This window comes from Schistocerca serialis, chromosome 2 (assembly GCF_023864345.2).
Source record: "Schistocerca serialis cubense isolate TAMUIC-IGC-003099 chromosome 2, iqSchSeri2.2, whole genome shotgun sequence".
In the NCBI taxonomy this organism is placed as follows: Eukaryota; Metazoa; Arthropoda; class Insecta; order Orthoptera; family Acrididae; genus Schistocerca; species Schistocerca serialis.
Genome location: NC_064639.1, coordinates 493,983,100 through 494,055,188, shown reverse-complemented (window position 1 = coordinate 494,055,188; position 72,089 = coordinate 493,983,100). Strand labels below are relative to the sequence as shown.

Below are 72,089 nucleotides of genomic sequence, written 5' to 3'. Positions count from 1 at the left end.
CCTACTCACAGTCTCCTCCCCATCTATCTCCTCTCCATCGCTGTATCCCCACCTGTACGTCACTCCTGCTCCTACCCCTGCTACTGCACCTGCTGCTGCTCCTGCTCCTGCCTCTGTCCCTGCTCCCAACCCCCCTCCCGCTCCTGTCGCCCGCCGAGACGACTTTCCCCCTCTCCCCCCTGCGACTACCACTGTTTCCCCTGCCAGAGTCTCCAACTGCCGCGCCACAGTCGCTGCCACAGAGCGCCCTACCCTCTCATCCGGTGCTACTGCCTCACAGGAGGGCCCTGCCTCCCACCACATCCCCATCCACCCAGTCCCTCATCCCTCCTCCCAGGCAACACCCGCCAAAAAATCTTCCAAACGGCCCAGTGGCGACATCTCCTCTATTCCCTTATCCAAAAAGCCACTGCCCGACCCATCTCCCGCTGACCCCGCTATGGATACCACCCCACCTCCCTCCTCTCCAGCCCCCTCCCTGTATACCTTTGTCCTAGCCAACCATGATCCGAAATTCCTGGATGCCTGCACCCTCACCCTTGAAATCCGGAAGTACATCCCCAGTGCACCCATCACCCAACTTATCCCTTGCAGAGACTCTGTTCTCATCAAGTCTCCGTCTCCATCCTTCAATACTGATCTCCTCCGGCGCCTTCCCCGCATCAAACTTTGGGCCCCACACATCCCTCACGCCCATTCCTTACATCCTCCTCTCCTCGTCAGCCGCAACCGCCTCGTCGTCTGCCGACCCTCACTGCCGTCATCACAAAGCTCAGCCCTGTGGTCACGGAGGCTGAGGTGTTGGCAGAACTGAACGCCCATCCTGCACTGGAAGTTCGCTCTGCCCGCCGTATTTACAACTCCTCTGGCCCTACTTTCCTCATGTGTATATTTACAGAGTCCGCCTCCTCCATCGACCACCTCCTCACGCAGGGAGCCCTGATTTTCAACTGCCGCCACCCTGTTGACCTGTCCCATTCCCCTCCTCAATCCTACCACTGCCAGTGTTGTCTTCTGTACGATGACCACCTCACCCAAAACTGCAAGAACCCACCACCTGCCCCATTGCAAAGCCTTGAACTTCCTCAAACAGTGTCCCAACCTCGCCTCCCCCCCATCCTGCAACACTTGCAATGAACTTCACCCCACCTATTCCTCCAAATGCAAAGCCAAGCCCCCTCCCACCGACACTGAACTCACTGTCCCCGTTCGCCCCATTGACCCACCCATCCACCCTAACAATTCCCTCCGCCCTCCCCCTACAGCAGAAGACATCATCCGGTTCCTCACCGTCGTCCTGCAGAACATGAACCCCTTCCAGCGCCCCCACACACTCCAGCAGATTTCCCTTGCCACCTGCTCAGTTTTCCACTTAAACACCTACGCCACATAGTCACACAACCAGGCCCACTTTACCTTCACCCACCTAGACACCCTTGTTTAAGCCCCTCTCTCCCTTCCCGCACCCTTCCCACCCCCAACCTCATGGGGCATCAACAGTATCGTCTCCTCTACCTCAACATTCGCTCCCTCCCTTCATACAAATACCTCTTCATGCATACCCTCTCCCAGCACCAGGTTGACTCCTTCATCCTTAATGAAAACTTCCTCCAACCCCACCATGTAGTCCATATCTCCCCTTATCTCCTTCACCGCACTGACAATCCCCTTCCCCTAGCCCGACGTGGGGTCGCTATAGGCCACCTCAGGCATCTCCCTGTCCGGCCACAACCCCTCCTCAATGACCCGGCTGAACACCTTCTCCTCAGCCTATTTTTTTCCCTCCCTCACCGTCACCTGTGCCACTATGTATATCTGCCCCACAGCTCCTCTCCCCTTTGACTTCATTTCCCGTGTTGACTGTACCTTCTCCACCTATGTGATCGCTGCTGACTTCAACATCCACAGCCGTGACCCTGACACCCTTTGGCAGTGGCATCAGTTCCTCGCCGCCCATCATGGTGACCTTGTTCCTCTCCCACAGCACACCCGTCCTGAAAGTAACTCCACCCCCGATGTTATCCTCGCTTCCCCCAACCTCCTTGGTCGCATTGCCGTTGATGTCCTCGATCCTGTCAGTAGTGACCATCTCTTTGTCCTTCTCACCAACTCCTCTACCCATCCCGCTGCTGCAGCCACCCGGCCAGCTGCCCCTCCAAAGTCTGTCCATTACTACCACCGTGCCAATTGGGATGCCTACTGGGAATCCATTGCCTTACAGGTCGAAAGCCACCCCCTCACTTTTCACCACCCTGATGACATCACCCATGCTTCTTCCTTCCTTCAGAAGACCATCACTGACGCAGTGGAAGCTCATGTCCCTACACAAACTCATCCACCCTCACCACTGTACACTTCCTCCACAGGCCGTCCTTCTTCTGCGTGAATCCCGCAGGCTCTACCGCTCCTTCCTCCGCACTCATGACCGGGATACTCTCACCCACCACTGGCAATTACAGCGACATATCCGGAACCTCCTTACAGCAAAGAAAAGCCGGGACTGGCACCAGACATGCACAGGCCTCAACTCCACCCTCCCTGTCAACTCCTCCAAGTACTGGTCAGTCTTCCATCGTCTTACTGGTAGCAATCCCACCCCACATTACCTCATCCTCCATGTCGATTGACCCTTTCCTGACAACCTCAGCAAGGCTAACCATTTTGCTTCCCACCTATCCGAGGTCTTCTCCATTCCTGACGATCCCCATTTTGATTACTCCCTCTTCCCCACCGTCCTTGACTGCACTGACACCTCTGTACCTCTGTCGCCCCGCTCGCCCCTAGCTTCCAGTACTTGGATCGGTTACCCCCCTCAGACATCAGCACTCCCATCACCATGCAAGACATCACACATCACACTCGTCCTCTGCTCCAAACGCAACACCGCCCCTGGTCATGATGGCGTCACCTACCGTCACCTCAAGGAATCCCCTCCATCCTTCCTGTCTGTCCTTGCTACCCTGTACAATGTCCTCCTCTCCACTGGATTTTACCCTGACCTGTGTAAGACTTCCCATGTCCTGCTGTTCCCTAAACCTAACAAACCCCCCTCTGCTACCTCTTCCTATCGTCCAATCTGCCTCACCTCCATGTTCAGTAAGGTCTTTGAGGCCATCCTCTCTCGCCGTATTCAGCGCCACCTTAACCAGCACTGCCTCCTTCCTCTTACCCAACGTGGCTCCCGGCCTTCCTTCTCTGCCGACGACCAGCTCCTTAACCTTACCAATCTTCTTTCCCTCCAACTTAACTCCCGTCGCTCTGCTATCTTTCTTTCCCTTGATCTCCAGAACGACTATGACCATGTCTGGCATCCCGGGCTCCTCTTCAAACTCCAGACCTATGCTCTCCCCATCAACTTCGTCCGTCTCATTTCTTCCTTCCTCTCCCATCGTCCCTCCTACGTAACTATCCACAATTCCAATTCCCGTACTGTATACCCCTCTGCTGGCGTGCCCCAAGGTTCTGTCCTTTCCCCTCTCCTCTTCCTGTACACTGCTGATATGCCCAAACCTCCCCCTCCTGTTCATCTTCTCCAGTTCGCTGATGACACCGCCTTCCTAGCCCTTTATCCTACCTTTCAACGGTCCCAACGTACCCTCCAAACCCACCTTGACCAATTCACCACTTGGTGCAACCAGTGGTTCCTCCATGTTAATCCCTTCAAGACCCAGGCGATCATCATAGGCCGCACCACCCGCTCCTTCCGCCTCCATGATTTCTACCTCACCATTTATGGCCGTCCTATCCACCTCACTCCTACCCTCAAATACCTTGGCCTCACACTCGACCGCCACCTCACCTGGACTCCCCATCTCCTTACCATCCAAAACAAAACTCACTACTGCCTCTGCCTCCTGAAACTCCTGTCCGGCCGGAAGTGGGGTCTGCATCCTTCCATCATCCTCAACACCTACAAATCCATGATCCGCCCCATCCTTTGTTATGCCAGCGTCGCTTGGATTTCGGCCCCTCCCCGGTTCTATAAAGCCCTCCAAATCCTCGAACACCATGCACTCCGCCTCGCCTTCCACATCCTCCTTCTGTCCCCCACGCGCATCCTCTACGACCTCATCCCCTTCCCCCACCTTCTTCTTTTCCTTGAACATATCCGCACACTATATATTGTCTGCCGCCTTGATCCCCCTCATCCCCTGGTGTCTCCCTTCCTCTCCACCCCCAACCACTGGCCGTGCCTTTACTGTTGTGTCCCTCCCTCTCTCCATCTCCGCATCCTCTATCTCCTTTCCTAACACAACTTCCACCATCTCCCCCTCCCAGATGATGAGCTTCGCCATGACATCTACCCTTCCCACCAACTTTAACCCCCTCTTCCTGCCTCCTCCTCAGGGCTCCCTCTCCTCCCCCTCCCTCCTTCTGAGCGGCTTTCCCCTCCTACTCCCCCTCCATCTCTTGTGCCTCCTTTCAGTGTCTCTGCACTCCCTCCTGCCCTGTCTTCCCTTTTCCTCTCCCTCCCCACGTGTCTCCTGCCTCTTTGTGAACCCACAGTTGCCCCTCCTCTCTTCATCCCGCCGCTTCCCCAGCTGTCCCATGCTCTCCCCTCCTTTTCCATCCTCACCCACCTGGTAGTTTTACTCTTCGTCGTGTGTGCTCCACGTGGGTTGTAAGTGTGTTGTTTAGGAGTGTTTTTAATACTGTGGCCGACTTTTAACCTGTGCATGCGCATTCAGTGTCTTCTCTGTGTTTCAAGAATCGCCAACTGTGTTTTTTTAACTTTCTGGTGACTTTTTTAACTGTCCCTCATGAACGTCTACATGTCAATGTATTTTTACCTCCATTTTCTCCCCTTACTCTGTTCTATGTTCCCCTTTTTTATCTCCTTATGTATGTATCATTTTACTCATGTTTTAGTTGTCGTGTCACTCGGCTGAAGAGCGGCGGATTGTGCCGCTGACAGCCCTCCCCTGCCCATATGGGGCAGGGGAATGAAATCACAATAAAGGAAAAAAAAACCTAGTCCAGTCAGTCTGGTACTCGCACTGGATTTCGTTTCTATCTCGGCGGTACTGCGTTCTGGTCATTGCTCTGCAACACGTTGTCTCCACACATGGACGTACTTATGTGGCTGTGACATTATGAGTGGTTTGTGTGTCTTGGACAAGGGACTTATCTGCACAGTGATACCATTGGACTTGAGGTTAAAGAGGTAGTAACAGAACAGTACCGACTTTCCCACCATCGCAGACAAACAAGTGACGATCATAGTAGTTGCCAGTGATACACAGTGCGCGCCACAGAACAGCTGACGTCAAGACAATGAAGCATCGTGAGCTGCATCAACCTCATCCCCTCTCCATCCACTACCGACGGAAGCTGCAGCCCTCACGTTTGAAGATCGTATCAGTTTACCAGTGGTGCACATTACGGCGCAACAGGAGAGCTGACGCCAGACAATAGAGAATCGCAAGCCGCATCCTTTCCCCACAGTATGGATGAACAGCAGAGCATATGTCAGAACAATAGCACACAGTCAATTTGCGACAAATCGGGTGGCGTACGTGTCGTCAGACTTGCGTGGCAAAATTAGTAACAGTAGCGCACTCATAAACAGCAATAACCTTGAGAAACCAATCAATGATCGTATCACTTGTGTTATGAAACCAATTGACAGCTCTGGCTACTCCAAGTAGACCTGAATGTTAACGTTTATAGAATAGTTTTAGTTGACAATTAAATGTTACAGACTGCTGTTAGAACATACTGTGTATTTATCAATGTCAGAACATATCTGATGTTGTATTTCGGCGTTGTCAATCTGAATTGCTGTTAAGTTGGATGGTTGTTTGCACGGTAAGAGTGGGCCAGGCGAGTGAAGTTAGTGCAACTTACGGAAATAACAGAAAAAAATTTGTAGCAGCTGCTAGCAGTATACGGCAGCTGTGACCGAGAGGTTCTAGGCGCTTTAGTCCAGAACCACGCAGCTGATCCGGTCGCAGTTTCGAATCCTGCCTCGGGAATGGATGTGTGTGCTGTCCTTAGGTTTAAGTAGTTGTAAGTGTAGGGGACTGATGACCTCAGATGTTAAGTCCCATAGTGCTTAGAACCTTTTGAACCATTTGAGCTACAAATGTTAATACGGGTATGGCTTATTTAGTAGGTTTATTGAAGGTAAGTTGAGGAGGTGCATGTGAAGAAGGTCAAGGCAGACGTGGTGGGCGATGAGGTACTAGATGGTTACAGTTTACCAGCAGTGTTTAACTGTGAAACTGCACTGGCTGACAATGAGGTATCAACTTATCATAGCCGAGGTGACGCTATTATGATACATGATGTGAGAATTTGGAATGTGGACTTGTTTACAGACTATAACATTGCCAAACAAAAAGTGCAAGATTAAGAGATAGATCTGAGTGCAATAATGAAGCAACTTATGACATGTTGCGCAGGCCCAGGAAGCAAATGATCGACCGAACATGCACCTTTCGAAAGGACATTAAAAAAATTAAATTACAGCTGCCCAGAGATAGAAAAAAATTGCAAAGGGTATTAAGGAAGATATTAAACAAAGTTGGACCAAAACTCAAGAGAAACTTGTGGAAGCTTTTAAACAAACTAACGAAGTTCAGATAATTTCTCTTAGAGAGATTCAAAAGGTTCGTGAAGAGCTCACGCCAGAATTTCAGAAATTTGGCTCAAGGCTTGAGAAACAAGATCGGAAACTGGACCAAATCACAGAAGATCTCAGGGAAGAGATGCGGAGAGTAGATGAAGAACGCAAAAAGGATATAGAAACAGTATCAATATGCATTATTCATCAAATGGAAGATTGTGACCAGCAATATAAGGAGGACCAAAACATATCAATGATGTGCGAATAGATGTGAGTTGACAAATTGTTGCTAATACGACACAAGTGAAGAAACTAGGTGAAAATGTTTCGCGTCTTAACTCGGAAGAGAAACCATGTAAAGAGCATGTGGACAATGTTTGTGATACGAGAACAGTGAAACAAAAGTGGGACAAAAACTGGAAAGCAAGGTTAAATCCCTTTTACTTGGTGATTGCGTTTATGGGAGCCATCTCTTAGGAATACAAGTTAAGGGGAGCTGGAACGATGAAAATGACAAAATTAAAGTTTATTGGTTATTTTTTCAGTATAAAATTATATGGAGGTTTCTGAATAAAACAAGTTTCACCCCTCTAAGTAAATTCTAAGTGTGCTTTTTATCGCTGCAAAGTTGACGGGCAGCTTGTTGTGTCACCTCTGACGGCGGCGCTCGATAGCTGCAAGCAGGTTATCTTTGCGAAATTAGACAGTGTTTCGTTTTCCAACGTTGTATGGTTTTATCTCTGTGACAAGTGACTGTTCATATCGCTAAACATAAACGCTATACCGTCTGTGTTGACTTGTGGAGTTTGCTTTGTGTTGTTTAGCTGTTCCATTTTGCGTATGTGATGAATTTTGCTCATAGCTGTTTTACGTATTTGGTTTGTGGATATCAATATGCCACATTTCAGCAGTCGAGTGTTTAAGAAAAGGCATAATCAGTGGAAGAAGAAATCTTTTGTTGTTTCGAAGGGAAATGCTGCTCAGACTGCTTCACCGCCTACTCCAAATGAATGTGATAGAACTTCTTCCAGCAAGAAACTTTGTGATAGGAAAGAAAAATTTGAAAACAATGAAAGTGACAGTAACGATTTGAATGAAATAATTAACATTTCCTTGCTCTCTAATATTTTGAAACATAACGTATTATGCCAAGTTTGCTAAGAAAGAGGACTGGAATTGAAAATAACTTCACACATTGGTTTGGCATGTAAAATGTCATGGAAGTGTAACAAATGTGCTGCAGAAGTTTCGTTTTCTAATTCTAACAGTATTCCTCATAGTGATAATAGTGGAAAGAAGGTGTATGATATAAACGTTAGGCTAGTGTATGGCTTGCGTTGCATTGGCAAGGGCAGTGGCGCAGGGACAATGTTATGTGGAATTATGAACTTGCCAAAACCACCAACCAAGTTAGGATTTTATAATGAATTGGTGGGATCTTCTACTGAAGATATTGCTCAAGCAACAATGAAGAAAGCAGTTGAAGAAGCTGTAACAGATAATGGGAATTGTAGAGATTTATCTGTTGCTTTAGATGGATCATGGCAATGTAGAGGTCACAAATCTCTAAATGTAGTTGTGACAGCTACCAGTGGAGACAGTTGCAAAGTGATTGATGTTGCTATTCTCTCAAAACATTGTAGATGTAAGGGCAATACCAAGGACGAATATAGTAAAAGTTGTGAAGCAAATTTTCGCGGCACGAGTGGAGCGATGGAAGCAGATGGAGTGAAAGCAATTTTTTCCAGATCACAGGAGTGATATAATGTACAATACACTAGCTATCTAGGAGATGGTGATTCTAAGGGATATAAAGCTGTAGAGGAACTCAAACCTAATGGCAATGAAATTCACATTAAAAAACAGGAGTGCATTGGACATGTACAGAAGCACATGGGGGCTCACTTGCTCAAACTAAAGCAGTCATTGGGATCCCAGAAGCTTAGTGATGGTAAGACCCTTGGAGGATGAAGAAGATTGACAGATGAAGCAATTGATAGATTGCAGAGGTATTGTGGGTGGGCAATTAAGCAAAATACAAGAAGCATTGAGCATATGAGGAGAGCATCAACAAATGAGCACCCACAAATGCACTGTTCCCCACAGGTAATGACTCATGGTGTAAGTACCAATTAGGAAAGGAATATGCCCATAAAAACATTTTGCCAAATGCTGTAATTGATGTAATTAAGTCCATATTCAGAGATTTATAACAGCCAAATTTATTGGAGAAATGTTTTCATGGGAAAACACAAAATCTAAATGAAAGTATAAATAATTTAATTTGGATTAGGATTCCCAAAAGAGTGTTTGTACAGATAAAAACATTGCATTTTGGAGTGTATGATGCAATGGAAACATACAATGAAGGAAATATTATCAAATGTGATGTGCTGAAGCGTTTAGGTATCCAACCAGGACATAACACCATTTCCACAATGCGCCTAATTGATGAAGAAAGACTAAGAGGAGCGGGAAGAAGAGACAAAAGAATAAAATATGGAGCTAAAGGGAATGAAAGACCAGTGAAAAGGAAACTAACACTGGAAATAGAAGAGGATGCTGATAATCCATCATGGGGCAGGAATGGAATAAAAAACTTTGGAAGCCATTTCCCATAACTTTAAATTTTCATCTTTGAGGAACATTTTCTCCAAATCTGGTTACAGTATATGAATGAAATTTATACACAATATTGTTTATTTCTTTTCCTTCATTTTTATAACAAATTGTAAAAAAAATTGTATAATTCGAGAGTTGTAAAAGAAAAAGTGCAAAATTATAGAGAAAAAATAAGGATATGTTTAAAATATTGTAAAACAAAAACCAATAAATATCTCTTAACATGGCATTATGACTTTGTAGAGAAATACTCACTGAACATGTAGTCCAAATTTCAGTGCAATATGTTTAATGGTTTTAGAAAAAAATGTTCCTTCTATTTCATAAAATTAACATGGAGGAGATGGATTGTTGCGGTTCCCCTTAAGGAATTATTTATCAACCTGGCAAATTTTAAGAAGTTTAGTCTGAATAGGAGATGGTATTACCAGAGCTGTGGGATCTCAACAGAAATATTAGATTTGTGACACTACTTATGGAAGAAGAAGCATGCACATGGGGAATGAGGATTGGCCATATGTGAAACATATGAAGTATTTCAAAAAGAATTACTAAATCAGTACTGGTCAATGAGGAAACAGAATGGGGTTGTAAAAAGATGTATCAAGATAGGAAATATGGCAACAAATGTGATAAAACTTTTCTTTTTCCAAGATTTGTATGAAAACAACCTGTACTTAAATGAACCAATGAATACAGAAGGTGATGTCACTGACTGTATTGACGATACAGGAGGAAGTGTTAGCTATATCGAAAGACGACGCAGAAGCTGTCAGATCAGCATTAGAAGGTTGGGTATATGTGCACAGCCTGCATGCCTGCCAGATCTACCACGACATTTGTTGAGATCAACTGTGTGTCTAAAAAAGTGGCGGTAAACTAGAAAAAAACTTGTTTCCTATTGCCCAGGTATTAGAGCCCAGTATGTATAATTTTCAGATCTCCTGTGACATGTGACAAGGTCAATTGTGTGGCTTGAAAACAGCGGGAAACACAAAACAGATTGGTGGAGTATCGTCCTATATCAGGTCAGACTAAATATCATAATTAATACAATTTATAAGCCGAAAGTAAAGTCAAAAACTTTAACACTGCAGTTGATGTGATATTTGCAATTTCGTTAGCAACAGAGTGTTTTGGCAATGAAATTTTCTACAAGTATCCAAGTGTACGACGAAATATTGCTGGTTGTAATTGTGGATCTATTTGTTACAATTTTGCTGATTTTTCCCAGTATTGCTAATACCCACATTTCAAGACCGTCACTGAAAGACATACGTAAATCCGAGACTTTAAATTTTAGTACCACATTGCATTATTTAATTCTGAAAGTAGGAGGAGTAAAATATAGGGGGCGAAACGTTATCTGTAATGTGTACAGAAACTAAAATGCAGCTATACGAGACAGAAATGAATGGGAAGCAACTGTTGGTTGTACCTTATTCCTGACGATATTCAATCTGTATATTGGGGATACAGTAAATGAAACAAGGAGAAAATTGTAAAAGGAATAAAACTTTAAGGTCAGCAGTGTCATAATTTTCACATTGTGAACAATGAACTCTGAAGATCAATTGAATGGAACGGATAGTGACTTGAAATGAGCACCTAAAATGAGTATCAACAAAAATAAAAGAATGTTAATGGAACGTAGTCAAATTAAATCAGGTTATCCTGATAGAATTCGGCTAGCAAATGGGACACGAAAAGTAGCAGATGCGTTTTGCTTATTCGGCAGAAAAATAATGGAATGAGACCGATCTATAGTGTATATAAAATTGATACAGATAATTGCAAGAAAAGCGTTTCTTAAGAAGGAACATTTGTTAACATGAAATATAAGTATTAAGATGTCTGTACCGAAGGTATGTATTTGGAGTGTAGCCTCGTTCGGAATTGATGCAGACAAGAGAGAATAGAAATGTTTGTAATGTAAGCTGAATGCTGAAGATTTCGTGGGTAGACCGGATAAATAATGAAGGGCTACTGAATCAAACTGGGCGATTTGGTACGACTTTACTAAAAGAAGTGATCTATCGATGCGACACATCTTGAGGGCATCGAGATATTGTCAATTTGGTACCGGAGGGAAGTCTGGGAAGTTAAAGTTGTAGATTTCAGTAGTTATGCGGAAATGCATAGATTTCACAGCACAAATTAGGGTGGAGAGCTGCAACAAACCAATACGAACAAACATTGAAATGTTATGCTTTAACATACGAATAATACGTAATGTCTCTTGCAACAATGTTTTACTTTATGTACCAATCATGTTTCACCGGTTCATGCTAGGAATCTTCGGTGTTTGTAACATAAAGAAAGTTATTCCACAAACTTATTTTGACAGGATATCTTTAATTATTCTTGGCTACTCATTTACATTGCGCAACTATTTTCAAGTATGTGACCGTAATTTTTGTCAGTTACATTCGAAAATATGTCCTCAAACAGTCTGTCCACAATCACTACATTATTACTTTAAAAATTGTGTAATCAAATAATTTTTTTGATATTATAAACTATTGACGAACCTAGCATAAAAAGGTGAATCATATTTCGTAGACACCAATAAAACACTGAGTTACAAAAGACGGGTTTTCTATGTGCTAAGGCATAGCTGAAGCAGAAACTGAGAAAAAATCGCTTTAAATATGAACAACGTGTTACTAACATTAGCGAAAATAAAGGAAAATGTTTCCTGTTTGTATACAAGAGGGTGCTGAAAAGTAATGCTTCCGAAGTTTTTATGTGAAAATTCTTAAAGCTTTTCAAATAACACAAACGTTATTAACATTCTACATCTTTCTTATACATATCTGCAGCCCTCTACCGCTAGAGGGCTCTGAATTGTAGCGTGTAACGTAATAGTGTGTAACGTAACTATGTCGATGCTTTAGAAACATCGTGCTGTAATCGACTCTCGAATTCGATGAGTTCGTCCATACTTGGAGCACCCTCCGCTTCAGCATGACAATTGCATACCACACAAGAGCGCTGCAACATCTGCGCAATCCGACGACTTGGGATCACTGTCATCGATCGTTCTCCATACTGTCCCGGCTTGACCCCATCCGATATTCATGCACTTCCAAAACTTAAAGGGCACTTTCGAGGACTTCACTGATGAAACGGCCCAAGCAGACTCCATCAACGAAGTCTAACATTCTATAGTGACGTTATCAACAGACCTGTTTCTCGTTGGGAGCAACATGTTTGTCGCCAGGGAACAATACCCAGAAAAAAAATGTGTAGACGTGAAGCATCAAGACTTAGATTTTAGTAAGGTTGTTTTGGTTAAATAACTGTAAGAGTTTTCACATAAAAATTTCTGATAAATTACTTTTCAGTTAAAATAAAAGTGAATTTACGAAATACTGAAAACAGTGGGCCCCTACGACGGGATAAACGCTATGAAAGGGAGTAGAAAACCATATGATATAAACTAGACATTCATCAGTGTTCTTGGGTTTCTTAAAGATAGTTGACAATTTACCCGGAAATACGAAGAATCGAATGGTTAATAAAAACCAATGGATAAATTTTGTCTTGGTGAAATTTACAGCAAACCCCATCGGCGACTGATCCCTATATAACTACACCGCACACATCGCCAACTCATTCACTTGACTCTGTTATACACATAACGATTACACTTATATATGCTCTGGATCATAATTTTATGTGGGAAGAATTTTCACAGAGATGAATTAAAAATAACTCAAATCCATAATACCCGACCAAAATTTTCCGGCGTTTTCCCTCCAGTGTAAGGCAAATGCAGTGACGGAAAATTTCATGTAAAGTACCTGACTGTACTCGTACAATAAATCAGAAATCGAACAGTGCACTCTACCTCTGAGAGGTGGGCGGAGGGGTAGAGAACGAAAATTATATAAAAAAGAAATAGTCATCTATGTGGGCGACATATGGCGTTTGAGAGTATGGAAATTCATTACTTTGTGATCCATGTTGATACACGTGCAAGGGGAAACACGATAATGATGAAATTACCATTTTATCGTATTATGAACAATATTGTGAACAAACTACAGTTCTTCAGACGCCGAGCTGTCGCCCAAAGAAACGGAAGCGCCGGCAGATAACTCGGTGTATTTGCTGTCTAAAGTTCATTGTGCATACAACTACGATGTGGCCTCCGGCGTGGACTTGACACAGCGCATGTGGCAACATCTGACATAGCCAGTTCTCAGGATGCGAGATGTTGTGGTCTTGAGAGGAAAGATTTAGCATCCGCAGATTTATACTGTCACAAGTAACTAAGTATACACCCCAATTATAGCACTGTTGATTTTCAGTTTAAATTAACTAAATTTGATAGTATTGGTATGTTGCTAAAAGTCAACTCCGAAGATTTCCTGTAACTCTCCTCTATTTCCAGATCTTCGACGGAAAAATATAGCCGATGCAAAGACGAAACCCCTGTCGCCTATTTTCTATGCATAGCGTCGTTCTCGACCTTGCTGCTCATCTGAGGAGACGAGCCTCAGAAACGGCGAATTCTCAGCGGTTTTGGTACTTTACGGTCTCCACAGACACGGAAAATTTAAAGCAGAGTCCTTTCAAATGGTGGTCTACGGTATTGCTACATGTTCATCAATTGGCAAGCTGTGTTAATGAGATTATTGGGTTTTATCACCTTCTCTTCCTCACATAGCTATTGTAGTGTCAAAGTAATAGGACGTACCAAAAGGGTAATGACAACACTGCCTTAATAATGGTTATTCTGGAAACTTTCCAAAAGAAAGCTAACACTGCCTCCTAGATCGGCAGGGGTGAAGTCAGTCGAGAATTAATCGCAACTAAAGAAATACATTCTTGTCTTACATATTAACTACAGAAAAAAAGGAAGCGCTTTCGTTAGTTAGTGAAGCGTTACAGGTCAGCTTCCCACTCAGATCTTCCACCAACATAGAGAGTTTACACCTCATTCATCTGCCGTTTCGTTGAGTTTGGGAACACTTACAAGATACCATCACGTATACTTTATGACATTCGTCTTTGAATGGTTTTTAGAGAAATACACGAGACATGAAATAAGTGTAATATGACTGACATTTTTAGTAGTACCTGAGGTCTCTGACAAGCAATTGCTAACAGGACCTAAAATTTTCTGATTGAAGAGAATTACGGGGCTCCAGATTACTTTCAAGACATTCGTTGAAATGTATGATGAACACAATGCTGACTTGTAACTCAAATTATTCACGATCGGTTTCTGTCATAAGACAGTTTTCACAGTAGGAAAATTTGTTTTACAAACGCAACATCACATTTCAAACCTAACATGGAGTACACTGAATGACTTGAAAAAAATAAGAACCGTAAGTACTCAGCTTTACAACACCGACTCAAACAACACCAGGTAGACCACTCATCACGTATTTCTACAGATATGCTGATGCTTTTAACAGTTGCCTGAAGAAAGTATTTGTACTTTCAAGACGTCTGTAGATTCAGGAAAGAGTTCAACCAATTTCACAAAAAAACCGGGTTCAAAGGAAGTAGATATGACTTAACTGTTTTTAATATTAAAAGCGTTTATAACTAAAGGGGGGAAACAACTGCGAACGAAATGTATCACTCACGCCGTTTGTGCGACCTCTTATTACTTAACTTCCCTGCCGAAAAGAAAATGAAAGCTATTTTCAAACAGTAGTAAAAGTATGAAAGGAAGTGAGAAATTCTGAAAATTGACGGATTACAATATACTATTAACAAAACATTTGAGAAACAACATAAGGAAAGTCAGAATCTAAAGTAAAGGAAACCAAACGAAATGAGATGGGATGGAATGAAAATAACAATGTATTAAACAACTGTTTTTGTGGAGATTGAGTATGAAAGATGAACTAACTTGCTACTCTGTAAGCGTGATTACATAAGACGCTTAAAACAAGCTTAGTTAAAAGTGAGTTTTGAACAGGACAAAAAATAATTCTTCAGGAAAAATGATACATTTATGAGAATTATACAAAAATCTCAAGAATATGCCACTGAAATGATACACAATAAATATTTGTAATATCGGCTACTAAATTAATATTAGACAGGGTAGATGTCTGACTGCGATAACAGGGGTTAGTGGAGAAATGGCTTAACCACAGGTAAAGATTTCTTTCCAGAATGAATCTTTCACCCAGCAACGAAGTTTACGTTGTTTTTAAACTTATTCAGCTCCAGCTACTACTCGAAGAGATGCTGAAATGTTTATTACATACATACTCCGTACAGAGAACACCTCTCCAGCTCTTTACTATGCATCTTGTTCAAATCGGTCGTTACATCATCACCAGTTATTAGCTGGTTGAAGACTTCGTGAATTAGCTCATAAATATTTTTAGTTGCGAGTAAGAGTCACAATACTTTACATATTATTCATCCATCCTTCTACAAGATGCATGTAATTCTAACGAGCGTTACTATTCGATTTAATGACTTTGAATTATTTCCGACTTTGAATCCCGCTTTCGGCAGAACTAGCAGTCAGCATCTGCTCGGGTTCAGGCGATCAATACTTCGCAAACGCCTTGTCTTTACATTCAAGCGAGAACGTAAACATGACGGGGAAAGAAATATGATCCATATCCTTACAGGTAAGTCTATCGTCTGCAAACAGGCAATCATGCACTGTGTTTGAACAGCACACGAGTAAATCTACAGACCGTAGAAATTCTACTTAGGCCTGGGAAAACAAATTCCAATCCTAAACTTCACAAAGATTTGACAAATTTTCTTCTCTTTTCTTCTTTCCCGTTTCTCTTCTCTTTCAGTTTCTAATTGATTCTCAACGGTGTACTTTCAGGTAAAACCACTGATTGTTCTGTGATATCAGGTACATCTACTTTGTTTACCCTAAGCTATCTCATTGTCAGAGAGGACCACGAGGCAGTAATTATGCCGTCATAAGTAACCGAATAAATAAATAAATGGTGCACACTACGAAACCATGTCACTGTTATCGTGTTAAGAATCTTTGACGCAAGGTTTATGTCGATTGGAGAAAACCTGTGTCTACTGTGTAGGCCACTGGTAATAAGGGGTCTCACATTTCGAACACTCAACAGGGTAAAAACAGTGAGTTAATCGAATATATTGCAGAGCCGATCTAGGTCACCGAACAGTAGCAACTCGACGTGATAGTGGCTCAATGTATGGATGGAGGTTCGCTGGAAGGAAACTGAAACTATTTAAGGTAGTCCGTTTCAGCTTATTGTCTTCGACTCCGTGTAACGCTTCTTTACATATCTCTGCACTGGTATTCACGCATGTGTATCACTTAACTAACATTTATGTACTTCACACAAGCAAAAATTTTTAGACACAGTAGCAGGTGAAGAGTTGAAATAACTGAGGATATGAATACTATCAAAGCTCCAAATGACGGTAAGTGATTCAGGTTTATAAAACGGCTCAACGTCGCTTACATTCACCGCGAATTCGTGATATTTACTGGATTTCACAAATAAGTGAACGAAAAGTACGGCAGTTGTGTTTGAAAATTAAGAATTTGGCGATCGGCATAAGGAACCAAACAGGTGTTGTTTTAAAACATTCCATGCGGTCAAGAACATCAGTATTATCTGAGGTGTGATACCGGACACTTTCGAAACGAAGTTGCGCCCTTCAACATCGTCAGCATGCAAAGCTGAGACGTGCAGTTGCTTTGATACGCGTCAATGCGTGCCCACACATGGACCGCCAGGCCGTTGAGAAATCACTCACAACCTCCTTGCACATAGGAGCATCTGTCTGTCTGAAGCGATTGAAGTTTGGGCGACCATATAAGCCCAGTCAATGGCAATGCAGAAGACAGATTTACATTTACTGGAAGAGAAATTTAAGATCTAAATAGGCCACCTACATAATGATCATTATGGCATTACTTGCTTCAAACGCTATTTCGTTCGCGTGGACCGACTCCTCAAGTCCAATAATATATTACACACATCCTCCTTCGCAAATGTGACACTTACCTTCATAAATATATCCTACAGTAAATTTCCTGTGTGAAATACGCCAGATTCTTTCTGCTAGACGAAAAGTGTCGTGGCCATTATATATTCAGCTCTGAACCACATAGCTGAAGTAACAGATGGCAGTTGCTTTGTCCGATGCCTAATCTCATAATGTTAGAGAGAAATGATCGGTTTTAGGGTATTTGTGGACTGTAAGAGCACTTTCCCGCGAAAGGCAAAGATCCTGAGTTCAAGTCTCTGTCCGGCACACAGTTTTAATCTGTCAGGAAGTTTCATATTTGTGGACTGTTGTTCCCAATTCGGGAACTCCCACCCCCTCCACCCCCCACCTGTAAATCCACCTTCTGATTACCATTTAGTAACTTCGTTGCTCCTCTTCCTACTTCCCTCTAACGAACCTGTAAGATGAAGCTACAAAAGTGGAAATTATGTAGGTGAACCCAAGTTCCACCGAAAAAATTTTGAAAGTTGTTGGGTGTTTTCTTAGTATTTCAGTATATACTGAGGTTACGAAAATCATGGGATTCCTCCTAATACTGTGTAGGACCGCCTCCTTCCCGGCAAAGTGAAGCAGCTCGACGTGACATGGACTCAAGAAGTCGTTGGATCCCCTGCAGAAATACTGAGCAATGCTGCTTTTATATCGTTACACAACTACGAAAGTTTTGGCGGTGCACTATTTTGTGCACGAACTGACCCCTTGTTAATGTCCCATAACTGTCCGGTGGGATTTATGTCGGGCGATCTGGGCGGCCAAATCATTCGCTAGAATTGTCCAGGATGTTTTACAAACCAATCGCGAACAGTTGTGACCCGGTGATGTGGTGCATTGTCATAGGTAAAAATTCCATAATAGATTGGGAACATGGAATCCATGAATGGCTGCAATTGGTCTCCGACTAGCTGAACATAACCATTTCCAGTCAATGATCGGTCCCTGTAAACACAACCCACACAATTATGGAGCCATCACCTGGTTGCACAGCACCTTGTTGAGAGCCTGGATCCATGGCTTCGTGGGGCCTGCTCCACGCTCGAACACTACCGTTAACTCTTACCAACTGAAATAAGGACTCATGTGACCAGTACACGATTTTTCAATCGTGTAGAGTCCAACTGATACGGTTACAAGCCCCAGGAGAGGCGTTCAGGCAACATCGTGCCGTTAGCAAAGGCACTCTCGTCGGTAGTCTTCTGCCATGGCCCACAAACGCCAAATTTCGCCGAACTGTGCTAACGGATACGTTTGTCGTACGTCCCACATTGATTACTGCGGTTATTTCATGGAGTGAAGCTCGTCTGTCAGCACTGGTAACTTTTCCCAAACGTTGCTGCTCTCGATCGTCAAGTGAAGACCGTCGGCCACTTCGTTGCCCGTGGTGAGAGGTGATGCCTGAAATTTGGTCTTCCCAACATATTCATGACGCTGTGGATCTCGGAATACTGAATTTCCTAAGATTTCCGAACTGGAGTGTCCCATGCGTCTATCTCCAACTTCCATTCCCTGTTCAAAGTCTGTTAATTCCTTTCGGGCGGCTATAAACATGTCGGAAATCTCTTCACTTGAATCACCTGAATACACTGCTCCGCCAATACACTGCGATTTTATACCGTGTGTACGCAGTGCTACCCCGATCTGTGTACCTGCGTACCGCTATCCAATGACTTTTTGTCAACTCAGTGCAAGTAGCTCCTGATATTCGGTGGCTGCGTACACAGTAAATATGTAATTGTGATGTATTCGGTTTGTTGCCCCGATTATATTTGTACACTACTGGCCATTAAAATTGCTACACTAAGAAGAAATGCAGATGATAAACGGGTATTCATTGGACAAATCTATTATACTAGAACTGACATGTGATTACATTTTCACGCAGTTTGGGTGCACAGATCCTGAGAAATCAGTACCCAGAACAACCACCTCTGGGCAACGGCCTTGATAAGCCCGGGAATTGAGTCAAATAGAGCTTGATGGCGTGTACAGGTACAGCTGCCCATGCAGCTTCAACACGATACCACAGTTCATCAAGAGTAGTGACTGGCCTATTGTGACGAGCCTGTTGCTCGGCCACCAGTTAACGTCAATGTTTTCAGGTGGTGAGAGGTCTGGAGAATGTGCTGGCCAGGGCAGCAGTCGAACATTTTTTGCATCCAGAAGGGCCGTACAGGTCCTGCAACATGCGGTCGTGCATTATCCTGCTGAAATGTAGGGTTTCAAAGGTATCGAATGAAGGGTGGAGCCACGGGTCGTAACACATCTGAAATGTAACGTCCACTGTTCAAAGTGCCGTCAATGCGAACAAGAGGTGACCGAGACGTGTAACCAGTGGCACCCCATAACATCACGCTGGGTGATAAGCAGTATGGCGATGGCGAATACACGCTTCCAATGTGCGTTCGCCGCGATGTCGGCAAACACGGATGCGACCATCATGATGCTGTAAACAGAACCTGGATTCATCCGAAAAAATGACGTTTTGCCATTCGTGCACCCAGGTTCGTTGTTGAGTACACCGTCTCAGGCACTCCTGTCTGTGATGCAGCGTCAAGGGTAACCGCAGCCATGGTCTCCGAGCTGATAGTTCATGCTGCTGCAAACGTCGTCGAACTGTTCGTGCAGATGGTTGTTGTCTTGCAAACGTCCCCATCTGTCGACTCAGGGATCGAGACGTGGCTGCACGATCCGTTACAGCCATACGGATAAGATGCCTGTCATCTCGACTGCTAGTGATACGAGGCCATTGGGATACACCACGGCGTTCCGTATTACCCTCCTGAACCCACCGATTCCATATTCTGCTAACAGTCATTGGATCTCGACCAGTGCGAGCAGCAATGTCGCGATACGATAAACCGCAATCGCGATAGGCTACAATCCGACCTTTATCAAAGTCGGAAACGTAATGGCACGCATTTCTCCTCCTTACACGGGGCATCACAACAACGTTTCACCGGGCAACGCCGGTCAACTGCTGTTTGTGTATGAGAAATCGGTTGGAAACTTTCCTCATGTCAGCACGTTGCAGGTGTCGCCACCGGCGCCAACCTTGTGTGAATGCTCTGAAAAGCTAATCATTTGCATATCACAGCATCCTCTCGCTGTCGGTTAAATTTCGCGTCTGTATCACGTCATATTCGTCTTGTAGCACTTTTAATGGCCAGTAGTGTATGTATGAACAAGCTTCACACCAATGAATACGCCTTCAATACGCAAACTCAAAACACAGAGTAATGCAACAACCCTCAGATGCGAAAGTACAGTCAAGCCGAAAGAGATCAGTATAGCGTCGTAGTGTCGCTCTTCCACTGCATTGAGTGAACCCAAACTCAAGGCACATGACTTATCCATATTGCCGTTTAGCACTCTTAACGGATGATTAACAATGCTGTGCAAAGTAACACAAGACGGAATGCAGGCGTATGGGTGAAGAGTGGAAATGCGTTATTGTTGTCAACATCAAGCAGCGTGAGAGAACTGACACGTTTCTCAGCAGACAAGACACACAGCGCGTCAGTCGCCATTCGCAGTATTTCGTACGTATTTTCAGTGCAATTCAGGTACAAAGTCAAATGTGGACAAGAAACAATACGAATTGCAACTGTTCTGTGATGAGCAACTGGAGACCACGGGTTCCGAGAGACCAAAATACTCAAAAACGATGCACGATCAGAACCCGACATTTTGTCGATAGAGCTCGTGTCACCTTGTATAGCTAAGCATTCTGAGGCATAATGACTTGTGAGGAACGTAACAACAGAAATTGATGTAGCAGGAATTAGGTGGGGAGGCTGACATCTGATCCACTTGTTGACCGCCGTGGCTGGAACTGGCGCGGGTCACGTGTCATCCAGCAATTGCGGCGGCCGCCCATTGCCTCGAGGTCAGCTGACGTCCGTCCGGCTCTCCGCAGAAGCCGCCAGTGCTGGTTTCTGCACGCTGCGCAGCGCTCGCTCCTCTCTCCTCGCCGACGGACTGCCGGCTGCCAGAGGTACGACGCCTTTAATCACAGTTTCTTCCTCGGTCTCTAGCAAGCAACGTATTGTGTCAGGCCGCTGTCTGTTTTTTATTGCTCTTGTCAAACTGCTGCAACTGCTTCTGTGTTTTTGCACGTTAGGAATGTGTGGGTACGTAATGTTTTACTGGTGGCTACTTTCAGATAAAGCACTCAGCACTAATTGTCATTAGCAACATCTTCCGATACGCCACATCATATAAAGAGTTTGAAAATACATCCAAAGGATATATTACGAAAAAAAGAGTGCTGGCGACTGACGAACGTCTGCAAACTTAACCGATATATTGAACTGAAACAATGAACTGAAAAATCGAATAGTAAAATACTAATATTTGTGTACATCAAATGTGGCTGACCTATTGTACTATCCCTTCCTCATCAAAATGGTACGTCCGACGTTATTCCATTATAACGCATTTTAGGCAATTCAGTACACAAGAATTGATGGCGATTCTTGAAATCTATCCCACGTGTGTGACTACCATTATTTTTAGATATGAATCTGGGACAACATTACTTAATTTCGGTCCTCAGTTCTGTACCTTGTTCAACCTATGAACATATAGGTCCTTGTCATCCAGACGAGGACTACTGCGCATGTTCTATTGTATCGCGGAATATTCTTCGTGGAACTGCTGGAATGTACAAAGCTGCAAGAAAGAAACTGGTACGTTCACGGACACAGGTCTTGCTCCTTTTACCGATGGAAGTTTTTTGTAGTAGTATTAGGAAACTTGTAGTTTTTATACTGAAAATTGTTTCTTGATTTCTAAGCTACTACAAGAGATATTTCCCTGTTTTTTACAAGGTATTCCCATCTCATTGCCTCATAATGTCTTGATGCACTTTAAATAATCGTTTTCTTGGTAGAAGGTTTGCGAGGAGAGTATTCGATTTAACTCATCACGAATTCTGAGCAAAACAGCAGACGAGGCGAAATTGAAAACACGGACAACTGGTTTATTATTCAAGTTAACTGCCATAAAATTTACAATCGTACATAACTGGACAAATTATTACATTATTATATCATACAAGACACCTGCCGCTCAAGATAAGAAGTTTACGTCACATAAATCATGATACGTTGCTGCTGAATGGATTCATCCAGTTTATTTACTTACTTGCGTTTTCCGTTGACATTGGTGAAAAACGTTGCAACATGCTAACCACTTATGTACCTTAATCTCAACGCTAAGTTAGTCCTTTATTTATTTTATTTTATTTATTTATTTTATTTTATTTTATTTTATTTATTTATTTAGTCCTTTATTTTATTTATTTAGTCCTTTATTTATTTTTCTACATATTTAATCTTACCTGCGTTCGTTCTCTATGTCTATCTTTCCCTCCCTCTTCCCCTCCCCCCTCTCTCTCTCCCTCCCCCTCCCCCTCATACACGAAGAGATAGAGAGAGAGAGAGAGAGAGAGAGAGAGAGAGAGAGAGAGACGTCATGTCATCGTGCATTAAAAAACTCTTCTCTGCTTCTGTGGAGTATTATCTATTACGACCTTGATATCAAGGAGTATGTGTTCAGCAATTTTTATAGTTTTTTTCCGTGCTGTTGTCTGAATGAGTGATGGACGGTAGAGCTAATATCTGTTTCCGGTATTATTTTTGTGAATGTTGTTGTTGTTTTTAAATCACTCTTGATTGTTGACAAGAGAATTTAAAGAAGGAAGGAAGCTTAGAGTTTAACTTCCCGTCGACAGCGCAGTCATTAGGAACAGAGCTCAAGATCGGATTAGTATCGATTGGAAAAGAAATTGGCCGTGCCCTTTGAAGGGAACCATCCGGACATTTGCCTTAATCACTACAGGGAAATCACGGAAATCCTAAATCTACATGGTCAGACGGGCATCTGAATCGGCATTCGCAGCGCCGACCACTGTTCTGCCTCGCTTGGTACCTGCTAAATAAAAAAATAAAAAAACTCTACGAGACGTTCTTGAGTGAACATCGCATATTACCTTTATTAGAGAAATCTGCGCAACAAGTACATAACTCCTCAGTGAGGAATCATCCCAGAATTTATACCGTAAGATATTAGAGAGTGAAAGTAGGAAAGGTAGTTCGATATTTTTGGTTCAAATGGCTCTGAGCACTATGGGACCCAACTGCTGAGGTCATAAGTCCCCTAGAACTTAGAACTACTTAAACCTAACTAACCTAAGGACAACACACACATCCATGCCCGAGGCAGGATTCGAACCTGCGACCGTAGCGGTCGCGCGGTTCCAGACTGTAGCGCCAGAACCGCTCGGCCACCAGCGGCCGGCTCGATATTTTTACCTCCAAAGTTGCTGAGCTTAGACTTTTAGGGTGATCTATAAGGTGAGACTTCCGGTTTAATTTGCTGTCGATACAATATTGTGTTTCATTAACTGATTTTCCTTACGTATTATTTTTAACAGTGTACTCAGGTCTTGTGCACACAGTATCACATACATTGTGTTTTGCGGCTGGTCCCGGCGGAGGTTCGAGTCCTCCCTCGGACATGGGTGTGTGTGTTTGTCCTTAGGATAATTTAGGTTAAGTAGGGACTGATGACCTTAGCAGTTAAGTCCCATAAGATTTCAAACACATTTGAACACTTTTGTGTTTTACCTACGTTCAGTGCTATCCTGTGTGCATGGAGCCAGTTATTAATTGTCAGCAACATATTAATAATTTTCATCTGTTGAAGTTTCTCCATTAGTCTTTACTATATCATACTTGACTCGTCAACAAAGAGCATGAATCCTGCTTCTAGGATGTATGATCGAAAGTCATCTACAGGAAACGAGAACAAGGGCAGATTCAATATCGAGCCCTTTGATACTCCTATAATGGTGACTTCTTCTCCTGAAGATCATGGTACGTTGTGTACACTTCTTGAGTTTCCTAACGTCACATTATACGTTGTTTTAGACAGGGTGGAAGTTAGTTAGCATCAAGATGTCTCGTACCATAATGTTTGAGCTCTCTGGGCGAATACTCTGAAATACACAATAAAATACATGCAACAATTAAGAGGAAATAATAACCAGCAATATTCTGTCGTTCAAATTTTGTATTGCCTGATTAGCAAAGTGAAAAGTGGCAGACTCTTTTGAAATTCAAATTCGGACTGACGACTGTTTTATTTAGACATCGTTGTGTTTTTGGCCTTGTGTACATAATCTATTCTATTACGTTAGAAATTAAGGTAAGCAGTGAGACTGGTCGGTGATTCGTAGTACATGTCTAAGTACCTTTCTTGTAAATAGGTCTGACAACAGCATCTTTCAGCCTGTCTGGGAAATGCACCCTGTGATAGTGATGAATTTCGTATGTGACTGGATCTATTATGTGTATGAAAACAGGATTTTAATAACTTACTTGAGATCTTATAAACACTGTGAGAGCGTTTTCTATTGTGGGTATTATTAAATTCTTAATTTATTTGAATGAGAACAGAGTAACTGCGATTTAGTTTTATGTATACAGTACTGGCATTTCTTCTTACATATATCGTACCGCCCTATCCCCTGAGTTGTCCACGCCAATCTTATGAGTTAACTGATTACTAAATATAATGGCTGTCGGACTCTAAAATTTATGTTTGACTGTCTTCTTCAGTTCCTCTTTGAACTATTGCCCGTAGAGAGTTAAATTTGTTATTTAAATAGTTATTTTCACACTGTGTGTAGGGAAACAATGTTTGTTGGCTTACGTTTCGGGATCTTTGGGCAACGTTAGTTTAATGACTTCTCTGAGGCCTCGTCAAGACGAATTCCGGGCTTGCAAATGGCCAACTGGAGTCGAACCCGCAATCACTGATTATACGAGGGTCACTCCAAAATAAATGCACACTATTTTTTTTTTTAATTCATTTTTTATTCTACATGTTTGAAAGTTCTACAGTATGTAGATACATCCTTCAGGAACAATATTTTCATTTCTCCACGTAATTTCCTTCCCTCTCAACTGCCTTACGCCATCTTGGAACCAGCGCCTGTATACCTGCACGGTAAAAAATTGTGGACCAACCTGTTGAATCCACTGTTTGGCAGCGTGCACAAGGGAGTCATCATCTTCAGACCTTGTTCCACTGAGAGAGTCTTTCAGTTTCCCAAAGACATCATAGTCACATGGAGCCAGGTCAGGACTGTAAGGCAGGTGTTTCACTGTTGTCATCCGAGTTTTGTGATCACTTTCATGGTCTTTTGACTGACAAGTGCCGTGCATTGTCGTGCAACAGCAAAACATCCTGCTTTTGCCGATATTGTCGAACACGACTCAGTCGAGCTTGAAGTTTCTTCAGTGTCGTCAAATATGCATAAGAACTTATGGTGGTTCCACTTGGCATGAAGTCCACAAGCAAGAGTCCTTCGGAATCGAGAAACACCGTAGTCGTAACTTTTCCAGCAGAAGGTGTGGTTTTGAATTTTTTTTTCTTGGTTGATGCCACTCCATTCATGCCTCTGGTGGAAAATGATGGAGCCATGTTTCATCACCTATCACAATTCTTCAAAGAAAGTCCTCTCCACCATTCTCGTACTGTTCCGAAAGTTCGCTGCATACCGTTTTTCTTATTTCTTTGTGAGCTACTGTCAAAATCCTGGGAACCGAACTTGCACAAACCTTTTCTAACGCCAACAATTTCAGTATTCTGCAAACACTTCCTTCCCCTATCCCAACGTAGCGTGACAATTCGTTCACTGTGATGCGTCTGTCAGCAGCCACCAATTCGTTAACTCTCTGCACATTGTCTGGAGTGTGTGCAGTACGAGGCCTGCCACTGCGAGGACAATCCTCAATATTGCCGTGCCCGCTTTCATCACGTAACCTGCTTGCCCACCGCATAACTGTACTGCAGCATCTCCATACACCTTTTTCAACCTCTTGTGGATGTTTCCCACTGTCTCGTTTTCACATCACAGGAATTGTATGACAGCACGTTGCTTCTGACGAACGTAAAGTGTAGCAGCCATCTTGAAGACATGCTGTGACAGCGCCACTCACGGGAATAGGTTGAACTAAATTTGAAAACAAGGGGGAAGGATGTATCTACACACTGTAAAACTTTCACACATGCAGAATGAAAACAGTATTTTTACAAAAATAGTGGCTCTGAGCACTATGCGACTTAACTTCTGAGGTCATCAGTCGCCTAGAACTTAGAACTAATTAAACGTAACCAACCCAAGGACATGACAGACATCGATGCCCGAGGCAGGATTCGAACCTGCGACCGTAGCGGTCACGTGGTTCCAGACTGAAGCGCCTAGAACCGCATGGCCACACCCGCCGGTAATACTGTGCATTTCTTTTAGAGTGACCCTCGTACACTGGCCAGTCACGTTAGTGTCACCACCTGTAAACATCCCGAATAGCCAACTTTTGCAGAGCGGACCACTGCGACGTATAAAAGGAAGAGAGCTGGTGAGGTTCTGGAAGGCACTAACTGGAATGTTGAGCGGTAATTGGAATTTGGTAAGTTCCTATGGGACCAAACTGCTGAGGTCATCGGTCCCTAAGCTTATACACTACTTATCCTAACTTTTTACTTACGCTAAGGACAACACACACACCCATGCCCGAGGGAGGACTCGAATCTCCGACGGGGGGAGTCGCGCAGACCGTGGCAAGGCGCCCGAGACCGCGCGGCTACCCCGCGCGGCCGAATATGCAGCGATGCAGACTCCAGTGTGGTGGTCAGCTGCGCTACGTTTCTCGGTTGCGGATCAATGGTGCGAACAGCCCGATAGATGTGGACCCAGAGAATCTCGATTAGGTTTAAATCCGCGGTGTTTTGTGGCCAGGGTAGTAAGGTAAATTCATCCAGGTCCTGCCGTTGTCCCGCTCGTGGGTGTCACCGTGCCGAGGAAGAACAAACTGCATGTAGATTGGAAATGGTCGCCAAGGATAGATGCATACTACTGTCGATCAACTGTACCTCCCAGAGTGACGAGATCACCCAGGGAACGCCACAAAAGCATTCCCCTGGTTATAGCATTCCCTCCGCCGGCTAGGACCCTTCCAAGGGTTGTTGTAGGGATTTGCTTTCCACCCGTGGAACACAAAACTTGATTCATCTGAAAAGGCCACTCAGTTGCTGAACAGTTGCATGTCTGTTCGCCGTCACACATCTCTACAGCCCTAGTTCACTCCTGTCGTCTATGGCCCGTGGTGCACCACGGCTGCGTTGGCTCCAGTTTTGGACGGCGCCAATTTTCCATGCACGGCATATTGTAACCATGGCTGGACGCGAACAGTTTATAGACTTAGCTGTTTCGGAAATGCTTCCACCATTGGCCCGAAAGTCAATGATCATGCCCTTTTAGAGATTAGATACGAGGTGTGTTTTTTAAGTACGTACCGTTTTGAAATTTAAAAAAAAAGACGTGCTAAGATATCTCAATAATTTTATTTTTACGTGAAATCTTGTACCTTAAAGTACTTTTCTACATAATTTCCGTCAATATTGAGGCACTTGTCACTCTTTTGACTTCTTCATCGTCTTGAAGGCGCTGTGTTTCTTCAAGTGCAGGAACAGATGGTAGTCACTGGGCGCAAGATCGCGGCTGTATGGAGGATGATCTAGAGTTTCCCATCGAAACGATGTGATGAGATCTTTGGTCTGATTCGCCAGATGCGGACGGGCATTGTCTTGCAGCAAAACGATGCCCTTGCTCAACTTCCATGGACTGTTGCTTTGATCCTGGTGTGACGTAGGCCACCCATGTTTCATCGCCCGTAACAGTTTGGCTTAAGAAATCATCACCGTCGTTTTGGTACCGCTCAAGGAAAGTCAGTGCACTGTCTAAACGTTTGGTTTTCGCACATCCGTCAACATTTTTGGTACCCAACGCGCGCACAATTTTCGCTAATTCAAGTGTTCAGTCACAATGCCACACAAAACACTACGAGAAACATTAGGAAAGTCATCCCGCAAGGACGAATTCGTAAAGCATCTGTTTACTCTCACCTTATTGTCCACTTCCTGCACCAAACCTCCATTAACGACCGAAGGACGCCTATTTCGTTGTTCATAAGGCACATTTGTGCGGCCATCCTTAAATGCTCTCACCCACTTTCTTACCATTCCATCATTCATAATGTTTTCTCCGTAAACTGCCCAGATCTCACAATGAATACCGATCGCTTTTAGGCTTTTAGCAGTAAGAAATCTGATAACAGGCCGTACTTCACAGTCGGCGGGACTCACCATTATCGGAGGCATCTTAAACAAGGAAGAATCAGACTGTAATGGCGTCAGTGCGTAGACTGTGGTACAGCCTCTCATGTAAAAATAAAATTATTGAGATATCTTAGCACGTCTTTTTTTAAATTTCAAAACTGTACTTACTTAGAAAACACACCACGTACATCGCTACGTTTCCGTGTTACGACAGTGAGACACTGTCATCCGCATCCTTCCTGACACCTCTGTATACCCCCCACTGCTAGTGCTGCCCAATGTCGTCTGTGTGTGGTTACTGCACGTTGACGTCGAACATAGGCGGTGGTCATATTAGCGTTAATAGGCCGTGTACTAAATGTATATAACTCGAAATATTTACAAATGCTGCACAAAACACAACCTCATGTCTGACTACAACAAAAACTGAATAAAATGGCGGCAGCTGCTTTGGCCGTTCTAATGCACGTTCCATCATGTGATTCAGAAATCAATCACTAGGTTGCAATACAGACGAAAAACATCACGAGCTCGTAGCTACACTATCCTCTATGTTCAACACCCTCCCCTATTATAAGACCAACTTCTCATTAACCTGTAACTTTGTTTAGTAGAAAAGATAATATTCCAATACTTAAAAATGTAGAGAATACACACTACTGGCCATTAAAATTGCTACACCACGAAGGTGACTTGCTACAGACGCGAAATTTAACCGACAGGAAGAAGATGCTGTGATATATAAATGATTAGCCTTTCAGAGCATTCACACAAGGTTGGCGTCGGTGGCGACACTTACAACGTGCTGACGTGAGGAAAGTTTCAAACAGATTTCTCATACACAAACAGCAGTTGACCGGCGTTGCCTGGTGAAACGTTGTTGTGATGCCTCGTGTAAGGAGGAGAAATGCGTACCATTACGTTTCCGACTTTGATAAAGGTCGGATTGTAGCCTATCGCGATTGCAGTTTATCGTATCGCGACATTGCTGCTCGCGTTGTTCGATATCCAATGACTGTTAGCAGAATATGGAATCGGTGGGTTCAGGAGGGTAATACGGAACGCCGGCTGGATCCCAACGGCCTCGTATCTCTTAGTAGTCGAGATGACAGGCATCTTATCCGCATGGCTGTAACGGATCGTGCAGCCACGTCTCGATCCCTGAGTCAACAGATGGGGACGTTTGCAAAACAACAACCATCTGCACGAACAGTTCGACGACGTTTGCAGCAGCATGGACTATCAGCACGGAGACCATGGCTGCGGTTACCCTTGACGCTGCATCACAGACAGGAGCGCCTAAGATGGTGTACTCAACGACGAACCTGGGTGCACGAATGGCAAAATGTAATTTTTTCGGATGAATCGCTCTGAACGCACAGTGGAAGCGTGTATTCGTCATCGCCATACTGGCGTATCATCCGGCGTGATGGTATGGGGTGTCATTGGTTACACATCTCGGTCGCCTCTTGTTCGTATTGATGACACTTTGAAAAGTGGACGTTACATTTCAGATTTGTTACGACCCGTGGCTCTACCCTTCATTCGATCACTGCGAAACCCTACATTTCAGCAGGATAATGCACGACCGCATGTTGCAGGTCCTGTAGGGGCCTTTTTGGATACCGCTGCCCTGGCCACCACATTCTCCAGATCTTTCACCGATTGAAAACGTCTTGTCAACGGTGGCCGAGCAACTGTCTCGTCGCAATACGCCAGTCACTAGTCTTGATGAACTGTGGTATCGTGTTGAAGCTGCATGGGCAACTGTACCTGTACACGCCATTCAAGCTCTGGTTGACTCAATACCCAGGCGTATGAAGGTCGTTATTACGACCAGAGGTCGTTGTTCTGGGTACTGATTTCTCAGGATCTATGCACCCAAATTGCGTGAAAATGTAATCACATGTCTGTTCTAGTATAATATATTTGTCCAATGAATACCCGTTTATCATCTGCATTTCTTCTAGGTGTAGCAATTATAATGGCCAGTAGTGTACTACTGATGATGATACCAAATTGTTAAAACGTGTTTCGACAAAAAAAAGTGTAATCGTTGTTTTAAGGTGATAATGAAAGTTAAAATACCGTGACTGTTTTAAAAATTAGATAGGTGTTTCAGAACACTATCAGTGACAAATGTTGTTGACTTGCTTAAATTATTTAATAAATCGACATGTCTCGAGTCTCAACCCTCATCTTCCGACTACAGTGACAATACCAAAAATCTTTAACAAAGTTAGAAGTAAATGCTGAATTTTTTCTTCGCTGTCTTGAAATGTGCTGGTCATCCTGCAGACAAAGAGAAGGACAGCCTAATGCGACACAATGGAAAACTTGGAAATTTGTGGTAAGATCCTGTGGGACGAAACTGCTGAGGTCATCGGTCCCTAAGCTTACACACTACTTAATCGAACTTAAACTAACTTACGCTAAGGACAACACACACACACCCATGCCCGAGGGAGGACTCGAACCTCCGAGAGGGGGGGGGGGGGGGGGGAGGAGCGCGAACCGTGACAAGGCTCCTAAGACCGCACGGCAAGTGACGAAATGTTATGTTCATTTGTTGGTTTGCTGTTCACATAAGTTTTTAAAATTGATCACTCACTTTGTTCATATGAAATGGCTGTCTTCTTCTGCTGTGTTCTGTTACCTCCTTTGATGCGGTTCCTTGTTTATAAACTTGCAAAGGACACTTAATACACGCAACCATAATCAATTCTACTGCGCAGTGGAAACAAACTGGCGGTCAAGACAAAGATTGATCCACTAAATTTCGGGTGTGTATCTGAATAAATTCCTGTGCACTCCCGAAATTTAATGGAGCAGTCATTGCGCTGCGAAACACGAAGGTGTAGAATAAAGTATGTGTTGATTTAACAACTGATTCGTCGACTCTGGCGTCAGCTGCACTTGCAATATGATGCGCACACCTAGATGACGCATCTCTGATGTTGACTGACGAAATGTATTACTGTAAGAGAGACCGTGACAGTTTGATACTAATAACGACAAAAATAATGCTATTGTAACACAGATTCATATATATTATTAATCACAATGGGTTAAGGATGAGTCCACCTTTTTGCTTGTACAAAATTATTGCTTTCCTTCCTTTAACAGGCAAGGACGCTTCACCACAGTTGTGGAACCCTCTGTGGGTTGTTTCCTTTTCTTTTCCTCTTATTTTGCATTGTGTGGGTCTTGTGGCTTCCAACAGAGATGAGCCACAGGTCTGAATTACTACACCATGCCATCATTGCTGTATTTGGCTTGTCCAGAGCTGTGGCTGGTTCGTATTTGTGTACCGAACGTGTTTTTGTTGTTTTATGTAGCTGGACTGAGATTTTCTCCTGCTCATTTGTAAACAGCGCGCCTCGTTAGGCTGTTGGAGTTTTGAGACATATTTCCCTGTACAAATTTAAGTTTCTGATGCGCTTTTCGACTCGATTATTAACCGTTAGGCTTTTTCTATTTTAACGGTATTGAACTGAAGAAGGTGAAGAAATGCGAGTTCTCGAAATATGTAATTTTGTTTAGTACTTTGTTTTCTTTTTCACTTCTGGCCAAGGCTGAATATGACCAGGTTTTAATGTACGAGCACGGTTACTGTTAGAGCATCAAAACCAATGGTGACGAGTGGCAGAAAGAAGAATAACTACTCGCTTTGCATCAAATTTAGGAACGATGCAGTAGTGGAACTAGGGAAACAATTCTCCTGTCTGGAAAGCAGGATTACAAAAGATGGGCGAAGTATTGAAGATATAAAAACCGGACTGGTAAAAGTAAATAACAGTTTTCCCAACAAAACAGATGCTGCTCTTAAGAGGTATTGAGATGGAGCTGAGGAAGAAGTTCTTCAAAGAGTTCGTTTGGGGCACAATGTTGTTTGGAAATGAGAAGTGGAACATCGGACGTCAATACAAGAAATTGGAATGATTTGGAATGTGCAAACCAAATTATAGAAGGAATTGGTTGTTGCAGTTACGTAAAGATGAGATTAGCATTAGCGCAAGAAAGGGAAAGATGGGGGGAAGCATGAAATTTGTCGAAATACTGACGTCAGAATCAGGTCTGTTATCAAGTTTTATACTCAGCTTGTTGTATGAGACATTATAGATTGTACACTTGAGTGCCAGAGGTGTACACTGTAGCTACAGTGTATTTCATTACGAAAGAGCAGACGCGTCGCCAGCCCTTCCAGCTTGAGTCGGCGTCTTTAAATCACCTTCCGGGGTTAAGCCAGTATCCACCAGGCTACATGCTGAGCCTGTTTGCATTTACACTTTTAGTTAATGAAGTGGTGAATTTAAGCAGATTGCGTCACAGCTTTCTGTTTCCAGGAAACTAATGTGCGTTACTAAAGATTATTGAGCCTTCCGCGTCTGTTTCGTTTGCTTAGAACGGTGCCGCTGTCTTACAGTAAATCTTCCGGGGTTCAGCGGAGACAAGAGCACGCTGTCAACTGTCAGAGGGTACACAGTGCTCAGGCTGATAACGCTGCTCGGCTCCTTAGTATAAGACAAAGACCGTTTGTTAGTGGCTGAAAACGGGATTGACCCCGCAGTGCGCGACTGCTGTTCGGCGAAAGCAGTAAAGCAAGACGCTCCGCATTTTTCCTGTAGTTCGACTTCATTTTCAGAGGTTAGTATTGTTTTTTTACTGCCGACTTCAACGAAGTGTCTCTAGAAGAGCAACTGATATGTTTCGGTAAACAGTGGGGTACTAGATCTTTGATTTTGTCTTTTGCAGTAGATGTAAAACTTTAATTCTGTCTGAACGCAGCCACGGACCACATAAAACATCCAGGAATGCCGAAATCTAATGTATTCTGACGGAAAAAAAAATCACAACACCAGTAAAGAGCTGAGCGACGTAAACGAAAGTTGGTAGGTGTGTTTCTACATCTGAAAGAATATGTCTGTCTGTTCAGATTTCGTGCCAGTCGCGTAAGAGTGCCGCTAGTAGCAATTCTGTGAGAATGCAAAATGTTCAAATGTGTGTGAAATCTTATGGGACTTAACTGCTAAGGTTATCAGTCCCTAAACTTACACACTACTTAACCTAAATTATCCTACGGACAGACACACACACCCATGCCCGAAGGAGAACTCGAACCTCCGCCGGGACCAGCCACACAGTCCATGACTGCAGCGCCTTACGCCGGCCGAGGTGGCCGAGCGGTTCTAGGCGCTATAGTCTGGAACCGAGCGAGCACTACTGTCGCAAGTTCGAATCCTGCCCAGGGCATGTATGTGTGTGATGTCCTTAGGTTAGTTAGGTTTAAGTACTTCTAAGTTCTAGGGGACTGGGGGACTGATGACCTCAGAAGTTAAGTCCCATAGTGCTCAGAGCCATTTGAACATTTTTTTTTTTTTTTTTTTTGCAGCACCTGAGACCGCTCGGCTAATCCCGCGCGGCTATGAGGATGCTATTCAAGTTGGCTTTAAATACGCGCTGTGATGGTCGTAAGCGTTACTTATTTTTGTGATTTGACGTGGTGAGTCGATATTAGCCAAAGACATCACTATTAACACCTTACTGTCTTTAAACGAGGTCGTGTGATAGGGCTACGAGAAGCAGGAAATTCCTTCTGTGACACTGCAGGGAGACTAGCAGGCATGCGGCCTGTGTACTTGACTGCTAACAGAGTGACCAAAAGAATGTACGTACATCCATAGTTGAAATGGAGGACAGTGGGGCGTCAGCTGGTAGAAGTTTATATTAAAGACGAAGAAATTCCTCCAGATGTACTTAACATGCCGATTTTATTTTGGCAACTAGTTTCAACCGTGTAACAACGTCAACTTCAGGCCCATACACTTGTTGACGTCAACTGCGTGGAGCTGATACTCGAAGTCATTGGTGAGATACGGATGTGCTCCCAAACACATGGGAGCACGTCCGTATCTGACCATGGCCCAAACACTTGTTTACGTCAGCTGCACGTCAACAATTGTATGGGCCTGAAGATGACGTTGTTACAACGTTGAAACTAGTTGCCAAAATAAAATCGACACCTTAAATACAGCTGGAGGAATTTCTTCATTTTTAATACAAGAACGTACAGTCGCAACGAGACTGGACTTCGGACTGCCACGTGGCGCTACCGAGAAGGAAGCCCACCGTGTTCTGTGTGTGATTGTGACACATAGCACTGCATCTGGAGCAGCAAATTGAGCAGCAGTTGGCATCAGAGGGTCACAACGAACTGTTACAAATCAGCTACTTCAAGAACATTTCGAGCCAGACGCCCAGTAGCGTGCATTCCACTGACCCTAAACCATCGTCATTTGCGACTTCAGAGGTGTCAATCGAGAGTTCGTTAGCGGGCAGAGTGGAAGTCTGTTGTTTTTTCCGATGAAAGCTGGTTGTCTGGGTGCCAGCGATGGGTGTGTATTGATTAGGAGGAGGCCAGTTCAGGGCCTGCAACAACCCTAGATCTACACCTGGAGTTATGTTCTGGGGTGATATTTCGTACGACACCAGAAGCGCTCTCGTGGTTATCCCACACATGCTGATTGAAAAATTGTACTTCTGTTTGATTATTCGATCTGTTGTGCTGCCATTTGTGAATATCATTCCAGGGGTGTTTTCCAGCAGGATAACGCTCGTCCACATACCTCTTCTTGTAACCAAACGTGCACTACAGAGTATCGACATGTTGCTATGGCCTGCTGCATCAATAGATCCGTCTCCAATCGAGCGCATATGCGACAGCATTGGACCACTTCTCCAGCTTCATCCACAAAGAACTTTGACTGTCCCTGCACTGACCGACCATGTGTAACAGTAGCGATCACCATCGTACAAAGTGACATCCGGCATCTGTACATCAAAATGCATATACATTTGCTTGCTTGCATTCAACATTCTGGTGGTTAAACCGGCTATTAATTACCAGCATTTCATATCTTCAGTGGCCTGTCTCGTGCTTACATTAACTTGTGATCCTGCAGTGTTGATCACTTATATTTTTTATTTTTTTTGTTGAGAATTTTTTCAGGCAGTGTGTTTAGAAATGAACACATTGTGAATACGCTATGAGGACAGTTTGAACTGTAAACCTACCGTTTTTAAGAGGTTTTGCGGGTTGGCTTGTGGAAACTCTACATCTACATCTACATCCATACTCCGCAAGCCATCTGACGGTGTGTGGCGGAGGGTACCTTGAGTACCTCTATCGGTTCTCCCTTCTACTCCAGTCTCGTATTGTTCGTGGAAAGAAGGATTGTCGGTATGCCTCTGTGTGGGCTCTATCTCTCTGATTTTATCCTCATGGTCTCTTCGCGAGATATACGTAGGAGGGAGCAATATACTGCTTGACTCTTCGGTGAAGGTATGTTCTCGAAGGTATGTTCTCCGTAACGCTTTCGCGATTACTAAATGATCCTGTAACGAAGCGCGCTGCTCTCCGTTGGATCTTCTCTATATCTTCTATCAACCCTATCTGGTACGGATTCCACACTGCTGAGCAGTATTCAAGCAGTGGGCGAACAAGCGTACTGTAACCTACTTCCTTTGTTTTCGGATTGCATTTCCTTAGGAATCTTCCAATGAATCTCAGTCTGGCATCTGCTTTACCGACGATCAACATTATATGATCATTCCATTTTAAATCACTCCTAATGCGTACTCCCAGATAATTAATGGTATTAACTGCTTCCAGTTGCTGACCTGCTATTTTGCAGCTAAATGATAAAGGATCTATCTTTCTGTGTATTCGCAGCACATTACACTTGTCAACATTGAGATTCAATTGCCATTCCCTGCACCATGCGTAAATTCGCTGCAGATCCTCCTGCAATTCAGTACAATTTTCCATTATTACAACCTCTCGATACACCACAGCATCATCCGTAAAAAAGCCTCAATGAACTTCCGATATCATCCACAGAGTCATTTATGTATATTGTGAATAGCAACGGTCCTATGACACTCCCCTGCGGCACACCTGAAATCACTCTTACTTCGGAAGACTTCTCTCCATTGAGAATGACATGCTGCGTCCTGTTATCTAGGAACTCCTCAATCCAATCACACAGTTGGTCTGATAGTCCATATGCTCTTACTTTGTTCATTAAACGACTGTGGGGAACTGTATCGAACGCCTTGCGGAAGTCAAGAAACACGGCATCTACCTGTGAACCCGTGTCTATGGCCCTCTGAGTCTCGTGGACGAGCTGACGAGCTGGGTTTCACATGACCGTCTTTTTCGAAACCCATGCTGATTCCTACAGAGTAGATTTCTTGTCTCCAGAAAAGTCATTATACTCGAACACAATACGTGTTCCAAAATTCTACAACTGATCGACGTTAGAGATATAGGTCTATAGTTCTGCACATCTGCTCGACGTCCCTTCTTGAAAACGGGGATAACCTGTGCCCTTTTCCAATCCTTTGGAACGCTACGCTCTTCTAGAGACCTACGGTACACCGCTGCAAGAAGGGGGGCAAGTTCCTTCGCGTACTCTGTGTAAAATTGAACTTGTATCCCATCAGGTCCAGAGGCCATTCCTCTTTTGAGCGATTTTAATTGTTTCTCTATCCCTCTGTCGTCTATTTCGATATCTACCATTTTGTCATCTGTGCGACAATCTAGAGAAGGAACTACAGTGCAATCTTCCTCTGTGAAACAACTTTGGAAAAAGACATTTAGTATTTCGGCCTTTAGTCTGTCATCCTCTGTTTCAGTACCATTTTGGTCACAGAGTGTCTGGACATTTTGTTTTGACCCACCTACCGCTTTGACATAAGACCAAAATTTCTTAGGTTTTTCTGCCAAGTCAGTACATAGAACTTTACTTTCGAATTCATTGAACGCCTCTCGCATAGCCCTCCTCACACTACATTTCGCTTCGCGTAATTTTTGTTTGTCTGCAAGGCTTTGGGTATGTTTATGTTTGCTGTGAAGTTCCCTTTGCTTCCGCAGCAGTTTTCTAACTCGGTTGTTGTACCACGGTGGCTCTTTTCCATCTCTTACAATCTTGCTTGGCACATACTCATCTAACGCATTATGTACGACGGTTTTGAACTTTGTCCACTGATCCTCAACACTACCTGTACTTGAGACAAAAGTTTTGTGTTGAGCCAACAGGTACTCTGAAATCTACTTTTTGTCACTTTTTCTAAACAGAAAAATCTTCCTACCCTTTTTAATATTCCTATTTACGGCTGAAATCATCTATGCCGTAACCGCTTTATGATCGCTGATTCCCTGTTCTGCGTTAACTTTATCAAATAGTTCGGGTCTGTTTGTCACCAGAAGGTCTAATATGTTATCGCCACTAGTCGGTTCTCTGTTTAACTGCTCAAGGTAGTTTTCACATAAAGCACTTAAAAAAATTTCACTGGATTCTTTGTCCCTGCCACCCGTTATGAACGTCTGAGTCTCCCAGTCTATATCCGGCAAATTAAAATCTCCACCCAGAACTATAACATGGTGGGGAAATCTACTCGAAATATTTTCCAAATTATCCTTCAGGTGCTCAGCCACAAAAGCTGCTGAGCCAGGGGGCTTATAGAGACATCCAATTACCATGTCTCAGCCTGCTTTAACCGTGACCTTCACCCAAATCATTTCACATTTCGGATCTCCGTCAATTTCCTTCGATACTATTGCAACAAAAGTGCAGCCAGTGAATTGTTGTCATTGTAAAGACTTGTTATACCATCACCTTCAACGATTCACTACTCGCAACCAAATAAGTCAGGGGAGACAATTGAATTCTGACCTACTTTTTTTTTGCATCGATTCCCAAGTAATTCTAGGTATTTATTGCAATCCATTTTAAGACAGGCTTATCGTTAGTAGTCATACTATCCAGACACACAGACTAAATCCTCATATTTTCGCATAAAGACCGCATCAAAGTCAGATATTCTCAACAAACGTTTGGACGAGAATTTTAGAAGCATTGTTGCTGGATCACTGGATCTTTCTGTACATCTAATAGGTGATAACCAGTAAAACCCAGATTCTTTAAAGAATCGAACTCCCATGCATAAAAGAGCTTCAAACTTCTAATTACCTTACAAATGAGTTAATATGCTAAATACTTGACGTTAAACATGTAAGGAAGGAAGAAGTTTAAAAAAGGTCTCAAATTAGGTTTAAAGTTTGTTACAAGTCGGTATGTGCTCTCATTATCAAGCACTGGATGAGTATGGTCTGGGTAATTTGTGCTCCGTTTCAAGCAATTGCTAGGTTTCCACGCTTCTCAATGTTTATAATATCGTATCCCCTGAACTACAGGGTGTTACAAAAAGGTGCTGCCAAACTTTCAGGAAACATTCCTTGCACACAAATAAAGAAAAGATGTTATGTGGACATGTGTCCGGAAACGCTTAATTTCCATGTTAGAGCTCATTTTAGTTTCGTCAGTATGTACTGTACTTCCTCGATTCACCGCCACTTGGCCCAATTGAAGGAAGGTAATGTTGACTTCGGTGCTTGTGTTGACATGCGACTCATTGCTCTACAGTACTAGCATCAAGCACATCAGTACGTAGTATCAACAGGTTAGTGTTCATCACGAACGTGGTTTTGCAGTCAGTGCAATGTTTACAAATGCGGAGTTGGCAGATGCCAATTTGATGTATGGATTAGCACGGGGCAATAGCCGTGGCGCGGTACGTTTGTATCGAGACAGATTTCCAGAACGAAGATGTCCAGACAGGAAGACGTTCGAAGCAATTGATCGGCGTCTTAGGGAGCACGGAACATTCCAGTCTATGACTCGCGACTAGGGAAGATCTAGAACGACGAGGACACCTGCAATAGACGAGGCAATTCTTCGTGCAGTTGACCCTAACGTCAGCGTCAGAGAAGTTGCTGCTGTACAAGGTAACGTTGACCACGTCACTGTATGGAGAGTGCTACGGGAGAACCAGTTGTTTCCGTGCCATGTACAACGTGTGCAGGCACTATCAGCAGCTGATTGGCCTCCACGGGTACACTTCTGCGAATGGTTCATCCAACAATGTGTCAATCCTCATTTCAGTGCAAATGTTCTCTTTACGGATTAGGCTTCATTCTAAAGTGTTCAAATTGTAAATTTTCACAATCAACATGTGTTGGCTGACGAGAATCCGCACGCAATTGCGCAATCACGTCACCAACACACATTTTCTGTGAACGTTTGGGCAGGCATTGTTGGTGATGTCTTGATTGGACCCCATGTTCTTCCACCTACGCTCAATGGAGCACGTTATCATGATTTCATACGGGATACTCCACCTGTGCAGTTAGAACATATGCCTTTACAAGTACGACACAACATGTGGTTCATGCACGATGGATCCCCTGCACATTTCAGTCGAAGTGTTCGTACGCTTCTCAACAACAGATTCGGTGACCGATGGATTGGTAGAGGCGGACCAATTCCATGGCCTCCACGCTCCCCTGACCTCAACCCTCTTGACTTTCATTAATGGGGGCATTTGAAAACTCTTGTCTACGCAACCCCGGCACCAAATGTAGAGACTCTTCGTGCTCGTATTGTGGACGGCTGTGATACAATACGCCATTCTCCAGTCTGCATTAGCGCATCGGGGATTCCATGTGACGGAGGGTGGATGCATGTATCCTCGCTAACGGAGGACATTTTGAACATTTCCTGTAACAAAGTGTTTGATGTCACGCTGGTACGTTCTGTTGTTTTGTGTTTCCATTCCATGATTAATGTGATTTGAAGAGAAGTAATAAAATGAGCTCTAACATGAAAAGTAAGCGTTTCCGGACACATTTCCACATAACATATTTTCTTTCTTTGTGTGTGAGGAATGTTTCCTGAAAGTTTGGCCGTACCTTTTTGTAACACCCTGTATGTAATTTTGTAGGCACCTTTATTGGTGCATGTCGATCCTGCTAGGAAACTATATTTCGAATGTAGTTAATAGTAAAGAAGTAAGAAATTACAAAGCCACACTTCATGCTGCCTTTTTACTGCGTGGAGAGCGAAAAATGTAGTAAGCGATAAACTTTTTTCCTTTCATCAGCGCGGTTCCGGACTGAACGGCCTAGAACCGCTGGGCCACAGCGGCCGGCTAGTCGTTTCTCCACAAATAGCTCCGTAGCATGTCAGAAACAGTGTATCCAATTTTCGGAAGTTAATTCGTGCAACAAATTATATAAAAGCCATATTGTTTCAACGATTGCGCGGTGCCACGCCCCCTTTTGTGATCCATCGTTAGATTTGCATTTACAGAAAGGTATCTGCATTTTCAGTGATTAACGTCGACCGTCAGTGTTCTTCTTGAGCAATTAAACTTCGGTTAAACGTCTGTTACAGTAAAAATTCGATAAGTCTGGTGTATACAACGGCTTTTTCTCCGAAACTGAACTTACGTCACCATCATTGGACCTGCTTATAGAAAAATGCAGATCCTGGAAATAATTAAAAACAGTGTAATGATGCAACATTAATGTCAAGAAATACAGAAAAAAGTGAATACATAGGTATAATTAGGCCTATTGTGGCCTATTACAATTCCTGTCATTTTCTAGGTCTGCCAGGAACGCTTTTCCTTAAAAATCTTTCTCTGACATGGTAGTCTTTCTATATTTATTTTTTGTAAACGTTCATTCTATTTCTTTTTGTCTTCGATCAGTTTTTCTCTCACCGTCAAAATTTTCAATTCCTTTCAAATATTATCATTTCGTACTGTATTTGTTCTTTTGCGTCCCTCCATTTCTCTATGAAATTTCATTTATACTAATTATACTTGATTTTCTTGTCATTTATTCAGTAAGCACGATTGAAATCCATATAATAGGGTTGGAAACATGGCTGTTTTGTAAAATTTCAGTCATGTTTGTTTCTGTCTTTTATGCCCAAAATATATATTGATTTGCCACAAACACACTCAGCTCTACTAAACTTAATCTTTACATCTCCTTTGTATTCATTTGATATTTTACAACCAAGATAGTTAAAATATTTTAGATGTTCTATTGTTTCCTCTTCTAATGACTATCATCCATCTTCATGGCCACAAATGTTTACACCTCTCTTTTAAGCGTGGGGTACCTAGTCAGCTTCCGGCCAACATTTTTTTCAATCCAGGTGTTGGTCGCTGCTTTAAAATAAGTTTTGAGTGGGGCGACGAATGACTTACCAAGAGGCTGGAGAGCATGTGTAGTATGAGGGCGTAAACGGAGCAATGAAACATTTGCAGCTTCTGCTAGTTCAAGGAGCGCGATTGATGTGACATGCGAACAATGTCCACCGAGAATTAAAACGTTATGCCCTTTCGCTTTCCGGAAAAGAAACACATTCTTAAACCACTTAAGAATTATTTATTTGTTTATATAAGCAGATTTTTCGTTCATATAGACTTTGGAGCCGTTAAGAAGTCCATCTTGGAAATCAGGCATTAAATAGATTAAAGATGAAGGAAGAAATCTTCCTTCTGTAGAGCAGCATGCCACCAAGCTTACAGTCTCTCCATTTTCTCCGATTGTAACTTTATTAACTACCTTTTCTCCTTTCCTTGCTACAATTTTTCCTACTTCATTTATTAGTTGGATCCCACTTTCATCAACATTAAAAACCTTTTGAGGCTTATCCCTCCTCAATCAGTTCATAAAAATCATTTGCTGCTTCTCTAGTGAGCTCTATTGCCGTTGCCATTGACAAGCCCTCAGCCTTTCTAATAGATAGATCAGGGTAACGACGCACAAAGCTTGTAAGCCAATCGTATCCTGCCGTCTTTCTATCGTTATTAAACATACCTTCAGTTTTTAAGGCGACCACAAATTCATATGCCATTCTTCTCACTGCCGTCTGGTCCGGACAAAATCCAGCATCACCAAGTTCCTTGATGTGTCTGACAAGCGTCTCTTCATTTTCAGGTCCAAGACTACCTAGAATACCACAAAAATGGTATTACCAAAATTAGGGGGATGCGCAGTCTGTACCGAATGCGGCAACTCTCCCGGACTTACTATATGTGAGAGGTAACAGGATGGTATGGTCGTCAGCTCGGTAGTGGTGTACTAATGAAATAAATGGTTATATTCAGCAGCCTCAGTGAGTCCTTCTTTGAAAACCACTTTCTTCCTAGGTATGAAGGGTGCGGAGCACCGGGTATATAATACGACTGAACTACGCTTGCTGCTCTTCCTGTTCTTGAGGCAGCGTCTCCACGTTAATCCCGGCCACGGGTATGGAATTTCAATGTGCCGCTACTGGAAATGTGTGTAAACTGGGAATAATAAGATTAGCGTGTGAACGTAAAGTCCGTCCACATGCCCTGGCGGGCCCTTCGGTACCGACCAAACACCGTGTCATCCTCTGCCAGAGACGTCGTTGGATGTGGTATGGAGCAACAAGGGGTCAGTACACCACTCTCCCACCCGTTGTCAGTCTATAGTTCAATTCTTTTATCTTGGCGGTTTGCGTCAGCCCGCCCAGACGTGGGAGATTGCTGCGTTGCCAGTTGTACGCACCAAGAGAAGCAGCGCCATAGTATAGTATAGTTCGAAAATTTATGTTTTGGGGTGAGCGCGCAGTTTATGAAGTAAAGCCACCACGGCCGCTTTAACCCTTTCGGTGCTACAGAGATTTGCTCCCCGCATTCCGCGCTGTGCGCGATTTTGTCATCACTACGCTGCTCGCCTGTGCAGACACATGGTGTTCCGACTGCTTTGACACACTTTATCATTCGATTTCACAAGAACTATTTGGCCCAAAAATTTGATTTTTCCACATCTTCTTGACTGATACCTTCGCCCCATAAATAACTTAATTTTGTTTCGATGTTCAACGCAGTTATTGTGCAGCATTAAATGTAGTAAATCATTGCACGAAATTTTGAAGAGTTTGCAAGGTAAAAGTCCACAGCGTATACTTTCCGTATGGTCGATTTTAGTTGCCACTAGAAATTTCAAAAAATTACATTCAAACGAATAAAATTCATGAAGTAAGACACTTCGATATTGTTTTTAAGTGAAGAAAGACTGTAGCGCCTAGAACCGCTCGGCCACCAGGCCCGGCAGCTGTGTAACATCTGACAGAGAAGCATGAGTTGCCATCTTCTTTCAGCGACAAATATTACCATTGAAATTGGCATGACATTCTGCAATAAGAGCAATAGGTAAATCTCTAGTTGTATTCCGACATCGTTGTACCACTGAATTTGGTGTACTGAGAACTCTTATTCTGGATCAATAAATAGTGCTTCTCATTAACCACTTTTGTGCAAATCTTGGCAATATTTTATGACATTTTTATCTGCATATGTAAAAACCGAGTGTCAATCTATCTTACATATCAAAAGATGATTCAAGTTGACAAGATAGATGTTTTACAGCATCTGAGAACAATGTGGTTTTAAATGAACTAAATTTAGCACTCAGTTCTCCACAACTATAATGGAATCCTCTGTTCTTTTTTCAGGTCCAGGCAACCTAACAGCATGGAATCATCCAACGACTCTCGAGGTCTCCCTCCTTCTTGGATCAATAACGAATTCATAGAAACTGTCCTGAAAAATAAAGAAGGGGACCAAGTTTCTGTAGATTCAACGAAAGTACAATACGCGTGTGCGGAAGGATCTGGCTACTCAAGTTTATTGTTCAGAGTCACTATCTTTCTAAAGGGAGCAGACGACTTAGAAGAGGCGAGGAAGGAATCGCTACTGGTGAAAACAGCTCTTCTATCTGGACCCATGAAGGAACTGCTAGACAACTGCCAAGTGTTCAGAATCGAGTCACGAATGCTGCATGAGGTGATGCCTCAAGTCCACAAGCTCTTGGCACCATTGGAGGGTGAGGACTTCCGGCCGCTGACAGCTCGCTGCTACGACTGGGGACAGCAGCCGGCAGACTTTCTGGTGCTGGAAGATTTGTCAGCAGCCGGCTTCAGGATGGCTGACGCGGGACGACCTCTGGACTACCAGCACTGCAAAATGGTCCTGCGAGCTTACGCCAGGCTGCACGCCTCCTCAGCCTGTCTGATTGACAGGCAACCCGACTACAAGAGCGCGTTCACTGGGAATATGTTCACAGACAAGAATACTAAGGAATATTTCAGATCATTGGGGGGTAAGATCATGTGTGCACTGGCGGACGAGCTAAACAAATGCCCTGGGTATGAAAAATATGCCGAAAAATGCAGGACTTTCATGGACCGCGTCGCTGATACCGCATTTGATGTATATGAGCGACTCAAGGACAACGCCAAGCTGTGTGTATTGAGCCATGGTGACTGCTGGAAGAACAACCTGATGTTTAAGTACGTGAACGGAGCACCGTCAGAAGTCAGATTTGTCGACTTTCAGGTAGGAATACCTTCATATTGTGTCTGTTCTTCCTCCATAAATCTTAATTCTCTTTCCCGAAATGAAGTACAGGGAATCATTGTGCCTGAAGTAGTATCAGCCACTATAAATGTCACACTTTTAATCTCTCGTTTTGCTGGAGGGTCGTTTGAAATACAGTTGAAGATTTTATTTGTGCAACGTTTGTGTGGTACGTTAAATATTGTTACAAAAGATCATTATGTACACACAGTTTCACAAGGTTGTAATTTTCCCTCAGGCTATCATTAATTTTTGATCTTACTACCAACCGAAAGAGATGACTTCGTACCTAAGATGAACACTATGTGCATCCTACTTGCAGCCGGCCGCTGTGGTCTCGCGGTTCTAGGCGCGCAGTCCGTGACCGTGCGCCTGCTACGGTCGCAGGTTCGAATCCTGCCTCGGGCATGAATGTGTGTGATGTCCTTAGGTTAGTTAGGTTTAAGTAGTTCTAAGTTCTAGGGGACTGATGACCACAGCTGTTAAGTCCCATAGTGCTCAGAACCATTTGAACCATCCTACTTGCAACACAACTGGCGGCCGGTGTTAGCCACATTCTCGCTGGGTCCTCTCCTGCAGGTCTGCGTGACAGTGCTATGGTGAATTATAGCAACGTAACTGAAGCAGATCGACATAAATTTTCTCCATAGAGAAACCTCACGGAAAGAATCACACACTGTAAAGTTGAACGTGTGGTGCTGTTCTCCACGGAAGCTATTTTTTACAGCTGATCAGAGGTAAATCCATCGAGTTGGTAAGTGGCAGTTTACATATCCCTGGATGTTCACATGTTTACCATTAGGGAAACAAAGTGTTGGATAATGCATTCTTTTTTTCTCTCCTTACGATCTGCTGAAAATTGTGAAATTAATTGATTCTCCAATTAGTTCAGGTACGCATGTCCTGTGACAGTTCTTTCCTCGAGGAAAATGTAGTAATAAATGCTGCATTTGGAAGCGACACAACACGCACTGTCTTTTTGGATCATGTGTTCAATCCCAATGAATGGTGTTCTTCCGTCGGTTATTTTTCACTTATTGTCCTCTAGCCGTGTCGTTTTATGTTTGTAGATGACAATATGAAGTTGTTGAAAATGAGCAGCAGCAATCATTCGGCAAACCAAAGACGAAGGAGTGATTTTTATTTTTGAAGCAAATCTGTTAGTACTTGTACTACTCTGCAGCACGTTTAAATGTAGACGTTTCTGACAATGAGTGCCTCATCATAGCCCGTCAGTACAAAAAGTCTGAGACTGATTTAATAAAACATAGATAAGATGGTGGCTTTAAGCTTTCGGTGTTCTACATAGGTTCCCCCAACTAGAGTATACCGCATTGAAAGTTCCTAAGGCTATGTGAAACTGTCAGCAAGATCCTTCTTTGGCGTGTTGTTTAACTCATAAGTGACGTTCGCTTGAATGTTACTTATGTTTTCGAAGCATTGACCATTCATTGCAGATTATCGTTCTGTGGTAAGTTCGTATCGATAGTAGCACGTAATGATTGTTCCAGAAAATAATGTCCACGTTTTGCATTTCAATAAGATCGAGACTAGCGCCCAAGCGTTATTTGCAGGTGTGCTAGACAAACTTTGCTCAGAATTTTCTGTTCTGCAAAACATTGTGGAAAGTGTCTTGAATATTTGATTTAGAGATGTTGCACTCTCACGAGTTGTGACGCCACAACGTTCACAAATTACGGTCGCACGCACACTACTTAACACTGTCTGCAAGTAAGTCACGTCCGTTGTTTACAACAACTGTTAGGTCAAACTCTCACCGTGGGTACTGTACTGACGTGGCTAATACGCCTGGAGCATAAACAGTCTCAGAACTTTTCGGACGGACGGTGTACGCGCATTTTGTGCTTCAATCTCCGTGTCCGCACTGCTGTCATTTGATTTTACTGTGTTATTTGTTACGTTCATTAGTATGCCAGTCCTCAAAACATCTGAAATGATTTGAAACTGTTTCCATAACCAACAATGAGAACATCTACAGTTCAAGAGCGTTCGATTTTGCCTCTTTGAGAATGGCACAAACATCGGAATTCACCAACAGTGAATTATTCAAAAAGAGACAGCTACAAGTAGAAAATTACTATATTTAAACACTGCAGGCATTCAGACTCACATTTTCATATTAGCCTTCCTTATTCCCTGTAGGGCTACTTAGATCAGCCGAACTATGTTACCCGTAATCGTAAATCACATATGAACAGATAGTCCGTTATATTAGGGTAGCCCATGTTATTCTCTGTTCCTTTATGCTTTATCATTGTTCTGTTTGTTTGTTTGTTTTTTTAATTCTATGTTACGGGTAAATAAACATTGCATTTCATTTAATATTTCTCGCAATTTTTCCTTCTTTAGTCAAAAAGACGAGATATTCTATATACATTTTTATTTCATGTACATACTCTTCTCATTAAATGTTTATTTATCAGTACTTTGAGACATAATCTAAGTAACAGCGGAGATACTTACCACCAATAGCTTATATTCCTTGTGTGTTTACTTTAATTATTACAAACCTCATTTTGAATATACTAATGTATTTGTCCGCCTGTATGCGTCTTCCCGACTAAGATTTCTGAAAATCTTTCTAATTTTACATTGTTGAAGACCTGTTCTGCAATATATATAAATTCCGTGAAGCTTTTGTCAGTTTTTAACTATTTCTTCATGAGTATGTATGGAACCAGAATTACTTTCTTGGTAAATTGTTTCTGAAGTCAAGCCGATTATCAATCTGAACTGCTGCAGTTATTTCAACTTTCATGTTTCATTTTCTAAGCAAGAAAAGATGCAAATGAAGCTGTTCGTAACAATGGCGTTACAAGTCAGTGGCCCAGGGAATGCCACGAAACATTTACCAGACCATAATGCTCCCTCCTCCGGCGTAGACCCTTCCGACGATTGTTGCAGAGCCGTCCTCGCCAACGCCATCTCACCGATAGAGCATAAAGCGCAATTCATGTAGTCGCCATTTAGAGGAAGTCCAGTTGCGGCACAGGCGTGTAAATTCCGGCCTTCGTCGCCAATGAACCGCAGTCAGCATTGGTGCATGAAACAGGAGCCTACTGCAGAGACCATATGCACCAACGTGAGCTGAACAGTCGTTGAGGAGACAGTGTTGGCAGACCCTTGGTTCATCAGGGTGGTCGTTGCTCAACAGCTACTCGTCTGTTCCCTTGTGCACATCTCCGGAGCTGTCATTCACCCCTGTCATCTATGGTCCGTGGTACTGCACAGTTGCCTCAGCATCGGATTAGGATATCGCCATTTTGCCATGCACGGTATACAGGGTGTCCGAAAAGTCATTCCCCGATTACATAAATTGATAACTAAGGCTAGAAGTAAGATACAAATATGAAACTGGTGTCTAATTGTTTACAAACTATCAAAGTTTTTTTCACACATCAGTAAACTTCCACATGAGCACCCTTGGTAGCACGTAGCACATCTATGCGATATCCAATTTCCGTCCACACATTAGCCAACATCACTGGAGGGATCGATGCAACGACTGTGGTTATCCGTTGCCGCAGGGTTTCAAGATCTGGTACACGTGTTCGGTAGACCTAGTTCTTGACGCAACCCCATAAAAAGACGTCTAATGGGGTTATGTCAGGAGAGTCTGGAAGCCAAACCGTTGGCCCATCACGACCAATCCATCGCCCAGGAAAGGCCATACCGAGATAGGCACGGACGTGCAAACTCCAATGAGGCGGTGCACCGTCTTGCTGAAACAAGACATCGGGGTGACACTGAAGCAGCTGAGAAACAGCATACAGTTGCAACATGTCCAGATACACTGTAGATGTGATGGTAGCCTCAGCGTAGAAGAATGGCCCCATAATTCGATCGTGCAATAGCGCACACCAAACATTCACCTTTGGACTGCCTCTGGTGCACTCCATGACGTCGCCAGGGGGTTGTGAACCCGAAATGAGCACATTATGGCGATTCACTACTCCACCGACAAAAAAGGTCGCCTCGTCGGAAGAGGCAATTCGTCTGAGATAACCATCATCGTCCTCAATACGTGACAGCATTTCGACCGCAAAGTCAAATGGCTCTGAGCACTATGGGACTTAACGTCTATGGTCATCAGTCCGAAAAGTCATATCGACGTGTACTGTCATTGGGCAACAATGGAAGTGGAAGTTTACTGATATGTGAAAAAACTTTGTTAGTTTGTAAAAAATTAGATACCAATTTCATATTTGTATCTTTTTCTAGCCTGAGTTATCAATTTATGTAATCAAGGAAAGACTTTTCGGACACCCTGTACTTTAACTATGGCGGCACACGATCGCGTTACAAATTCAGCCGTTTTAGAAATGCCTCCACTCTTGACCCGAAAGCCAATGAACATGCTATTTTGGACGTAACACAAGTTTAGTTTAGTTACATTATGTTCCATAGATCATTTTCACGATAATTTTATCGATATGATGTGGAACAGTTCAGATTACAAGATATATATACACACATGAATAGTGCTAATATTAATATTACTGAAAATTTTAGTTCTACACATGCAACTACATTTAGAGGTACATTTTTTTTCCAGTTATGAAAGAGAAACTCGTCCATGGAATAGAAGGAGTTGTCCAAAAGAAATGATTTTAAGCTAGATTTAAAACTGATCTGCTACCTGCCACACTCTTTATGTTGTTGGGCAAATGATCAAAGATTTTTGTTGCTGAGTAATGTACTCCTTTCGAGCAACTGACAGCTTCAGTAACGGATAGAAAAGGTCATTTTTCCCTCTACTGTTCTACGTATGAACATAACTGTTCTTCGCTAATTGAGATGGATTATTTATAACAAATTGAACATTAGTGAATGTATGTACTCTGATGGTGCAGTTAAAATACTTTACTCCTTGAATAGGTGCCTACATGACGTCCTTGGGTGAACACCACTAATTATTCTCACTCCTCTCTTTTGTGCAATCAATACTTTATGTCTAAGTGGTGAGTTACCTCAGAAAACTATTTCATAAGATATTATTGAGTGGAAATATGCAAAGTACGTTAGGAGGCTGATCTGTTTATTACCAAGACTAGCGATTGTACGAAGAGCGAAAGAAGCTGAACTTAATTGTTTGAGAAGCTCAGTAATATGCAACTTCCTGTTTCCACATTACGACAACGCCGCTCTGTTTTCCACGTCCCCCCGACACGCTTTATATCTCTCCACAGCTAGTGCTGTCACCTACGGGAAGATATTGAAGATAAAGAAGCTCAGTAATATGCAACTTCCTGTTTCCACATTACGACAACGCCGCTCTGTTTTCCACGTCCCCCCGACACGCTTTATATCTCTCCACAGCTAGTGCTGTCACCTACGGGAAGATATTGAAGATATTAGAGAATAACTTTCATTTTACTGTAGAGGAAGACAGAGACTGAAATACACCCAGCAAACAATTGAGGTAAGTCGCAATTGCTGCTCGGAGGTGAAACGTTTGACACCGGAGAGGACTCCATGTTGTTGTTGTTGTGGTCTTCAGTCCTGAGACTGGTTTAATGCAGCTCTCCATGCTACTCTATCCTGTGCAAGCTTCTTCATCTCCCAGTACTTAATGCAACCTACATCCTTCTGAATCTGCTTAGTGTATTCATCTCTTGGTCTCCCTCTACGATTTTTACCCTCCATGCTGCCCTCCAATGCTAAATTTGTGATCCCTTGATGCCTCAAAACATGTCCTACCAACCGATCCCTTCTTCTAGTCAAGTTGTGCCACAAACTTCTCTTCTCCCCAATCCTATTCAATACCTCCTCATTAGTTACGTGATCTACCCACCTTATCTTCAGCATTCTTCTCTAGCACCACATTTCGAAAGCTTCTATTCTCTTCTTGTCCAAACTAGTTATCGTCCATGTTTCACTTCCATACATGGCTACACTCCATACAAATACTTTCAGAAACGACTTCCTGACACTTAAATCTATACTCGATGTTAACAAATTTCTCTTCTTCAGAAACGATTTCCTTGCCATTGCCAGTCAAACATTTTATATCCTCTCTACTTCGACCATCATCAGTTATTTTACTCCCTAAATAGCAAAACTCCTTTACTACTTTAAGTGTCTCATTTCCTAATCTAATTCCCTCAGGATCACCCGATTTAATTTGACTACATTCCATTATCCTCGTTTTGCTTTTGTTGATGTTCATCTTATATCCTCCTTTCAAGACACTGTCCATTCCCTTCAACTGCTCTTCCAAGTCCTTTGCTGTCTCTGACAGAATTACAATGTCATCGGCGAACCTCAAAGATTTTACTTCTTCTCCATGAATTTTAATACCTACTCCGAATTTTTCTTTTGTTTCCTTTACTGCTTGCTCAATATACAGATTGAATAACATCGGGGAGAGGCTACAACCCTGTCTCACTCCTTTCCCAACCACTGCTTCCCTTTCATGGCGAGCATCAAACGATCAAACGTCCTTCACGTGGAGCAATAAGCACTCTTAGAAAAAGCTACTTAGCCTTTGATTTTTGAACTGTATCCTACTTGTGAAATTGCTTTTACTGTTTAGTATATCCTATATAATACGATGCAACGAAATGAATGGAATGCAATATAATCCTCAAAGCGTTTAATCCATACCTCCATACAAGCACGTTGCATTTGTGCCGGTGAGCCTCAAGCGTATCTTACAGCTTCTGAGATGCTTGAAGACTCACGACGGTATCATCCAGTGTCTGTACGACAGAGAGACGTCGTGCCCTTACATGTAAAACGTGATAGGCTTTCAGTGAGGCTGGATTTTATTAAGGTATGGGAGCGTAGTCACTGGTAACAGGCACACACGTCAGGGCAGTTGACGTTGCACGTACACATATAATAAAATAAGCAGTCATCAAAAGGACAACACAAATTACTGAGTAATGCAACAACTCTCAGACGAAGCACTGTGCTCTTATGTAGTTAGCGTCACCGCGGGAACAGTTCACCATATGAAAATACGTAGATCCATTGTAGCAGAATACCAAAGCATTCAGTGGACCCAGCTACATACGGGGCAACCCTTCATCAGTAAACCTATCTAGGCTGCTGTGTGTCACTATCAACGTACAACTAACGCTGCCGGAGAAACAAACCCGAGAGAGATCAGAGCACTGCGGAATGCAACCTGAGCGCGACAAGTAATACGGGCATTACTGTGCTGAAAATCAGGTATCGTGAGTGAATGGACAAAATTGTTTCCGAGTTAGGCACCCAGTACATACCGTCCACAGATTCACTATTCTGCATATATTTCCAGTGCAATATAGACACAAAATAAATCAAGTAAAATGCAAATACTCTTAACACTCATCGAAGACCAACTGTCCCTTTGACCAAAGTCCTTAGAAATCATCTCTGAATAAACTCCGAAATTTTGGCGGTGTTATTCGGGCTCAGCTTGTACAGTTGTTCATAAAATATCGATCACAAAGAGTTCATTTCTGAGAGATGGAAACAACAAATACAAACTGAGTGCCTTTATTTGATTCCAAAGTAATCTCTCGGGGTTTTCAACGCCCCCTTCCCAGAAAAACTACTTTACGGTAAAATATTTTATTTCTGCATATATCATTTTGCAGCTAACACTCTGAGAATAAAGTAGCATAAAAATTAAGTATCTTAAATGCCGAGGAACTCTAGAAATTATAAGGTTTGATTGGCAGAGGATATTTGCCCGGTGTTTATCTGAGGGCCTGTCCATGTGGATGGGCTTGTGGCATGACGGGCAGAAGAGAACATTTCAATCAGTAAAAGGCTGGCACTTTTTTTTGAGCCATCGGACTTCTGACTGGTTTCACGAGGTCCGCCACGAATCCCTCTCCTGTGCCAATCTCTTCATCTCAGAGTAGTACTTGCAACCTACACACTCAATTATTTGCTGGATTTCTGTCTTCCTCTACAGTTTTTGCCCTCTACAGCTCCCTGTAGTATCATCGAAGCCATTCCCTGGTGTCTTAACAGATGTCCTATCATCCTGTCCACTCTCCTTCTCAGAGTTTTCGACATATTCCTAATTTTCAACATTCGTCTGTAGAACCACGTCTTGAATGCGTCGATTGTCTTCTGTTCCGGTTTTCCCACCGTCCATGTTTCACTACCATACAATGCTGTGCTCCAAACGTACATTCTCAGAAATTTCTTCCTCAAATTAAGGGCTATATTTGATACTAGTAGACTTCGTTTGTCCAGGAAAGCCCTTTTCGCTAGTGCTAGTCTGCTTTTGACATCCTCCTTGCTCCGTCCGTCATTGGTTATTTTGCTGTCTAGGTAGTAGAATTCCTTAACTTCATCTACTTCGGGAATATCAATCCTGATGTTAAGTTTCTTGCTGTTCTCATTTCTTATACTTCTCATTACTTTCGTCTTTCTTCAATTTATTGTCAGTCCATAATCTGTACTCTTTAGCCTGCAGATCATGTAACTCTTCTTCACTTTCACTCAGGATAGAAATGTCATCAGCGAATCGTATCATTGATATCCTTTCATCCTGAATTTTATTCCACTCCGGAACCTTTGTTTTATTTCCATCGCTGCTTTTTCAGTGTACATATTGAAGAGTAGGGCCGAAAGACTACATCCGTGTCTTACACCCTGTTTAATCCTAGCACTTAGTTCTTGGTCGTCCACTCTTATTATTCCCTCTTGCCTCTTGTTCATATTGTATATTACCCGTCTCTCCGTATAGCTTACCCTCAGAATTTCGAACATCTTGCACTATTTTACATTATCGAACGCTTTTTCCCGGACGACAAATCCTATGATGTGCTAGTCTTGCTCAAATTATCAACCGCAACGTCAGAATAGCCTCTCTGGTGTCTTTACCTTTCCTAAAGCCAAAGTGATCCCCTTCTAATACCCCCCCCCCCCTAATTTTCTTTTCCATTCTTCTGTATACTGTTGTTGTCAGCAACTTGGATGCATGACCTGTGAAGCTGATTGTGCGATGGTTCTCACGCTTGTCAGATCTTGCAGTCTTCGGAATTGTGTGGATGACATTTTTCCGAAAGTCAGATGGCATATCACCAGACTCATAAATTCTACACACCAACGTGAATAGTCGTTTCGTTTCACTTCCTCCAATGATTTTAGGAATTCTGGTCTAATGTTATCCATCCACTTTGCGTTATTTGAATTTAGGTCTTCCAAAGCTCTTTTAAATTCTGATTCTAATACCGGAACCCCTATCTCTTCCGAATCAACTCCTGTTTATTTTTCTATCACATCAGATAAATCTTCTCCCTCGTAGAGACCTTCAGTGTACTCTTCCCACTAGTCTGCTCTCTCCTCTGCATTTAACAGTGGAATTTCCGTTGCACTCTTAATGTCACAACCCTTGCTTTTAATTTCACAGAAGGTTATTGTGACTTTCCTGTATGCTGATTCAGTCCTTCCGTCATTCATTTCTTTTCAGATTTCTTCGCATTTTTCATGCAACCATTTCACCTTAGCTTTCCTGCTCTCCCTATTTATTTCATTCATCAGCGACTTGTATTTCTTATTCCTGAGTTTCCCAGAATATTTTTGTACTTCCTCCGTTCATCGATCAACTGAAGTATTTCTTCTGTTACCCATGGTTTCTTAGCAGTTACCTTCTTTGTACTTATGTTTTTCTTTCCAACTTCTGTGGTGGCCCTTTTTAGAGACGTGTATTGCTGTTCAACTGTACTGTCTAATGAGCTATTCTGCACTGGTGTATCTATAGCCTTAGAGAACTTCAAGCGTACCTCGTCATTCCTTAGTACTTTCGTATTCAACTTTTTTTTTTTGTATACTCATCCTTACTAATCTCTTAAACTTCAGCCTACTCTTCGTCACTACTACACTGTGATCTGAGTCTATATCGGATCCTGGGTACGCCTTACAAACCAATATCTGATTTCAGAATCTCTGTCCGACCATGATGTAATCAAACTGAAATTTTCTCATACCACCCGGCCTTTGTCAAGATTACCTCTTCCTCCTGTTATTCTTGAACAGAGTATTCGCTATTACTAGCTGAAACTTATTACAGAACTCAATTAGTCTTTCACTTCTCTCATTCCTTGTCCCAAACCCGTATTCTCCTGCAACCTTTTCTTCTGATCCTTTCCCTACAGCTGTCTTCCAGTCCCCCATGACTATTAGATTTCCATCCGGCTTCACGTACTGTATTACCCTTTCAGATCCTCATATACTTTCTCTATCTCTTTATCTTCAGCCTGCGACGTCGGAATGTATACCAGAACTACACTCCTGGAAATGGAAAAAAGAACACATTGACACCGGTGTGTCAGACCCACCATACTTGCTCCGGACACTGCGAGAGGGCTGTACAAGCAATGATCACACGCACGGCACAGCGGACACACCAGGAACCGCGGTGTTGGCCGTCGAATGGCGCTAGCTGCGCAGCATTTGTGCACCGCCGCCGTCAGTGTCAGCCAGTTTGCCGTGGCATACGGAGCTCCATCGCAGTCTTTAACACTGGTAGCATGCCGCGACAGCGTGGACGTGAACCGTATTTGCAGTTGACGGACTTTGAGCGAGTGCGTATAGTGGGCATGCGGGAGGCCGGGTGGACGTACCGCCGAATTGCTCAACACGTGGGGCGTGAGGTCTCCACACATCGATGTTGTCGCCAGTGGTCGGCGGAAGGTGCACGTGCCCGTCGACCTGGGACCGGACCGCAGCGACGCACGGATGCACGCCAAGACCGTAGGATCCTACGCAGTGCCGTAGGGGACCGCACCGCCACTTCCCAGCAAATTAGGGACACTGTTGCTCCTGGGGTATCGGCGAGGACCATTCGCAACCGTCTCCATGAAGCTGGGCTACGGTCCCGCACACCGTTAGGCCGTCTTCCGCTCACGCCCCAACATCGTGCAGCCCGCCTCCAGTGGTGTCGAGACAGGCGTGAATGGAGGGACGAATGGAGACGTGTCGTCTTCAGCGATGAGAGTCGCTTCTGCCTTGGTGCCAATGATGGTCGTATGCGTGTTTGGCGCCGTGCAGGTGAGCGCCACAATCAGGACTGCATACGACCGAGGCACACAGGGCCAACACCCGGCATCATGGTGTGGGGAGCGATCTCCTACACTGGCCGTACACCACTGGTGATCGTCGAGGGGACACTGAATAGTGCACGGTACATCCAAACCGTCATCGAACCCATCGTTCTACCATTCCTAGACCGGCAAGGGAACTTGCTGTTCCAACAGGACAATGCACGTCCGCATGTATCCCGTGCCACCCAACGTGCTCGAGAAGGTGTAAGTCAACGACCCTGGCCAGCAAGATATCCGGATCTGTCCCCCATTGAGCATGTTTGGGACTGGATGAAGCGTCGTCTCACGCGGTCTGCACGTCCAGCACGAACGCTGGTCCAACTGAGGCGCCAGGTGGAAATGGCATGGCAAGCCGTTCCACAGGACTACATCCAGCATCTCTACGATCGTCACCATGGGAGAATAGCAGCCTGCATTGCTGCGAAAGGTGGATATACACTGTACTAGTGCCGACATTGTGCATGCTCTGTTGCCTGTGTCTATGTGCCTGTGGGTCTGTCAGTGTGATCATGTGATGTATCTGACCCCAGGAATGTGTCAATAAAGTTTCCCCTTCCTGGGACAATGAATTCACGGTGTTCTTATTTCAATTTCCAGGAGTGTATAATTTTCGGTATCGGTTTGCTGTCGATTCTGATGAGAACTACCTTATCGCTGTCTATTCACAGTAACATTCTGCCCTACCTTCCTGTTTATAATGAATCCTACTCCCGTTATACCATTTTCTGTAGCCGTTGATTTTACGCTGTACTCATCTGACCAGAAATCCTTGTCTTCCTTCCATTTCACTTCGCTGATCCATAATCAATCTAGATTTAGCCCTTGCATTTCCCTTTTCAGATTCTCTTGCTTCCCTGCCATGTTCAAGTTTCTGACATTTCACGCCCCGACTCGTTGACCGTTATCCTTTCGTTGGTTGTTCAATCTTTTTCTCATGGTCACTTTCGCTTTGGCAGTCCCATCCCGGATATGGGATATTTTATGGAATCTTTTGCCAATGGAGAGATCATCATGACACTACGTCAATTTCAGGCCACATGTCCTGTGGATACATGTTATGTGTCTTTAATGCAGTGGTTTCCATTGCCTTCTGCATCGTCATGCCATTGATAATTGGTGATTCTTCCACCTTTAGGGGCAGTTTCCCATCCCTAGGATGAGAGAGCGCCCTGAACCTCTGTCCACTCCCTCCATGACTAAGCCGTCGGCGGAAGTCTTCGGCCACCAGTGTCGATTACTAAGCAAAATTTAAGCTGAGGCGGGTTTCGATTATTTGTCATAGACGCTACCTCTAGAGCACGAGCGCTCAGGCTCACACTAATTTCCGTCATAAACAGATCTGTCACAGTTCGTGAGCTCACAAATAGAACCTGGCAAACCACACAAACTGCCTATTGGCTTCTGTCTCGGGTTCTTCGGCCGACGTTCATCTAATGATTTCACTGACGTTTCGCCAGCACGAGTGGCTGGCATCGTCAAAGCTTCACCCTCCATTACCGGTGGTGAACTGGAGCCGAGCTCGCGGCCGCAGACTGTATGTACCTGGCGCGCCAACGTCCGAGAGCTTCTCCGCGGTCATTTCCGGTGCGGTTCTCCTCTTGCTACCTGCGACGGTCGTTCGCTGCAGTACGGGAAGCCAGGATCCGTTTATCTTAAGGCTCTCCTCTTTCTTATTGAAGCTGTTCGCGTGTTTTTGTATTTCTACAGCTTCTCTGAACAAGCGCTTGTGATAGTGCTTCTCTGCAGCCAGAACTTCCATGTCGGCGAATTTTATTACGTTGTCGGTCTCACTCAGTGCGTGCTCTGCCACGGCCGATTTCTCCACCTACCCCAACCTGTAATGTCGCGTATATTCTTTGATCCTGGTGTTGACTGATCGTCCAGTCATTCAGACATAAACTTTTCAGCATGTGCATGGTATACGGTATATTCCCAACATTGCAAGTCGGTCCTTTTCTCCTTTGCCGATCTAAGACACTCCTTGATCTTCCTTGTCGGTTTGAAAATCGTCTTTACGGCCGATTCTGTCCGTCACTCTGGGAATGTTCAGCAGAGAGGCCGTACCCGACTTTTGTTTTTCTGATTTCTTACTTCGCCGAGTGTTTGGCTCTGTTACACTTCTAATATACTTTGTGGGGTACCCATTGCTCCTCACAACACTCTCCAGATGTTGCATTTCGCGTCTGAGGTGCTGCAGTTCACATATTCGTCCTACTATTGTGCAAACATGGCGTAAAGACGATTTTCAAACCGACAAGGAAGATCTGATGTCTCTCATCAGTCCATCATGTGCGATATCTCAATCTCATCTCACACCCGGTACACCCCAATGGTCTGGACGGCGCCTAAACAACGACCCCAAACAATTCGCAAAGAGCGTAACGTACGACGCTTTGCGCCGTAAAATCGTGTAGTTCCTCGTTAAATAATGGCAGTAACCTAACAACCCTGCAAAGCTCTCATTAAGTGACGCCGGGATGGATCAGTTCGGTGGGCTCGAAGGATTGAGGCGTCCGTCGCAGCAACAGTGCCAACATGCGCCGTGTGAGGAGCCAGCAGTCGGTAGCCGTACCACAAATAAAACAGTGCTTGTCGATGTCGACAGCGGCGCATCTGGGGCAGAGAGGATCCTCGGCAAGATGTATCATGTGCAAAAGTTGTCGGGTGGGGAATTTTTCAGTCTTTATCACACACCACAGCACCCTGATCGAGGTGGGAAGGAAAGGCAAGAGTATGTTACTCCACACCTGCCTCCTGTCAGCTGCCGGATATGGGCAGCGTCCGTTGAAAGCAGCGTTACGAGTCCTTGATTCTAGGATCCCGCGTGTTTGGTAAGACATCCAACAGATAATTCATGTCGACCATATATGCGCGAAAGTGACACAGTGCTGGCGTGATATGTCCAACAGGAATCGGCGGACAGAGGGATTGAGGCACCAGCTCCTGAATCAGTGTACCAGGGAGGCTGTCCTTGTCTGAAGTACGTAGGCGATGTATCGTCCGCAGGAAGAGAGCGCGCTCCCTGTTGTGCACGTTTATCATTCCAATGCTGCCTGCGTGTGTGGGCAACGTTAGCGTCTCGTAACGGTTCTTGAACACCCTATCCTCGCTGACGAAATCACCGAAGGCCGCCTGGAACTTAGCAGCTACCGTAGCGGCCATCGGAAGAACGTGTGTGTAATGATTAAGTTTCGCAGCCAAGTTGACTTAGACAAAATGTACCCGTATGACCAAGTCAATTGTTCGAAAGTTATGGAGACGAACTTGCGTGCGGATCGCATTAAGTAGTCTGCACTACGTGCATGCTGTTGTATGCTGCATGTTCCCATGGAAGGTCACTCCCAAACACTTCATCGCAGGGACTTTGGTAATGGGCACTGGCGTACTTATTTGCAGTCCTCTGCCCACATCCATGTAGTGCAACTTTCGCAGATTGATGCGGCCATCTCTCCGTATTGCTGAAGCCACGCGATCGCCGTACATGTATCTTCTACCGACCTCGTCAAGAATACTACATCGTCCGCATAAGCACAACATTTAAAATGCACATCGCGGAGGGGAATGCCCTCCAAACGCTGTCGTAGACCATGAAGTGCAGGCTCGATGGTGACGGCGAAGAGAAAGGCTGACAGGGGACATCCTTGTCGCACTGAGCGCTCAATAGTGAACAGTGACGAGCGGTAGCCATTGAGAAAACTGTCGAAGGGGCTCCGTGGATGAGACGGAGGACCACACCTGCCGATACTGGGGACAGTCCCATCTTCTCTAAAACAGCCTGCAAGAAATGAACTCGGTCAGATGCGTGGTATAGGTCAAACGCCACGAGGGCGCATTCTAAGCAGCATGCCGACATGAGCGCCACATCTCTATAAGAGCTTAACACCGTGTGTATGTTACTGCCACCTCCCAGACATGTTTGGTCGGCATGAATGGCATCTTTGACAATAGCGACGAGACGAGCCCGAAGAATGCGGGCGAACAACTTGTAAGCAGAATTCTATAACATCAATGGCCGGAAGTCTTGCGGTCTGCAGCCCCCGTTTGGTTTTGACACAGGGATAATCATGCCCTCCAAAAATTCGGGAGGGTGGTGGGGTGGAAGTCCAGGTCCAGAGTTCGCAGCACATCTGCCCCCAAACTTCCACCATCAGGTCAGAAAAGGTATTAAAAATTCAAGCGGAAGACCATCAGGTCCGGGTGATTTGTTTCTTGCGTCCCGCGAGATGGCCATGCTCATTTCTTCCCACGTCACGGCCTCCAAGAACGTAGCGTAGCGTAGCGTCGCGTTGTGCAGGACGTCCTCAGTGTCACTGCCACGCCGTTGCTATGCTAGATAGAGAGAGCGGTAGTAATTTGTGAGGGCGTGGAAAATGTCGTTGTGTGTCTCTGCGCGCTGCCATTCCGCAGAAATAACTGCCGTGATGAGTCGTCTCTTATGGTGTCTCCATTCTCTGACGATGTGATAAAGAGAGGCACGTTCCTCTGGGATGGAATCTTACAGTCTTGATCGAATCCGCGTGCCGTCCAATCCGGCCAGCAATGATCTGCAGAAGCCATGCCTGTGTCCGGTGGTCGGCCATTTGGCGCTCTGACGAAGGTGGTTGAGATGATAGTTCCCGCAAGACCGTGTAGTAAAACTCAGAGGTGGATCGGAGCCAAAGCGCCCTGTCGCGACCATATGCCATGAGCGTGCGGCGAGGAGCTGGTTTGGTGCAGTGTGTCCACCATCATGTCGTGAAATCATAGGTATGACGCCGTCGCTCACATATGTGCCAGGTATCAGTGACGGCCACACGGCAAGCCTCTTCCGGAGGACGTTAACGTTAAGAGTCCAAGGTCCTCTACTACGGCTCGTCTGTTGTCGTGGCAGAGTCACGGAGCAGATGAAGGCCTGATGGTCCGTGAATGCAGTGGTCCACAGCCCAGCATCGACAGTTGCTGCCCGAAGACCTCGGGAGACATAAATCCTGTCCAACCTGCTGGCCGAGTGGCGGGTGAAGTGTGTATATCCGCGACGGTCACCGTGGATTAGCGTCCATGTATCATGCAAAGCGAGATCTCTGACCATGAAGGGCTGGACATGGGACATGGTGAGGGATCTGATCCTCAGGGCGTAAGACGCTCTTAAAGTCCCCACCCACCACCAGGTGCTTTGTAGCGCCTTGAAAGAATGAAGCTACGTCAGTGGAGTAATAGACTGTTCGCTCTCGACGCTTCGCAACACCAGACGGGGCATACAGATTCACAAGGCGGACTGCGCCGATGGTGAGCGCACTGCCTCTCGCTGATGGCAAAAACTGAATACCCATTAGTTTGATGCCATCGCGTAGTAGTACGGCAGTACCACCACGGCCGTCGGAAGTTGGGTTGACGTAAGACGCGTATCCATAAACATGTAGGTGCAGATCAGGTCGTATCTCTTGAAGAAACACGATATCAATGTCCGCCGCTCGAATAATGTCCTTCAACAACTGAGTTTTGATCGTGGAGATAATGTCGTTGACATTGACTGTACCTATCCGATACACCTGGGTCATTTGATAGTACGATGACGTATTCTGCAGTCGTTTAGGCCAGTATGCGCCCCATCGTCCGTCGGACCTTCCCTGTCATCCGCACCGTATATTATTGATCGGCTGAGACAAGATGTCCGTCCGACGATCGGCCGGCGGCGGGCATCTGCTTGTCGCTCGAGTCTGGTGTCATTCTTTCATTCCATCTCTGACTCCCAATCACCAAGCTGGAGATGTGGTACGTAAGGCTACGCATGACGTTCTTACGATGTCTTAGCCGCAATATCGCCAAGGGCTCGTCGGTGAGCTGAGCGTGGTCAAATTGGCTTTGTCCTCGGGCGGACGTTGCCAGCAGCGAACCAGGAACCGTTGGTGTGAGGTCCACAGCCCTGGCCGCAGATGGATTTTCCTCATCCTCCTGCAACGTGTCACCACTCGAGAATCATTTCCTGCAGACAGCCTCCTCTTCTTTCGTCACTTGCGCGACTTCTGTTTGCGGGAACGCGTGTCCGCGCCCTGTGGTTCACGACAAACAGTAGGCACCTCCCGCATCCACGTGTTCGAGCGCGAATCGATTTGCTGATGCTCTCCTTCCTCACACGGCTGGGCTGCAGACGTGGTCGCTGCTGTCGAGTACGGGGACGGTTCCGATGGAGGCTGCGTCGTCGTGGGCGCGGAAGCCGGGCCCTCGGGGGTCGGCAACTGGTACGGAACAACGTCCGCGTCCGACACGTTCCTCGCTGCCTCAACGTATGTAATAGCCAGCGCTGTCGGTGGCGATGGAGGCGTCGTGTCTACACGTGGTATCTGGACGAGGCGTCGCTGCTGGTATTCAGAGCGTACATGTCCTTCCTGCCCGCACCCTGAACAAGTCAGCGGTAGACCGTCATAAATGACGATCGCTCGACAGCCACCAACGGTCACGTACGATGAGATGTGTTTACGCAGTTCAATTCGCAGCTGACGCACTCCATTCAGTACAGGATACGTCTCGAACGTATGCCACTTTTCTTCCACGTGACCTAATACTTCCCCATAAGGTCGCAGCGCGTTCACGACAAGCGTGGTCGGAACTTCAAACGGCAGCTCGAAGACTCGTATGTTCCGAACTCCCGAGTCCTGCATGGTCGACAGTCACTACACCCACGTTGCCGTCCGATTGGTGGCAACGATATACATCGGTGGAACGTCGAAGAAGTCGTTTGCACGCTGCTTCATCTACAAGTTTCAGGTAAACTGTACTGGAGACGATCGAAAGCTGTATACCGATAAGATCCTGTGGTTCGACGTGCATTACTCCACGCAGGAAACACTCTACTTCGCATGCCTTAGGACGTGCGTACTGGGCGTCGAACGTTACTTTAATCGTGCCCTTTCTGTAAGCTGGCCGCTGTGGCCGAGCGGTTCTAGGCTCTTCAGTCAGGAATCCCGCTGCTGCTACGGTCACAGGTTCGAATCCTGCCTCGGGCATGGATGTGTGTGATGTCCTTTAGTTAGTTAGGTTTAGCTAGTTCTAAGTCTAGTTGACTGATAACCTCAGATGTTAAGTCCCATAATGCTTAGAGTCATTTGAAGCATTTGAACCTTTCTATAAGGAAGCGCCATCGTCGTTCGAGGTGATTTGTTTACAGTGCAGTAGCACTACCCGCGCGAGCAATCAACAGCCCGCTTGTGAAGCGCCGCACAGAGCCCTGCGAACGTCCGCTTCACAACACGGTTGAGAGCCGACTGCCACTCGGCTAAGTAGAAGGACGGTGAAACTGTGAAGACAGTTAACTCCTGGCGCCCGAATTCCTGAGACTATATTTATCTGGTATTTTAGAATGAGGGCACTTAGAGATTTCCCAGAACCGTTACACGCAATTTTAATCTGTTTAGAAACATTTTCCTGCTTGCAGCGCAAACAACATAATAAAAGGAAAGAAGTTCATCTCTTACTACGTATATTTCCGCTGCTCATGCAATAAAATTTCAGAATCAGTCGTCACTTTTTAATTTAGTACTTCTTTTCTACTAACTCTATTCGCATCAGATTTTGCAGACAGTGTCGATATAAACCACTAAGTGTACCACCAAAGCTAAGTCCTCGTACGACACAAAGTTAATAAGATATGACGTCATGAACATTAAGATGCGTGAAACAGATGTTGTATACATAGGAGTTCCATCCTTTAAAATATCGAGCATGGTGTCACTGCGACTAATCATGATTCCACCTTCCAGCTTGACAGCTGGGGCATTATGCGCTTAGGTGTTCACCATCGGACTTCCACAAAGAATTTACACACACTAGTACAAGCCTAAACGGCCGTGTACAAATCAAATCATCTTCTGTTTGATCCCTGTAAAAAAGGAAGTGAATTGGTGATATATCATTACCGTTTGGCATGTGTACGATAAACGAGTTGATGGTGATGTTGCAGGTATCAACAGTGACAAGTCCAGCCTCGGATCTACAGTACTTCCTGTACGCGAACGCCAGCGAAGATGTCCATCGGCACCACATGGAGGACCTGCTGCGCGAGTACCACAGCACGCTGGTGGGCCTGCTGCAGCGTCTGGGACTGGAACAGGAAGCTGAGGTCTACACCTTCGAGGAGCTGCAGAAGGAGATGGACGGCTGTCTAGTCCTATCATTTATGTTCAGTGCCATGAGTGGCTTCGTTCTGACCTCTGAAAAGTACGGCGCAGAGTTTATGAAGGCATTCAATGACCCGGAGCATGCCGGCGAAGCTCTCGCTAAGACCTATCAAAATCCGTATTCGTTATCCTACATGAAGTACCTGACACCTATTTTTGTCAGTAAAGGAGCTTTGTGATCACTTGTATTATACGCGGCTTCAAAGTTCGAAGTATGTGACAGTTTGTAATGGCAAGTTGGTGTACTCATCTACGTCCCTGAAAGTTACTGCGAGTGGAGGGACGACTTTTGTAACAGCGAGCCAATGCTATTACGTAATTATCTGCAACTTTCGGATCAGTAGCCAAACGGATCAGCATTGTGCTTCACGAAAACATGATCGTATTCGTGACGTCTTTTTACAACAGGCTTTCTCTCGGAGTATTGTGTAATTACTACATGAGGTTTTCACAAACATTGTTCTCAATTTCGAATCCTTCAACAGTTCTCAAATATAAATTCTTCTCTTCATGTGGTATACTGGATATGGTGGACACAGCTACCCTGTGTATATTTGTGTCACAAAGAACATGTGATAATATGTATAGATCTTTGAATGTTTGTCTATTTTGTAGCCGCCGCATGTATGAAGACAGTATTCACTACGTTCGTAGTATGAGTTGCTCGTCATAAATATGGGACAAAAAGGAAACAGGAAGTGATTTTGTATGCGAGTGAAGTAAGCCTTTGATCCCTTCCACCTTGCTTTTGGATCCGTAACACACAGTTTAACGGATGAAAGCATGAAAAATTTTAGACTAACTGCTCTTGTGCCGATGAATATTGTTTCAAAAACATGTAAGAATTCTTAGCATTTGATATAATAGACGAAAAAATATGCGTATGTGAGTAATTCAGTTCGAACTCATACTCCTTTCCGGACTTGGCAGCTGGAACATTCGCTGCGATGAAGTAATGATGATCGAAGTATGTAAACATGATTTGGTTTTTGTAATTTACAATTCTGCATATTTTCAACCTGTTTGAGGCACTTGTGTACGAGGTAAGAGAAGCTGAGCCGTCTACGTCCTGGTGTCACAAAATCAAGTTTTTCTCTGTTACAAGTCTCCTGTTTTCTTACTGTGCTTGCCGGCCAGCGTTATAGGTTTCTTTAGTGCAGGCTTCAGTTTTACTATTACTGTAAAACATACGTATGATCACATGTAATTGTCATTATCCTCAGAGAGAAAACTAAAGTATTTGGTGGGAGCATCTTACAACTGAAGTTAAATTTTTGTAATAGTTTCTGTGTATTGTGGACGTAATGCGCCGATGTGTGTGTGTGTGTGTGTGTGTGTGTGTGTGTGTGTGTGTGTGTGTTTGTGTGAGATGTTAAATTTTGGCTAATTTGTCAATATGTTACAGGATGAGTGAAAAAAATTGAGATAGGAAAATGGTAAGGTAAGAGGTAAAGCTGCACTCAGTCCGAAGATTTGTAAGGTTTGTTTGAAGATCACAGTGTTTTACCAGTCATGTTTGTGTTGTCTCCCTCTGACCTTTGATCTGACTTATTCCGCCATTTAGATGAAGGTATCGTTTAATTAATATAGACTTTGGATATCGGCACAACTTGACATTTCTCATTACGAGGTGTGAATACAGCGACTGGTGACGGAAGAAAATCGTACTACACACAGGAATAGAAATGTCGAACCTTTGATTTTGTAGATTGGCACTTACTCAGTCACACAGTCACTGCAAAAGAAAAGTAATTCAGTGATATTTCCAGTTATTTTCGAAAACAAGTAAGGAATATCACTGTACATTTTGACGACGTGAAGAAAGTGAAGTATTTGCTCCATTAGTAGGCCCATCCGGGATAGCTGCAGTAACAATCCTTTATCCATCTCTGCGAATCAGTTTGATCTTCACAATCAATATTTAATCCTGTAAAATGTTGCCATTATTGAAATCCAATTACTTCTTAGCGACATTTTCATCAAATAATTCGTGCATATCATCCACTAGCAATGGTCTCTATCTGTTATTAGCTTTGTAATGTCAAACAACAATTTTTGTCTGCTGTCGTTAAATGTGAAGACAAAATATATCAGGGTGCATAGTTCTCTCTATTCATGGATGAAAATTGCTGAATGTTACTGTATTTGTTCAATTTTGATATATTTTATTATTATAAAATCATAAGCTGTTAAATGTGTATACTTATGTACAAATACAACACTTATTCTTATTAAGAGCAGTGGTCAATACACATACAATTATTAAACCACGCTAATTAAGATATGCTACAATGACGACTCCATAATGCAATTTATTCCTTATCCATGAAGACATTTGTTAATTTATTTGATCCAAGCCATAACTTAATTTCACCAAGTCATATTCGATTTATTGCAAATTCAACAAAAGTGGAAGCTGGATATCTTACTAAAAATTTTCGATGCTCTTAGTAACTGTATATGCAGAAAATTTTAACAACAAAGGAGTACCTGGTGTTTCATATGTACCGGTTTTGCGGATTAAGTTCTTCTATCTACACGCTGAAGCGTTCGCAACCAACAGCGCGACAGTGGACAGGGTTAAGACTTATTCTTCCCCGTCTAGAGGAGAAATACGAGGTAGTTATTATGAATTCCTGTTCATGTGAACACGTGCCACATTTTAATATGTGTGGATTAGAGGTGTGTTCCAATGTTGCACATAATATTTCCGCTGCCAGAGACAGTCTCCATAAAATTCGACTGTATGACTGAAATGAAACAAAGCTTTGCATTGCTGCAAGTATCGTTCCTCAAGGCAGGTGGTAGCTCATGTAACAGCATGGCGTCATCAACAATCAAAAGAATTCACGGCAACGTTTCCTGGGCGTGGAAGCCAACGCACATCTGTTTACATAAGTATGTATTACTGATGAACGAGCACGATTTACCCATAGTTTTACCACTGATCATGAAGTAGACTGTATGGAAAAAGCAATAATTGCTAAAAGCACTGATTATAGTGGGTAATAAACACAATTTGATATTAATTTTGAGATTCGAAAAGTACTGATGACTAGAAGCGTTTTGTTGAAGAAGCTGTCGTTTCACCAGAGGAACTAATGAAAGTGATTTAACACTACGGGTGTGAGTGCCGCAGTACAAGAAGAGATTGCAAAAATAGTAAAAGGTAAGCGTCGATTTGATTAGTAGAAAAAGAATTTATGTCGGGAACATGGATTCTGAAATGGATGCATGTTTCGTTGACAAAACAAATAATGCAGCCCGCTGAAAACATACAAAGCGACTCTATTGTGATTCTGGAAGATAACTTCTGACTTGTATTTCGATCTTAGCTCCCAGCACAGTTTCAACAAATTTCTCGAGTCAGCACTCAGGGAATACCTCCAACGTACCGCTGCAGGCTATAATATTTTATTGAAATAACGAAACTCTGAAAACTGGTCATCTCTGCCGCATTAAACTAGCAACTAGCTTCACCAGGACGAGCACATGTCCGTACTTGCTCGGAAAGCATAGGAGGGAAGATACATATATGGTGCTAACATCGAAGCTACATTTATGTCGCGCTAATTTCAGAACAATACAAAATCTAGAGATTAATTTTTTACAACGGTGTTTATGAGTGACGTAAATGATTTACGTCAAGATGTGGTGGTACGAACGTTTCTGTAAGACTGCAGTGAGATCTAATGTTACACATTCAAATTGACACATATTGATTTCTCCTTGTAGCATTCCACAGCCTCAGTGTATCGTCTAAATGACCGTAGGCTGTCGGCTTCATTCTTTTCTTAAGATATTTAAAACTGTGGCACGCACATCACCACTTTTGATGCAACTTATACCTAAGGCTGACCAGTAATGTAATTTACATGCATGGTGCATTAAAGGAATAAAACTGGTTCCATAATTTTCATACCAGTCAATGTGAGAACGAACTTGACTCTATTATCAGTTCACGTAAATTTCGAAAACGTCATCGACCTGATAGATGAACTTCCTGGTTAATACAGAATCGCTTGTCCTATATACTTTTGTCTAATAGTTCGTCTCAGAAAGGAAATTAGGTTTGACCTTTTCGTAGATGACTGTCTACAGCTGTCAGCTAATTTGAAAAAAAGCATATTTGTGCCATGAGCTGTACAATTGTATGTTTATTCTCTACCAGTTTTTATTGTTACAGTGATCTTCACAGGAGAAAAACGGTGAACGTCAGTGTATGTTTGATCCACTGATGTACACTGTTTTTCTTCTGTGAAGATAATTGTAATGTTCGAAACCGGTAGAGAGCGAACTTACACTTTTACAGCTGATGGGACAAATATGCTTTTTTTCGAGGAAATTAAATTAGTTACGATCCCCTGGTTCCTACCAAGTTTTTCAGAAGATCTCTCTTGATTGTGAGGCAAAGGTCGAGGATGAAGATGCCCTCCTAAGTGCTTCTAATTGGTAATTCCACTGCGCCGCACCTAGCAGGATGGGATCAGACTGTATCTCAAGTAGGCACTGTTGTGTAAGGATGTGGAAAGCAGCAAAGTTCATTTAATGATTCCAAAAAAGATATTTAGATACTTTACTCTCTGTTTCTTATATTAAAGCCTTCAAATTTATCTGAACAAACAGCTTGATAACCAGGAATAATTAACAAGCACACCGTTTGATAACAAAGAATAATTAACATGAATACCGTAATTAGGAAACTAACTGTTAAGTTACACAGTCTATAAAGTATTTCATATTTATGTTGGGTACCCTACGTTAAATGGTCAACTGAAATAAGATTCCTGTTACAGCAATTTCAGCTATACCAGAACAGTGTAGTACTCATATTAGATATTCTGTGTGTTATATGTAAATTACGTGTATATTTCACAACTGTTTTCTGAACCACAGCGCTGCAGTGAATGATAGGCCTACTAACTCTTAGTTCTGAAACTTGTTGCAGTTGCACTTCTGCGTGGATTTATCTTGTCGTAAGTATCTTAGGAGTGGATTTTTTGTTACTGAAATTGCGACCCTTTCTATTTTTTAAACGGTCTGTGTGAATAAAATTCCAACCTGCTCCGTGTCTTGAACGTTCTGGAATGAACTTCTGACCCGGTTCGTTTCCTGAACGCTCTGTGTTAATGAATTTTAACTCCTACAGCTTTTTAAATGGTCTTTGTGAATGAAATTCCAAGTCATTTCATTGTTTAAAGAGGCTGTTTTATTGAAACCCGTTTCGCTTTTTAAACGGCCTGTGTGAATCAAATTCCAGTCTTTTATTTTCAAATACTCTGTATAATTGAAATTTCGACTCGTTCCATTTTTTAAAATGTAAATGTAAATGAAAGTGAGTGTAATTCCGTTTCTTTAAACGGTCGGTGTGAATGCCACGGTTTGAATTTTGATAATTAGAGGCCCTCTCTGTATATGATATCACCAACTGCAAGTAAACAGTTCCGTCCTGTGGTATAAATGGAGACGTTGACTGAGCATTGCGGTTGTCAACATGTCTTCCAATTCCATCGCACGAAAGATCAGTTTTAAAAGTGAGGTGTCGGAATCTCTACGAAATATCTGCAATAAGCGGGTGTTGTTACCAAAAAGGCACGTCGGGGCTGACTATGTATTGAAAAAAGCACTTAAAAATATTTCTCAAACGTCACAGGGACTGAGACAGCTATTCCGAGAGAAGACAGACATAGATGAACCCAAAGAAAACAATGCATATATGAAAGCAGAAGGTGGAATCATTGGATAGCTATTCGAAACGAAGACAGGCGAAGACGAAGGAGACGAACCCAAAGAAAACAGTTTATTTATGAAAGTAGAAGGTGAAGACACTGGAGGAGGAGAAGGAGAAGAAGTAGAAGAGAATTTGATGAATATGAGAAGGAAGACAGTGATGCTGGTGACTATGAAGAGTCATGAAAGAAAATTATAGAACAGACAGGAGGTAAATTGGCAGTATCATTTCTTAGCAAACCAATTGAAAAATGTATCAGATTTAAACCAACAGCAAAAGTATGGACGTCTGGTGATTCACAGTCAACTATCAATGGAAATAATTTAATGACTCAGAATGCAAGATACCTGGAATTAGAGTATTATATAATCTTTTATTTAACATTAAACTTACTACAACGTGTTACAAAACAAAAAATTTCAATATTATGATAAAAATTCTTAGTGCTACCAATGCAAATATACAGAAATCTCTCACCAAAAGGTAAGTAAATTTCAACCGAGGCTACGAACGTGCCCAGATCGTTAAGCACACATTAGTTGAAAGTAGTTGTAAATAATCAGTGAGAGATGATGATATACGAGGTGCATTCAAGTTCTAAGGCCTCCGATTTTTTTTTCTACTTAACTACCCACCCGAAATCGATGAAACTGGCGTTACTTCTCGACCCTGCAGACGTAGACGTTTTTCACAACGTTGGCGCCATGATTCCATGGCAGCGGCGAAGGCTTCTTTAGGAGTGTGTTTTGACCACTGGAAAATCGCTGAGGCAATAGCAGCACGGCTGGTGAATGTGCAGCCACGGAGAGTGTATTTCATTGTTGGAAAAAGCCAAAAGTCACTAGGAGCCAGGTCAGGTGAGTAGGGAGCATGAGGAATCACTTCAAAGTTGTTATCACGAAGAAACTGTTGCGTAACGTTAGCTCGATGTGCGGGTGCGTTGTCTTGGTGAAACAGCACACGCGCAGCCCTTCCTGGACGTTTTTGTTGCAGTGCAGTAAGGAATTTGTTCTTCAAAACATCTTCGTAGGATGCACCTGTTACCGTAGTGCCCTTTGGAATGCAATGGGTAAGGGTTACGCCCTCGCTGTACCAGAACATGGACACCATCATTTTTTCAGCACTGGCGGTTACCCGAAATTTTTTTGGTGGCGGTGAATCTGTGTGCTTCCATTGAGCTGACTGGCGCTTTGTTTCTGGATTGAAAACTGGGATCCACGTCTCATACGTTGTCACAACCGACGAAAAGAAAGTCCCATTCAAGCTGTCGTTGCGCGTCAACATTGCTTGACAACATGCCACACGGGCAGCCATGTGGTCGTCCGTCAGCGTTTGTGGCACCCACCTGGATGACACTTTTCGCATTTTCAGGTCGTCATGCAGGATTGTGTGCATAGAACCCACAGAAATGCCATCTCTGGAGGCGATCTGTTCAACAGTCATTCGGCGATCCCCCAAAACAATTCTCTCCACTTTCTCGATCATGTAGTCAGACCGGCTTGTGCGAGCCTGAGGTTGTTTCAGTTTGCTGTCATGCGATGTTCTGCCTTCATTAAACTGTCGCACCCACGAATGCACTTTCGACACATCCATAACTCCATCACCACATGTCTCCTTCAACTGTCGATGAATTTCAATTGGTTTCACACCACGCAGAGTTAGAAAACGAATGATTGCACGCTGTTCAAGTAAGGAAAACGTCGCCAATTTAAGTATTTAAAACAGTTCTCATTCTCGCCGCTGGTGGTAAAATTCCATCTGCCGTACAGTGCTGCCATCTCTGGGACGTATTGACAATGAACGCGGCCTCATTTTAAAACAATGCGCATGTTTCTATCTCTTTCCAGTCTCGAGAAAAAAAATTGGAGGCCTTAGAACTTGAATGCACCTCGTAAATACCAGTATCAACGCATTTTACATTTACTATTGGGAGACAGTCTCCAACAAATCACTAAGACATATAGATTTTGTTCGCTGGAATAATCAAAATGAATTGTTGGAGCGATTAGTTTTCTTGCTGTCTTAGAATGTGACAGACTATAATTAACTTGACAATTAAATAACAATTATTGAAGAGGAGCTTCGATGAGCGTTTGTTTCTGGAAGTTTGCAGTGGTTATCGAAAATAGTAAAGTGAAACACTGAACTGCAGAATGAAAAGTTGAATATGAAAACATTCTATCACTTGTAAGACCCTCTTAAAAAGAGCATTTTGCTACTTCGGAAGGAGGTCAGTGTGTGTGTGTGTGTTTGTGATCAATAGAAGTAATTTACGCAGTTCAGGTGAAACTCAAGAATTGTTTTGCAAATACAAAGCCCTAATATGCTTCTCAGATGTGTGTGTGTGTGTGTGTGTGTATGTTGCAATGTATTCTAAATAAAACAAAAGAAGAATAATAAAATTGACTTTAAATGCTAATGTTGTATTCTTCTGAAAACTAATTGTTCAGAAG

At 43.6% G+C, this 72,089-nt stretch overlaps 1 protein-coding gene across 1 annotated transcript; it reads left to right on the top strand.

The window, feature by feature from the left end:
• The first annotated feature begins 21,053 nt into the window (after positions 1–21,053).
• On the top strand, positions 21,054–64,783 carry LOC126457428 (uncharacterized). The gene is made up of 3 exons (XM_050093698.1): positions 21,054–21,179; positions 43,777–44,659; positions 63,689–64,783. The coding sequence occupies exons 2-3, from the start codon at positions 43,796–43,798 to the stop codon at positions 64,082–64,084; spliced, it is 1,260 nt and encodes a 419-aa protein (XP_049949655.1). The 5' UTR covers positions 21,054–21,179; positions 43,777–43,795; the 3' UTR covers positions 64,085–64,783.
• Positions 64,784–72,089: the final 7,306 nt, after the last annotated feature.

Excerpts from the sequence above, each read along its gene's own strand:
- LOC126457428 (XM_050093698.1), top strand. The coding sequence starts at position 43,796 with ATGGAATCATCCAACGACTCTCGAGGTCTCCCTCCTTCTTGGATCAAT. Across the intron at positions 44,660-63,688 it reads TCAGATTTGTCGACTTTCAG|GTATCAACAGTGACAAGTCC; the intron begins GTAGGAATACCT and ends GTGATGTTGCAG.